General features: G+C 29.8%; 7 protein-coding genes across 7 annotated transcripts; 5 read left to right on the forward strand and 2 right to left on the reverse strand.

Moving 5' to 3' along the window:
• The first annotated feature begins 7,904 nt into the window (after positions 1-7,904).
• Positions 7,905-9,529, forward strand: LOC130962106 (60S acidic ribosomal protein P2-2-like). The gene is made up of 4 exons (XM_057888199.1): positions 7,905-8,018; positions 8,200-8,291; positions 9,003-9,241; positions 9,336-9,529. The coding sequence occupies exons 2-4, from the start codon at positions 8,204-8,206 to the stop codon at positions 9,360-9,362; spliced, it is 354 nt and encodes a 117-aa protein (XP_057744182.1). The 5' UTR covers positions 7,905-8,018; positions 8,200-8,203; the 3' UTR covers positions 9,363-9,529.
• A 1,133-nt stretch (positions 9,530-10,662) lies between these two features.
• On the reverse strand, positions 10,663-13,865 carry LOC130963635 (monodehydroascorbate reductase-like). The gene is made up of 11 exons (XM_057889741.1): positions 13,845-13,865; positions 13,349-13,417; positions 13,165-13,236; positions 12,704-12,755; positions 12,548-12,628; positions 12,287-12,405; positions 11,970-12,189; positions 11,756-11,874; positions 11,538-11,663; positions 11,318-11,458; positions 10,663-11,150 (listed from the first exon to the last, which is right to left on the reverse strand). Exons 1-11 carry the CDS (start codon positions 13,863-13,865, stop codon positions 10,827-10,829), a joined length of 1,344 nt encoding a protein of 447 aa, XP_057745724.1. The 3' UTR covers positions 10,663-10,826.
• Positions 13,866-25,675: 11,810 nt separating this feature from the next.
• LOC130963636 (uncharacterized) lies at positions 25,676-27,535 on the forward strand. Its single transcript, XM_057889742.1, has 3 exons — positions 25,676-26,630; positions 26,717-27,072; positions 27,203-27,535. The coding sequence occupies exons 1-3, from the start codon at positions 25,676-25,678 to the stop codon at positions 27,533-27,535; spliced, it is 1,644 nt and encodes a 547-aa protein (XP_057745725.1).
• Positions 27,536-52,589: 25,054 nt separating this feature from the next.
• On the reverse strand, positions 52,590-55,061 carry LOC130963637 (replication protein A 70 kDa DNA-binding subunit B-like). Its single transcript, XM_057889743.1, has 10 exons — positions 54,885-55,061; positions 54,518-54,788; positions 54,319-54,418; positions 54,013-54,222; positions 53,789-53,924; positions 53,545-53,705; positions 53,330-53,444; positions 53,040-53,228; positions 52,854-52,949; positions 52,590-52,760 (listed from the first exon to the last, which is right to left on the reverse strand). Exons 1-10 carry the CDS (start codon positions 55,059-55,061, stop codon positions 52,590-52,592), a joined length of 1,626 nt encoding a protein of 541 aa, XP_057745726.1.
• Positions 55,062-59,386: 4,325 nt separating this feature from the next.
• LOC130960922 (serine/threonine-protein kinase D6PKL1) lies at positions 59,387-64,183 on the forward strand. Its single transcript, XM_057886460.1, has 3 exons — positions 59,387-59,608; positions 60,798-62,731; positions 63,159-64,183. The coding sequence occupies exons 2-3, from the start codon at positions 60,999-61,001 to the stop codon at positions 64,009-64,011; spliced, it is 2,586 nt and encodes an 861-aa protein (XP_057742443.1). The 5' UTR covers positions 59,387-59,608; positions 60,798-60,998; the 3' UTR covers positions 64,012-64,183.
• A 924-nt stretch (positions 64,184-65,107) lies between these two features.
• LOC130960924 (tyrosine-protein phosphatase RLPH2-like) lies at positions 65,108-67,909 on the forward strand. The gene is made up of 4 exons (XM_057886462.1): positions 65,108-65,708; positions 66,751-66,818; positions 66,938-67,117; positions 67,642-67,909. The coding sequence occupies exons 1-4, from the start codon at positions 65,147-65,149 to the stop codon at positions 67,807-67,809; spliced, it is 978 nt and encodes a 325-aa protein (XP_057742445.1). The 5' UTR covers positions 65,108-65,146; the 3' UTR covers positions 67,810-67,909.
• A 1,074-nt stretch (positions 67,910-68,983) lies between these two features.
• LOC130960923 (uncharacterized) lies at positions 68,984-70,516 on the forward strand. The gene is made up of 2 exons (XM_057886461.1): positions 68,984-69,789; positions 69,996-70,516. The coding sequence occupies exons 1-2, from the start codon at positions 69,009-69,011 to the stop codon at positions 70,508-70,510; spliced, it is 1,296 nt and encodes a 431-aa protein (XP_057742444.1). The 5' UTR covers positions 68,984-69,008; the 3' UTR covers positions 70,511-70,516.
• Positions 70,517-72,089: the final 1,573 nt, after the last annotated feature.

A 72,089-nucleotide genomic window follows, 5' to 3' on the forward strand; every position in this document is an offset into this window, starting at 1 on the left:
CTTTCTTCGCACGCAAGTTAACTCATTTCTCGAGCGTTGCGCTTTTATATTCGCGATTTTTATTTCCTCTATTCTTCAAGGCTCCTAGCATATTATAATTCTTCTGCTATTAGGTGTACTCATTTTATTTTAGAGGTCGTAATACCACACCACCTCTGTTTTACGACTTAAGCGTAAAGCTTAATGTGGTAGGGTGTTACAGCCGTCGCCGCCGTCGCCGCCGCCGTTTTTCGCTGTCGCCGCCGCCGCTCTTCTTTGCTCGATGGCCGTTGCTCGTCGGATTCTGCTTCTGCTTCCATCATTCTTCTTCTTCTTCTTTCATTCTACTTCTATTATATTTGTTGATTTTTTATTATTGTTGTTTCTGGTTGATTCTGATTCTGATTGATTATATTGTTTCATTGTTATTGTTGTTGTTCTGTTTCTGTTTCTGCTCCTGTTTCTTCTATTTCTACTTGATTTCATTGTTGATTCATTTGTAATTTATTGTTGTTGTTGTTGTCTTGTTGCTGCTTCTATTTGATTAATTGTTGTTGTTGCTTTTGGTTTTGTTTTTACTTGTGCTTCTGTTGGTGCTTCTGCATAATTTTGGGGAAGAAGAGGGGAGGGAGGTGTTTCTGCATAATTTTGGAGAAGAAGGGGAAGAAGAGGAGAGGGAGGAGTATTTTCGTCCGAAGGACGATTTTAAAACAAACTAAAACCTTGGGGACCATTTTGTAACAAAAAAAAAAGTTGAAGACGAAATCGATTTTCAACCTCTACGTTGGAGACTAAAATCAAACTTAACCCTTTTTAAAAAGTTCAAAGAAGATTAGAAGAGTAGAAGATAAGAGAAATTCAAACATTTAGTTTATTTTGTATCATGATTAATTATGAAAAGATTCTCCACATACGTCCATGCATGATGACTTGATGAGTAAATACATAACAAATGTTTTTTTATTATTATTAGGCAGCCATATTTAATTTATTGCCATCAACTATAAACAATTGTTCAATTTTAATTATTGTATCCTTAGTTATCGATCACTTGGGGGTATATAATATGCACTAGTTTCAATTTTAATAATATGACTGCATCCTTGGTTTTTCTAAATTTTTATGTGATGTACTTAGCATTTAAATATACAAATACATCATTACCTTTATACTTGTATATAGTAGATTGAATTATTAAAATTTGAATAATTTTTGTTGAAAATTATTAGAGTTATTTCACAAATAGTAGCACTAAGACAAATACATGACACTAGCTAGTAGCATATTCTCACACCAGGAACTTGACGGTATTATTAATTATATGCTAATCCTCCAAATATGATAGTTGAATTTTAATGTACATCTAATATAATTATTACTAATTAATAATATAAACAACAAAATAATAATAATAATAATAATAATAATAACAACAACAACGTTAGACAAAGACAAAAGTGCACAACTATCACTTTGTCCCAGTTTCAGCAACCATCTTTGAATTTTATGTTTATTTATAATTTACTACTTTTTTTGGGCATAATTATAAGTATCTTACTTTCATGCACCATATATAAATTGTGATGATAACACTATTTTATTATGAAAGGATGTTGACCTAATAATTAAACAAAAACCATCTCAATTAATTATTAAAACCGCCATACTAAATTCTTATGAGCCATAAGATACTATATATATATATATATAATGCATTTTACTATATTTATATTATATATCTATTTTAAAAAATATTATTAAAATTAAAATAATAATTTTTATTATTTAATAATATTTAATAAAATATTATTAAAGTAAATATTATCAAAATATAAAAAAGTATAACTTTAATTATAACAATATATATATAAACAAATAATATCATGTACAACAACAACAATATTTATTTCCAAAGATTATGGTTCAATGATAGAGGACAACTCACTGCCTTTGAAACCAATATTTGGCTGCCCTATTAATACTTTGGTCCGACTTTACTAAACATAACTTACCGTTGGATAAGATTAGATCGGATGGGATATGACCAAAATTTTAATTTGATTCACACTAAAATTATTAGATCTTATCAGATTTAATATCTGCAATTTTTAAGTTTGGATTTGATCCAATTTCCAAATGTATGGATTGGATCGGATATCGAATATATCCGCAAAATACAAAAATATTTTTAAAAATTTATTTTTATTAAAAAAATATATAATTTTTTTAATTTTTTTAAATATATTTATTCTTAAAATAATATTAAATATATTTTTTAAAATAATAAATTAAAATAATATAACATATATAATAATTATTAGTTGAAATAAAATATAAAAAATTATTTATTTATTTATTTTTTATTTTTGGAAATACGCGAATTATATATGGATACCTACACAAAATCTGCAGTCCAATCTATTAGTATGTGGATCGAATCCAATCTGATAACTTTACCAATCGAATTTATATCCACAATTTTTAAACCAAATTTAAATAAACACCACAAATATACAGATCGAATTCGATCCATGAACACCCTACCATAAACACTATATACTTTCTTTCTTTTGTCATACACTAATTGACTGAGAAATAATGTATATTGAATGCGTCCCAACCTTATCCCCCACAGAGTTCCCATTATTTGTTTTCTGTCCATTTTATTGAGACAACTCACCTTTAAAATTTAATTTTAACGAGTATGTCGGTTTGCTAAATATTTGTTTTTATACCATCATCTGGCCTTTTAATCAAGAAATTAGGAATTTAAATTACATTTTGAATATAAAGATCAGAATACCATGTGATCAGTTGTTTGTCCTTAAGTGATAAAAAAATAAAAATCACTATGTATTTGACGATAAATATTTCACATTCCTTAACCTTTTTTCCATAATAATAATAATAAATATCAAGAATCTTTAACATACATATTTAATATTTTAAAAATGTATTAAAATATCATAAATTTAAATTTTTAGTGAAATATTTCTTTGTTAACCAAAACCCTATTTGATCATAGACTATGGTATATGCCACAATTTCTATGTTAATTTAGTGGTATATCACAAGTTACATTAAGTTACACTCAATATTAATATTAAGGAAAATTCCGCTCCCCTCCCCTGTGAGATGTTAAAATGACACTCTCCTCCCCTCTATTTTATAAATGTACATTTCCTTCCCTTCTAACTTTTAAAAAACCTCCTCTTTAATTCATTTTAAACTTTTTGTGTTAACTTTATCAATTTTTAAAAAAAAAATAAATTATTTTTTGAAAAAATATCCATTAACAAAAATTTTATTTTTTATCATTAAATTTTACTTACTAAAATACTTTTTAATAAATTATTTTTTATTGATTGAATTGTATTTTTATTAAAATACTTTTAAAAAAATTAATAATTAAATTATTTTTTTTCTAAGATATCTATCCTTTGATAATTTTTTAATTATTAAATTATGATTTTACCAAAATTTTTATGAACAATTACTTTTATATTTTACTATTAATTTTTTGATATCAATATATATTATTTTAACATTAAATAAAAAAATTTTACTACCGTTAATATATATAATAATTAATATATATTGATATTGAAAAATAATCTTACTAAAACTTTTTATTTAATGTTAAAATAATATATATAGATATCAAAAAATTAATAGTAAAATATAAAAAAATCGTTAACGAAAAGTTTGGTAAAATTATAATTTAATAATTAAAAAATTATTGAAGGATATTTTAGAAAAAAAATAATATAATTATTAAATTTTTAAAATATACAATTTAATTAATAAAAAATAATTTATTAAAAAATATTTTAGTAAAAAAATATAATAATAAAAAATAAAATTTTTGTTAATGGGTATTTTTTTAAAAATTAATTTTTTTTTCTTAAAAAATGGATAAAGTTAACATTAGTTAACACAAAAAATTTAAAATAAATTAAAGAGGAGATTTTTTAAAAGTCAGAAGAGAAGAGAATGTACATTTATAAAATAGAGGGGAGAGAAGTGTCATTTTAATATCTCGTAGGGGAGGGGAGTAGAATTTTCCCTTAATATTAATATACGTACTATAAGGTACACTATACAATGTAACACGTGAATTCCGTGGTTATAGTCAAATTATTTGTGCTGCGTTTTATTCTTACCATTAATTTCTCATTAATTACGTTGCACCTTCTTCGTTAGTTCTTCCTCAATTAAAAGAATAAATAAATAAATAAATAATATTGTAGTAATACTCTAGCATTCTAATAATTTTCTTAAACATCTTTTAAAAAATTATTACAAAAAGAGAAAAGAGATAAAAAGCATCTTTGTAAATATAAATAACATATAAATATTTTTTTCTCAATTTATTTTTTATATAAAAGCATTTTAAATATTTTATAAATATTAAAAATTCGTATATATCATTTCGCTAGAAAGAATTGAACAAGTGGCCACGTGAAATTTATTTATTTCAATGGTTATTTGTTTGGACTTTGGGAGTGTTGTTTACTTTTCAAGTCTTCAATTTCATGATCAAACTAACGTGTAACATTTTTTGGTACACTAAAATTGTTAATTTATTTTTTATTTTTTATAAAAATTATATAAAACTTAAGATTTGATATACTTATTATATAAAAAAATTTAAAATTTTTGTTAATAATAATTTTAATATATATAATAATTAAATCCTTTTTTATTTTCATTTTTGGAATATTATTGTTTTTATTTTCAATCATCCTCATCCATTATATTTTCTGGCCACACATTTGGTCATTAAGAAAGGAGATAGAGTAGGTTTGTTTATTCATAGCTTTCGTTGACCAAGAAAAACAATAATAATGACCGGATTATTAGAGGGAGTAATATAGTAAATTTCTTTTAAATTTTTCCAATTGAGAGCAACCTAAGTCATGTTGTGAATAAAACAAAAAAAATAAAGTATATGTGTCCTTTAATTTTTAGATGTCCGTGTCATTACAGCACATCAAACACAATATTTAATTAAGGCCCCACAATGTTAATTTTAATTTCCAGGAAAAATTATTTATCATACCTACTACTGGATAAGTCCTGTGAATTCTGAGATTTTTTAAAGTAATGATTTGGAATCATAATTCAACTTTTTAAAATTTTTTAATGGATAAAAATTTAAATATATATTTTATTTTTAAAATGTCAAAAAAATAAAACATTTAAAATTTAATTTATTTAAAAATTAATAAGAACATAATTAATTAAAAGAATAATTTAGAATCACTAATTATTTTTCTCTCTTTTTTATAATCAAATTTCTAAAAAATCTGATAAAATTTAAGGTTGTAATTGCTTTTTGAAATTGAGATTGAGGAATATTATATTTAGTGATCAAAGACGAAAATTAAATTTTCAGTCTCAAAATTTAAAATTTTAGTCTTTTAAATATTTCTAAAAAGTATAAATATATGAAACTAAAATTTTTAAAGACAAAAATTAAAATTTTAATAATATTTTTTAAAATATTTTTATTTAATTTTTTAAATTTTAAATTTACTCTTTAATTTTTATATTTATTTTAAATCAAATATAATACTAAAATATAACTTAGTCTATTATTTTTTACATCAAATATAATATAAAAATTTATTTTAATTTCTATCTTTTATTAATCTCTATCTTTTAGTCACTCAGAGTAACAAGATGCGGTTGCAATAAAACAAAAAAGAAAAAATGCTTTTCCAACAAGATAAATAATTCACCAAGTCATATCATATTCAAAACAAAAGCAATTTCGCAAAAATAATGGGGACTCTTCGGTTAGTGATGTGATCAATTGTAACTTAACTGAATTATATTTATGATCAATAATATTAGAAATTTGAATAGTACCATTGCTAATTTAAGATAATTTTTTAGTAATAATGTATATGAATATATAATACAATTTTATTTCTGAAAACATTAATTCAGAAATAATAATGCATTAAAAAATGTTCGATGATCAATGTAGATACATAAATAAAATACATAAATTATGCAAGTTGAGAAATCAGAATATACTCCAAATTCATGAATTTAACAAAGATAGTGTATTAATGTATAATTAATAAAAATGCATAGAAAAATGGGCTTAAGTAAGACAAGGACGTGGCTATAACAGACAAATAAGAGAAAAGAAAGAGCCCTAGAAATTTGAAGACTTCAATTTTTTTTTAAAATATATATTATAATAATGATGTGCATTACATGTTAGATAGTGACCTTAAGCAAAATCATAAACCACTAATGTCTACTATCAAGTATCAGCTTTCAATTCAATTAAATTAGTTTTGTGATCTGAACGTATCTAATAATTCATCACAACATCGTTGGATTACCGTTTTTTCATGCAACTTAATAGTTTAAAGTGCCACAATAATATATATATTAATAAATAAATGTATAAAAAAAATAATTCTTAAATCAATTATTTATATATAATATATTTAAATATAATTATATAAAATAATATATATATAAATACATAATAATTAATTTGATGATTGATTCATAAATATAATATTTTTTAACATATGTATAATTCAATGCTTATTACATTCCTTTCTAAAAATATCTCAGCTTCTTAATCATAAAATTTTTATCCTAATTTATATACTAAAAATATTAAATATACACAAAATGACAAAAATCAATCATTATATATTTATATATAAATATATATATGTAATTTAATTCATTTTAATGTATAATTTATTTTTCAGTACAAATTTTAATATATCTCTAATTTGGTTGTAAAAAGAATCAGTATTTTCTCATTTGCAATTATGTACTAACTACTAAGTAAGTTAGGTAGTAAATTTCAAAAGTAACTCCGGATTCATTTCATATTATTATATATTTTATTATTTCAAACTATTTCATTAACACAAATATTTTTTTAATTATTTTTTACAGTATTCTTCGATCTGACAACATGCTAATAACTAATTATTCACAAATGTGAGTTTCATTAGAAATTTAATAGATTTGTTGCATTAATTAATTAATTAATTAGTTAACCAATTGTAGTGCCATTCCTAGTTTTGTTCTAAATATAAGAAGGGAGATAGGTCAAAATCAGAGTTGTTGCAATGAATTAATTAATTAATTAGTGCAACTTGCAAGAGTAGTAAACCTAAACCAGTAATAATAAGTCAACATACCAAAGGACTTAAACTTTATTGGGTAATATATTTAGATATAAACTTAAACAAGACAAGCTTATTATTATTATTATTCCGTACAAGGACATTAGATATATATTTATTAAAATATCAACACTCGTGTTTTGAATTTTGAGTATTTGACATGGCCAACACACTAGTCGTGTGAATGTGTAAATTATCAAAAACATTAGTAAATTAGTGATAGATTTGGAGATTAATCACTTGTTAGTAACATTTTAATACCAATATAAAAGGGTGCATGTGATCACTTGTATACTTTTTTACCATGTAAAAATTCATCATAATTATTAGAAAATAAAGAAAAAAAATTAAGAAAATGAAAAACCTTAATAAAATGGTATAAAAGGCAGTATTAGTTAGCAAGTAATTGGTTTCATTCTAACTATATTTATTAACTAATATACTAATATTAGATTTTAATATTTTATTCCTAATTAAAATACCAACTCAAAATTTATGGTTTAGAAACCAACGTAATATCTATTATTTTAAGTTTTTAACTAATCTTAATTGGTTACTAATTAGTAATTATATACATCTCTTTTTTTTTTTATATCTAAGAATTATCCCTAGGATTTGAAGGAGGCCCATTCAGAATACAAGAGATGTCATATATGGGCCCAGACTTGGTCAAATTGGCCCAATAAGAAGCCCATGGATAACTTCTAAATTCATTTTTAATTTTCTTTTCTGTTCCTAATAAAACGAACCCTAGTGCAACTACCAAAACCTATTGCTACGTAGAGTGACGTAAGAGAAACTGGAACAGAATCTGTGTTACATTGAGTTTCAAGTTTGAACTCGCCATTAGAATCTTCGCCATCGCAGGTTCTTATTCTTCTTTTCCCTTCTCCGTAGTTAATTTTGGCCATTGCTGAAATGTTGTTACAATAAATAAATTAAATAGAAGTTGTATAGTAGTTATAGTGTTTGAGCTAGGTAATGTTATATCATTGTTGTTAACGATTTTTTGATTAATTTAATTTGATGTGGGATTTTTTACTGACAGGAAAATGAAGGTGATCGCTGCATATTTGCTTGCTGTTCTTGGAGGCAACAAAAACCCTTCTGCTAAAGACATCAAGGGCATCCTTGGCTCTGGTTCCATTCTCCTATCTCTATCACTATAAATTCATAATATTACTTCCATTAAAAAAAAAATTATCCCTATTGTTAAAGTTTTTTCATTTCAATGGATTGATTACAATATAAGCTGTTGTGTGGTTTCATTTCATTTGATTCATGTAGCTTACTTTGTGATATGCATTGTTGTTGTTTAATGGTTTAATTACTCTGTTTCCTATAATTTTTTTAAAATTTTCAATTAGGTCTATATTTTTTTTAGGGTCTCTATACTATATCAGATTTTATAACTAAATCTCTACGAAATATTCTGTTAAACTATACAAAATATTCAGTCAAGTATTAAGGATATTAGGGATATTCGTTTTGCAGGTACTTAGTTACAAAATCTGATATGGTTAATTAATGTTAAATGTTTAATGGAATATGCATTGTTGTTGTTTAATTAATGTTAATAGTTATTGCATGCAATATGGGGTGAAATAGTAGTCAATTGTCATTAAAAAAAATAATTTGTAACTTGAATTTAATTTACATGCAGGATTTAACTACTTTTACATAAATATATGATCATATATTATCATGTCATCAAAATTTAACTTTCATTTTCATAATTTGTAACTTGAATTTAATTTACATGCAGGATTAACTACTTTTATATAAATATATGCATATATTATCATGTCATCAAAATTTAACTTTCATTTTCATAATTTTGGTAATATGCAGTTGGAGCAGAAGCAGAGGATAATATGATTGAACTGTTGATGTCTCAGCTGAAAGGGAAGGATATAACTGAGGTTATTGCTGCCGGCAGGGAACAGTTAGCCTCTGTGCCTTCCGGTGGTGGTGGTGGTGTCGCTGTTGCCGCTGCTCCTGCCGGAGGAGGAGGTGCTGCTGCTGCTGCTCCGGCAGCTGCTCCAGCTAAGAAAGAAGAAAAGGTGGAGGAAAAAGAGGAATCCGATGATGTAAGTTTCTAGTTTCCAACAACTACATCTCTGTTGTTTCATTTTATATTATAGTCTCTGATCCTTCATCTTAATTTCTTTTTTAATAATGCAGGATATGGGTTTCAGTCTCTTCGATTAATGGCATTTTTCCAGAACATACTCTCAATTTACTCTAGAGCTGCTGCTTAGTTTATCATAATTCTATTCTAAATAAGTAATGTAGATTGTAGTGCCTATTAATTCCAATCTTGTCTTAATTTAGTTTCTTCATGCTATGGAATTACGTTTTGATCATTGAGAAAGGAATTTATTGGTTATTACCTTTCTTACTATAGAGTATAGACATGTCTTGTGTGTTTTTGGGTAGAAGAGACAAAAAAAAAAGTAAAAAGAAAACGAAAACGATGCTCCTTGACCATGTTAAAAAGCAATAAGAACCTGAGATGGTACTAACTAATAAGGATTAATTATTATGTCGATTCCTATAATTTTACTGAATTTTTAATTTAAGCTTTTACATTTTTTTTTTTGATTAAGACTATATCATATTAAAATTAATAGAATATTCTGTTAAACAAAATGAATATGTTTAACATTTGATTGAATATTTTATATAGTTTAACAAAATATTATATTAATTTTAACATTTTTGTCATGATAAAAATTTAATTACAAAATTTAATACAATATATAACAACCTAATTAAAAATTCGGTGAAATTATAATAATTAAACCAACTAATAATTCAGGGGAATATTTCACATGTTGATGCCCTTTGATACCTAGTTTTAAACATAGGAACCAAAATCCCCATGCAAACATTCTCAAGAATGGCCCCACAATCAGCAAACAGCAAACAACAACAACAACAAAGCCTTGTCCCACTAAGTGGGGTCGGCTACATGAATCAAACCACGTCATTGTGCTCTGTCATGTATCATGTCTACAGAGAGACCGTTTACATGTAGATCTCGTTTGACCACCTCACGGATGGTCTTCTTAGGTCTTCCTCTGCCTTTCGCTCTTTGTCCATCTTCCATCTCATCCACCCTCCTGACTGGATGTTCTATCGGTCTTCTTCCCACATGTCCAAACCACTTGAGACGCGATTCAACCATCTTTTCCACAATGGGTGCTACTCCAACTCTCTCCCTTATATCTTCATTCCTTATTTTATCCAATCGCGTATGACCACTCATCCATCTCAACATCTTCATCTCTGCCACACTCAGCTTATGTTCGTGCTCCCCTTTAGCCGCCCAACACTCCGTACCATACAGCATAGCCGGTCTTATAGCGGTGCGATAGAATTTACCTTTAAGTTTACAATCAGCAAACAGCATGTTCTTAAAAGTTAAAACAAAATTCGTTTTCAGTTTTGTTTTAGAGGGGATAATTCTAACATAGATGTATATATCAAGTACTGTAAACATAAATAATAACACAGAAATAAGGGATATCCATTGCAATCTCATAAGAAATCAAATAAAACATAAAAAGGTTCCTCTATGACACAATCGCATAAACCCAAAGTAAAATGAAGTCAGTACAGAAATTTATTCTATGCAATCACCCTTGAGTTGTATCATTCTAAACAAAAGCTCTATATTTTACTAGCAAAGGAAAGACCTTCACTCGCAAGTTGGTCCACATCCTGAACTGGAGGTTGCACCCTTGCTACTTTGGCAATAGCCTGGTTCTCCTCAGGGGTTCCACTCTCCAAAAAGGCGCCGACGACTTTCCCATCTTTAATCCAGTATGACCCAAACTTCGGCTTAGATGACTCCGGGCTGCTGTCTCCAAATAGCACGGTGTCACCTACGTTGTCACCGTAGAACTGCCAAGACAGTTCAAACGAGCGCGAATAGAAGTATGGAAGGTAATCATACTCCTCAACTGTTTTCCCTTCTTCGGCAGCTTTGATGGCCTACATCAAACATGTTACTCAAAATGAGACAGTGTAGGCAAGAATAGTTCATGAAAAAAATAAATGTCCATTTGGGTACTGATCTACTGAGTAGCTTTGGAAACCAACACATGTTTTCAAAACTGAATGCCATAGTGATCAAACATTTTTTAGAAGTTTTTTCTCACCTTTGCAGCTTGTTCAGCTGATTTGCGAGAATGATCGACATGTTCAACTCTTCTCAACTCATTATATAATTTTAAGGGAAAAGTAGCAACATCACCAACGGCGTATACATTAGGAACACTGGTCTTGAAGGAAGCATCCGTCTGCAGCGGCAACAAAAGACATTATCACCAACAATGAAAGATTCAATATCAATTAAGAAATGGATATGGTATGACTAACCTTGATTCCACCCTTCTCTTCTTCAACCTGTCCTTTGAATAAGGCTGTTTGTGGCCTCCCTCCAACACCAACAACAACGATATCAGCTTCCAGGACCCTGCCATCCTTTAGTTTGACTTCTTTCACCTGAATGGTGGATTGAAAGAATGTCAAGCTTGATTTGAAATTTAAAAGGAAATCCCATCAGTAGCATATTGAGATTAAGAGTTCAATCATACCTCTCCGTCAGAATTTGCAGTGAATCCAACGGCAACCGTTCCTTTAATAATATTGACCCCTTTTTTCGCATAGTATCCCTCGTAGAAAGCAGCTATGCCAGATGTAAAAAGTCTTGGCACTGCAACATCAGATTATAATGCACTTCTTTAAAAACATATAAAGAAGGATAAAACGGTATGGTGTGAAAAGAACAAGTTATAACTATCTACTTACTACACCAAGGCTCTGGGTAGACCATGGTAACATCAAGATTGTTGAGTCTCAACACTGCACTAAGCTCCAGACCAATGTATCCACCTCCAACAACCACAGCTTTGCCGTTCTTCTTTGCTTTAATTGCTTCGTATAGTTTATCAGCATCATCAACTTCCCTCAAGTAAAAGATGTTTTTGGCATCAGCTCCTTCAACACCAAAATCACTCAACCTTATCACCTGCAACAAATACAAAGTATTAGCAAGACGAAAAACAAAAAATGAAGAAATGAGTATAATGCAATACATATCCTCTAATATCCTCAAGGATTCTTACAGTTGAGCCGGTTGCAATCAACAAAATCTGGTAACTGAACGTTTCTCCTCCTGCACTTGTCAGAGATTTTGCAGCAAGGTCTGCTTTCACTATTTCTGTGCTAAGAATCAACTCTATACCTGCAATCAAACATTTAAATTTGCATTTGGAAAATCATTGTTAAGGACCATTTTTCTAGTTTACTCTTGTTTTCACTTAGCATGAGAGCCTAGCTATCCTTAAAATATTCAATAATTGTGCTGAACCAAACGTAACAATCACCTTTCTCATTGTACCACTCAGGAAGCAATCTTTCTCCTCCACTTCCAACACAAACATGGAAACCAGGAAGTCTAGCAGGGGCTGCAAAATCCAATTGTCACATCAAGATAATTATAGCATATCAGGCAAAGAGGGAGAGAGAATATCACAACTTACACTCAGGAAAAAGGTAAGCCTTGCTTAGTGCAGGACGTTCATAAGGTGCTACCTACAGAAAATACAAAAAGAAAAACAAGGGAACATGTATTAAGACAAAATGTATAGAAAGCACTTAAGGAAGGATATACTAGAAAATAATATGTATATTGCTTCCTTCACCATTTGTCATAATTCAAAAGAAAAATTGCACCTTCTAGTAAATTTGTTTTGTAAGTTAAAAGGAAAATCATTTCTATTAGAACATATAAAACCACAAGGAATAAGTAATATTTAACTCCTGACTTAGAGGTCCATGATGTATCAATTTACAAAATGTATAACAAGAAAAGAAATATATATGTATATATTCCACAAACATTTCATCCATCTAAAAAAGAGAAGGAATCGCAAATGAGAAAACCACACTATTCTAAACATCGATGTATGAGATGCAATGTGCAGTTGAAAACATAAGATACCGCTTCTTTGGATATGATTGCCAGCTCCCCAGGCTTAAGTCCCTGTTTAGCAAATTCCCTTGCTGCATAACCCTGAAATTACGAAATGATATCAACTCCACAATCCGAAAACAGAAAATAAAACGGAATTCAAGTGAAAATAAATTATATAGCGCTTTTTTCTTTTTCTCTTTTTGAGTTTTACCAAATTTCTCAGGGGAAAGTAGTGAAATAATAGTGCTGAACTACTCGCACTAAGTTTTGATAGCCATGCCTAAATTTCGAGCTGATGCAGCTAACAATTCCATAACAAAATTGTCTCACTTAGTAGATTAAAACAGACAGACATAAGAAGAATCTTTTTCAGAAAAAAGATCCACACTAATTTCAAAAGTTTCATCGCATCACATCATATCACATCTCATCCAATCTCAACAGTTCTAATGAGAAAAAATATCTAATAAAGCATAAAGTGAATTCACTACTTCGCTATATCCGTAATCACTAAGCACTGCATATAGATATTAAGTCTAGAATCTTCTTCTTCCGATTCAAATCAGTAAAAGTGTAAAACTCAGATTCAAGTTCAAATTACACAGATCAGCTAAAATTCCAACACGAGTCGACAACTACAATTAAGAAGCAATAATAGTAGATTGAAGAAATGGAACTTACAGCAGCACACCTCCACCGAGGATAACGTACTTGAAGGTCTTCGCCATTGTGGATCGCTACAGTTTCAGATTTTCTGTTCGTTTTTTTCTTTCTTTCTTTTTCGCCTTCTCAGCGATGATAAGCGGAAATGTGATTGGTCATTCGTATTATATATTGGGTTCTGAGGAGGGTAGTTTGGGAATTCACAGAGTGTGAAAGGAATCGAGCTGACGTGGCACCATTCGTTGGCCGTTGGTATTAACCACCACGGGGAACCGCAGGGGAGGCCTTCACCGTGGCACTATCCAATTCAATAAATAAATAAATAAATAAAATAAATTTAATTCTCTATTCATATAGAATCATTTCCTTTTCATATTGGTCTAGAATTTTTGGGGAAATTAGATATAATTTTATAATTATTTTAAATAATGAATATCAAAAGTTATTAATAGCAATGAATAAGCTAGTGCAGGGAACAGCTTTCCGCATGTCATAACGTCCAGGTTCATTCACTCACACTAAAACAAATATTATTAACAATAAAAAAAAAAAGAGAGAGAGAGAGAAAGAAAGCTGGTTTATGAATGGGTCCATTTATTATTGTCATTTTGTTCTGTAAGCTGCATTAATATTTTGATTTAACATGGTGACTTGGTTATATAAGTAACTTTGTATCCTCATTGTATTCTATTGAGCCATGTTAAATGGAGAGTGGTCAAGGGCAGGGACGGACATAAAGGGCGGCGAGTGGCGGCCTCAGCCCCCCAACTTTTTTTAATAGTAATAAGTTATTATATATAATTTAATTTTTTTAAAAAAATTATTTATTATTTTGTCTAGTATAAATAAGAGTTCAGTCTAATTTAAATATTAATAATTTTTAATATCTACAAAGTAAGTAACAATATTAAAGAAATCTGAAAAAGATATTATTACTAATATTTTTTAATTAAATAAAAAATTTTAAATCTCATAAAGTGAATTCTTTTTCTTCTTGTGGCCGTCTTTTTTTATTCATTTGATATTAATTTTCTCTGTTTCAACGACTACAATTAAGAGATATTTTTCAACTATGAATATTGTGAAAAATAACTTAGAAACAAATAAAAGATGAATTTCTTACTAATTATTTTTTAGTTATATTGAAAAGAAAATTACTGAAAAATTTGACACAAATTCTATTATTGGTGAATTTTATGATACGAAGATTCGTTAATAAAAAGTATACACATATTTTTTTTATTTTAAAATATATTTTCTGTCGGTATATTTTTATAATAAATTTTATATTATATAATTTTTTTACATAATTTTTAATATTATATGTATTTTTGGCCCCCCATAATATCATTTTTGGATCCGTCCCTGGTCAAGGGAATGTGTATTAGACTGAAACTTCTACAAGGTCAGAAAAGTTGACTTTCTTGACGTCATCCGTGATCACAATGCTTTCTTCTCCTCCTTTTAATAATATTCAATCATTTTTATTTGATAGAAGCAAACTTTCAATTAAAAAAATAGTCTGCAGTTGCATATTACAGAAAAATATTAGATCTGAAATTAAACAAAAAAAATAGATAAATTTTATATTGTATTATTATTTAAAAAGAGGCACAAAATTCAATTACAAAAATTCTTATAAAAAAAAAAAACAAAAATTTGTTATAATCTCTTTTGTTTTCAAATGTTTACGGTAAATACTACAGTATAAAAATTTATCTTCTCTTTATTTTAAAATTGGTCTAAATATTTTTTAAAATGGTAAATATTTTTATAAATAAAAGGTCATCATTTTATCTTCATCTCGAACTTGTGAAAATATCACTAAACACCCATAGAGAAGCCAATACACCACATATGGAGAGAAAAATATCACAAAAGAGTTGTTTAATTTAGACCTGGATCTCAGATCTAAATCTCTAGAGACAAAAACAACAAAAGAACAAACAAAAAATAATAACAAAAAGAGTAGGGATGCCAAGAAAAAAAAGAGAAGGGTGATAGAAAGAGAAGAGTAGTGATGTTTCAATCATTATACATAAAAAAATGAGTAACTAATTAATCATCATATAAAAAACATATATTTGATATTTCATGCAAAATTTTATTATATTATTATAATAAAATTGATTATTAGTATGTTCTTGGTTTTATTATTTTATTATATATGATAAGTTTGATTGTTTTAGTAAAAATATATAAATTAATATGTGTACTATTTTTGACAAATATTTGGGGTTTTTTTTTGGGTTAAATATACTATTCATGTCAACCTTTTTTAATTTCAGTTTTTGGGCCCTTTTTGGAAATTGGGCCCCTTTCAATAGTTAAGATAGTCATTCGCCGGATTTTTGGAACAAGAATCTTATTGGGCCAGAATCAGGCTATCGAGTCCACAAAGACGTAATCTGTTTCAATTTAACCAAAAACTCATCACCGAAAAAAAACCAAAAACTCAAGCGCATAAAATTATTTCCAAAAATATCAACTTAAAAATTTATGAATAAACCAAAAAAAATTATGAATCAAAGATGTGGCTAGTTGCCATAAAGAACAAAAATCAATTGATTAATTGATTACCGGCCAAAAAATTAATAATAAAAAAACTCATGATTCATTTCATGTCTCTTCATCGGATACAATATGTCAATTCAACACACAATGTACACTAATGTCTAATCTAAACGAACCATGGAAAAAGAATATGATTAGATTGAAGAACTAATCCATCTTACTCCATAACAGTTTTTTAACTGTTTCTCTTTTGATTTTTCTGAACAGGAGAAATAAAGCAGGAAAAGTTTAAGAATAAACGAAAGTACTCCAATGATACTAAAAAGTAAAAACATACTAATTAAAAACCTTATCATTTCATATATTCTTGGTAGCAGTCTCTTGCCTCTTCTCAATATATCTTTTTTGATAAAATAGATTTTTTTTAGACAATGAAAAATAATACTAAACTAAAATAAATTAGTACAATCTAATCAATAAAATAGAGACATTAATCAATTTGGATTATTGTAGTGGTTAACTGATTCGCTTGCTTAAATAAATGTTGAATTTTATCTTGTGTATGTAACAATTTATTAGCAACTTTATTTAAACTCCTTAAACGGAGATACCGTGAAAAACTAAAATAAAAAACCAACTTTTTTTAAGCAACTTCATTTAACTTCCATAAGTTTCTTGATAAATTAGATTGTATTATGCAGAATTCGACTAATTTGGCTTAAAGTTTATAAACAATTAATAATAATTTTTCGGATAAATTATATTTTTTATCCTTAATATTTGTATTTTTTTAATTAAATACTCCTAACATTTAATTTCATTCAATTTTGTCTCTAGCCTTTTCGATTGATTCAATTTTATCCTTAACATTTTCGATTATTTCAAAATTATTCCAAATATTTTCAATTTTGTTCTTAATATTTTAGATTGAATTAACATTCAGAGGAATTAAATACAATTAAATATTAAGAATATTTTTAAAGAAAATTACAAATATTAAGAGCAAAAAGTATACTTTATTCTAATTATTTTTCTATTTTAAAAAATTTAAATTTAAGATCATAGAAAAAAAAAGCGTCTTAAGTTTATATCTTGTTAAAATTTTAAATATTTTTATTTTTAATTTCAGTAGACTACCTATATATAAATCATATTATTAAGAATCTGACTAAGTTTATCCGACTTATTAATAGAAGTTTTATAAAAAAAATTAGAGTTTCCTGGTGATAATTTTTCTCATTTTTAAAATCCAAACCTAAAATATTTGATTAAGAAAACAAAATACTTATTAATTACCACATTGATATTTTTTTTAGTTAGTTAAAAAAAAAAGAGTGAACGGAAGTTTACAAGTGCAAACTACATAATAACCGCCGCAAATATTGAAAGTATATGTAAGATTAATTATTGACTTTGTCGGTGGCTCCATCCTCCATGGCATGCATTCCATGCTTAGGCATCACTCGAAAGAATGGTAGCTTTCTTAAACTAAACACCAAAATTGTTGTCCACACTTGTCTTCACCTTATTTTTGTTTTGTGTTACTATCTTCTTTTTTTTAAGAGATTCATTAATTGTTTATAAATCAAGGTTATTGATATACTCATATCTAACATTATTATTCTCTTAGTGTGACAGACGCCATTTTTTTTAAGAAAAGAAATCCACTCATTATTCTTTCATCATTAAACAATGTTTCATATGATATCTATGTATATGTACATCCAATATTTGGAGGACATTTAATTTTCTTTCATTAGAATATGTGTTTGGCTTCTTTAATTTATACTACACATACATACACACGCTTCATCATCATAACTTTATTAATTATGTTGGAATCATATCAAATTTCTGGTGCTCAAAGTAAATTATATATAATTTTAGAAAGAGTAACATCATTTGTGATAAAGGTTGACTTGCCATTATTTTCATCCTTTCTGAAAATGTGAATAGTAAAAAAATATTAGGTTTAATTATTTTGTTGGTTTTTATTTTTTTTAATTATATTTTAAATTTTATAATTAAGTTTTTTTATATAAAAAACGTTAAAATTAATACAATATTTTTTAAAAATATATGCGATTAAATATATAGTTAGATTTTTAATTATCAATATCTTCAATTCGTAAAAAAATATTCAGTTAATTCTAACATTTTTTACAATAAAAAATATCTAATTATAAAACTAAAAGTAGAGTAGGAACCCAATTGAAAAAAAAAGTATAAGGACTTAAATATGAATTTAGTAAATTTATAGGGATCAACAGAATAATTTGAGAGTTAATTTTTTTGGCTAATATCAATTAATTTTTAAAAAATTTAATTTTACATTTTAAATCCTAATCCTAAACTTTAAAAAAAAAAAGATTAAAAATAATTTTATAATAAAAATGGCTAATATATATTACCTATTAAAAGGTATTTTCCTATACTAATTCTAACTATTAGAGGATATAATAATGTAAAACAAAATAATTGTCCTATGATCAATGACATAACAATATTTCATATAAAATTATAAATAAAATTAAAAAATATCACCCAATTCTTATATAGAAGATAATTCACTTAAATGTTCTATATATATAGATATATATATAGAATGGCCTAACTAAAATCATAATAATTATGTTTGGCAGCATAATTTATGTTTGTGTGACAATGAATGAGACATGCACTCATAGATGTAGAATGGAGGACCACAAACCCTAGTTACATTTTCAATTGGGTCAGATATGTGGTCACACTGTGACCAGGAGAACTAAAAGCTTCATAGCTAAAAAGAGTGGCAAATGGTCATAAAGTTAGGCATAGTTGCTTTCCAAAGTTGAACAAGTTATAGTCCTTGTTTTTTTTTTGGAGGGGGTTGAAGAAGCATATATATATATGGTTGCTTTCTAATTTCTAAGTCTTTGTACCTTCTTCTTTCCTTGGCTTTAAAGAGAAGCCCCCCATACACATCCTTTTCCAAAAAAGTTAGGTTCACACCCATGTGAACTTGCATAGTTGCATTGTGGACATCCTTTACTAGAAATCCATGATGTTTTTTTTTTTATATATATTAGGTTGTTTGAGTTGATTTGATTTCACCATTCTTCATTCTCACTTTTTTTACATTGGTTAGTTGATCCCTTTTTGTTCAAATGAATTTGTCTCATTTGATTATTATTATCTCCCTAATAATCATTAAGATTTTATTCAATTTATGATGGTCTAAAATTGTTCATGTCAATCAATATGTAAATAAGTGTAAACTAAATTGATAAATTGTACATTGAGTTATTTTAATGTATTTTAATTTGGTTTCTAGTGTGACATACTAGATGCTCATTGAATTTCAAAGTTGTATTTAGTTTTGAGAATATATAAGATAAGACACAGTGAATAAGATATAAATGATAGAGATATAAAAATTAGTGTTTTTGTATTTTGTTTGGTGATAAATTAGAATAAATTATAAAAACATAATTTATTCTCTTTTTTTTTTCATTCAAAAAATTTGAAAAAAATATAATAATACAAAATATAATTATAAAAAATTAACAAAAATAATAAAAAATAAAATAAAATATATTTTATGTATTATTTTTGTTTATTTTTTTATAAACATAAAATACACTAATTTAATATTTTTAAACATAATATTTTTATTTATATCTTATTTATTAAATATAATTTTGTATCTTTATATCTTTATTTCAAAATTTTGTATTTATAAATAAATGCAGTCTCACCAACTTAAAAAGAAATTCATAAAAAAAGTTAATCAGACTAGTTAGTATGTTAAATGGAATAAGTATTATATATAACAAAAGATATAAGCATAAGTTTAGTATGGCCGACATGAAAATGTTTCGATTGATAAGTAATTATATATGTTAATTGATCGAATAAGAAATAATAAGATGAAAGAAAAAGGATAAATGACGTTTATATATTGCTAAAAAGATTTTGATGAGATTGTGCTAAGTACTAGTGATTGACAAATCAAGAGAAAATCAGAAGAACATTATTTGGTGAAGAGGGTAAATCACACAGGAGATATATATAGTCCAATAATTAGATATAAGAGAAAACTTAAGAAGATTCTAAATGATTCGACAAGGAAAAATCTAGGCGTAAATGACCTAACTTCCAACATGATTGGGATGGTGGAATGAGATATTTTATTCGACAACTATATTAAGTGGATATTAAAATATATATTAAAATAAAATAATATAAAATATTGTTTTTATTCTTAATGTTTAGGATAAGTTTTAAAGTTGTTCTTAACATTTTAATCGTCATATTTAAGTCTTTAATATTTTAAAATTGACTTAATATTGTTCAGTTGTTAGAGATCCGTTAACAGAATTAACAGCGGGACAAAATTTAGATGATTTTAAAACGTCAGAGACATATATAAGACGAAAATGTTGGAGACAAAAACGATACATAAAAATAGATTTTAGTTTTATTCTTCAATAATATCAATTTTTTACTGTATATACTATTCAATTATTTTTTAATTATATATAAGTAAATTACACTTAATCACGTTACTTTTATTCTAAATAAATTTATTTTTTTATAATTTTACATTTAAAGTTATAAGTTAATATAAAAATATAAAAAAAATTATTTAGAATGAAAGTAGTGTGATTAAATGTAATTTACTTATATGTGATTAAAAAATAATTAAATATTATATACAGTAAAAAATTAAAACTTATTTTTATGCATTGTTTTTGTCCCTAACGTTTTCGTTCTATTTAAGTCTTTAATGTTTTAAAATTGTCTCAATTTTGTCCTACCGTCAATTCTGTTAACGGATTTCTAACGACAGGATAACATTGAGCCAATTTTGAAACGTCAGGGACTTAAATAAAACGATTAAAATGTTAGAAACAATTTTAAAACTTACTCCAAATATTAGAGACAAAAATAATACTTTACTCAATAAAATAAAATTATACATAATATTATATAAAAATATATAATAATTAATTTAGCGATTGATTTTTTAGCGTATACATAATATTTATGTTTATTCATATATCATCGTATGCTTTAGGATAGATGATATGCGTAGTCACATCTACTTTTTATGTTTAATTTCTTAATTATTTAATATAAATTCAAATCTAAAAAAAAGAATTAATGTACTTTAAAGCTATACAATATTAATTAAAAATCTTGATATTTTTACTTTATTTACTAATTAATAACAAATAATGGGTAGCTAGCTAGCTCGGTTGAGAAGTTGATACAGAGGATCTAACTTATTTAATAAAATATTAAGTTTACTTTAGAAAGGAAAAGGCTTAGTCAAACTCTTACAAAGACAAACAAGAAAAAATTTTCATTCAATAAATTGGCGACGGAAAAACTGCCACTATATATTAAAGGTTCACCAATATTCATTTACTATTTTGAATTTTGACCACCTACATGTGCCAACTTCTTTAATCTTTATTTCTCAAATATTGTACATGTAACATGTAAAGTTAAATTAAATAAGAATTCTCTATCGTTTAGTAGAAATTATATACAAAATTAAAAGTTGTACTATTAATTAAGTTTTAGAATTTGTTAAAAAGAATTAAGATATCAGAACTTTACTCTCTATAAGTTGGTTAGTAATGTGACCTTTACTATTCTATTCATATATAAATATATAGGATTTTTTATTTTAATAAATATAATAAATATAATATTTACTAAAATAAATAATTTTATGAGTATTTACCGATTTAAATTTTTTTGCCATATTTCGTTTACAGTGTAAACAAGATGACATTGCGTATATCTCGTTTACTGGCACATCAGCGTGACACTTGTATATCTCGTTTACACTGTAAACGAGATGTACGCAATGTCATCTCGTTTACACTGTAAACGAGATATGGCAAGAGAATTTAAATTGGTAAATACTCATAAAATTATTTATTTTGGTAAATATTACATTTATTTTATTTATTAAAATAAAAAATCTTAAATATATAAGAAGGTGGCTATTTTTTATTTTTTCTTAAAATGATTTTTTTTCATTTTTTAGTGTAAAACTAATTAACTTCACACTTAATTAATTTCACACTTTATAATTATGTCAACATTGAACTTTAAGAGTGATTAAAAGATTAATAAATGATTCACACATAAAGGATTTGAAATCTCTACATATAGGGACTATTCTTCTAAAATGGTAAAGTGAGAATCCTCCCTCCTACCTTTGAATTATTTTCCCTCTAAATAAATGAAATTAATTTATTACATGCCCTCATCGTCTTGTTTTGGGTCCATTTATCTATCAATATCTACCATCCGGTACCAAAAAATTGTTATTACCTACTCTCACCACACATGTGTATGCATAAATTTGTGGAGATTTATGGTTTGTGGTACAAAATAAATAGCAAAATATAAGAAAATAATAAAAAATGAAAAATAAAATAGATTCATTACCGACACAATATGATTACAATCACAATTATTTATATTAAATTGTCTTCTTCCGGGGAGTTTCTTCCTTCCATCTTTTAGATCTAATTAGTGTATAAAAAAAAAGATATCATGGTTTCTTTTAATATTTTTGTGATACTTTAAAATAAATGTAGACTGCTGGAAATTTACTAATAACAGTTTTTATTGTGACAGTAATAATAAGAAGATGAACGCTATAGTGCCTATCATATTATATCTAAGTTACTAAAAAAAGTAAATAAATAATATTTAATAAATTTTACATGATTTATATTTTATTTTAAAAGATAAGTTAGACAATTTAGACACCATAACAAAAGCATCATAAAACTTACCTAATAAAAAATGAACGCATCAAGGCTTTTTCTTGTTGTGGTATATGATATTAATAAGATGCAAACTAAACTAAACTAAATTAAGCTAGCTACCAAATGCCCCAAACACTAGCTATTTTTACAGCTATACATAGAATCTCGATGTAATTAAAAATTATTAAAATTATTCGATATTACAATTTTAAATAATTTAACTAATTCTAAAATATTTTACTAAATAAAATGATTTTATATTTTAAATATTATTATAATTTTATATTAATCTTCTAAATTTTACGTAAAAAATTAATTTTTATTTCTATATATAAAAAAATAAAACAATTATTCAAATCAGCCTTAAAATTCTTAAAATTAAATATTTTAATTTTTTAAATTTTAAAATACACAAAATAATTTTTAATATTTATTTTTATTCAACAATACAATCTTCTGCCAATTTAATTAGAAGAGTGAAATACATAATATTTTCTAAAAAATTAAAAAATACCAAAATAATTTCTTAAAAAAATTTAAAATAGTAATTTTAGCTAAACAAATTAATTAATTGATAAAAAATTGTATTGTCTATTAAAAATAAATATTAAAAATTATTTTGTGTATTTTAAAAGTAAAAAAAATTAAAATATTTCATATTAAAAATGTCAGATTGATTTAAGCAATTGTTCCAAATAATATATATATATATAAACCTAGCTGTTAATTAGAATAATGTGGTGAAAGAGATTTATCATACTCATATGAACTGTGAACAAGTTGAAAAAGCATGGGACCAACATCAATAAAGTGTCGCTGTTCACATTTTGATGATATCTGACATCTTCGCATAAACAATAATAATAAACAGTAACTCACATACACATCCACTTTATTATATATTTTTTTTTTTCAAATTGGAAAAAATTTAAGTAAAAGAATTGAAATTAAAAAAATTAGAAAAATTAGAAAAATACCTGTCTAATATCAAACTTAAAAAGTGTCAAATTTACCATATCAACAATCCAAATTATTTCGCTTTCATTTGGTTGATGAAAACTCATATTATAGGAGCCATACGAGTACTCCTTTTTGTGGGGTCACTAACTATCACCCTGCAATAATGTGCCAATTCAACAAAAATACAAAAACCATAAATCCAGTGATAAATTCTGGTCACTGCAATTTCAACTTTCAAATGAATTTCAAGATCAATAACTATTTCGGTAAATTATAATATAAACTAATTTAATGGTAAATTTTTACAAAATATAGAAAATATATATTAATGTTGTATAACTTAAATAATAATGAAAATATTATAAAAATAAATCTTTGGTGATAGAAAAGGCTGATTTTTTTAGATATGGTGTTAGGGTGTGTGTTATGCGGGGATATGATGATTTAGGGTTATTTACACTGGTATGGCGGCGGTGAGTTTTTGGCATTTAGGGGGAAGAAATCGGTGGCACCGATTTGAGGTATAGGGGAAATCGGTGGCACCGATTTGAGTGAGACATGAAGAAAATCGGTGGGACCGATTTGTGGAAGGGGATGATGGTGGGTATGAAATCGGTGCCACCGATTTGTGTGTGGGCTAAATTTTTTTTTAATACGGGATCAGAAATCGGTCCCACCGATTTGGGTGTGCAGCGGTCGGTCCCTCCGATTTGCCATTAGTCACCACAAAAACGGATGTTGTCCTCACGGAAGCCCCATTTCTTCCTCGTTCGCACTCTTCTCCTCTCTTCTCTTCTCTTCTCTTCTCTAATTCTTGGCTTTCATTTGGGTAAAAAAAATATCTGTGAGGCTGGAAATAGATAGTGATATGGATGATAGAGTTGTATTGAAGATTTATTACTACGGGCAGATCTTATTACAAACATATGAGGGAGTTCAATTCGTGTGTGAAAATCCATTAGATGTTGTTATTCCATTCACATTGTCATTTGAGGAGTTGAAAGGTGTGATTTGTGAGAAGATAGGCACGCAAAGATGTAGGAGAATATCGTGTTTTTGTACAGGTATCCTTTACCTGTGTTTGGCGGGTTTGTTCAATTTCAAACCAAGTATGTGATGGACGAAGCGAGTATGCAGGAAATGTTTTCAATGTACATGGAAAATCGCCACCGAATATCGTGCATCGAATTATATATTGAGTTTGAGCAATCTGAAGCAGACCGTAACATTGAGTTGGAAGATTATAATAGTGAAAGCGAAGATGAATTTGAAAGTAACTATGAGATCGCCGGTGCAGGCGAGGACGAAGAAGAAGCTGTTGGCGACATGAACGCAGATGTGGCGGAAGTTGCAAATGCACTAGCAAACCCGCATCCGTTTCAAGAGCCTTCTTTCATGCGGTCGTGGATTTAGGGGCTATGCACGCATCGGAGTTTCCGGAATATATGAATACAGGTGCGTAAACCTAGCTAGCTACGTGAATCTCTGAATTGTTGTTTACGTAGATGGAATAGAGAAGAATAAGACTATAACGATCTTACCTAGTAAAGCATGTTATTAATTGAATTGTTACTTTTGATGTATGTAGCCCCTCCTGTTGTGGCGGATGGTGAGTTCACAGTGGGATGGAATTCAGCTCAAGGGAGGCAGTAATCAAGGCAATGAAAGATTATACCATCCGGAGAGGTGTGGACTATCGGGTATATGAGTCGGAACCGACGACATTCTATGCCAAATGTATAGAATATGGGAATGGTTGTGACTGGTTGATCCGGATAACCAAAATGCAGAAGAAGTACTGTTGGGAGATAAGGAGGTACAATGGAAGTCATACCTGTACCAGGTCTACTATTTCTCAAGACCATTCGAAGCTGGATTCCAAGACAGTTGCGGAAGCAATAAAGCCGTTGGTAGAGGTTGACCCATCTATAAAGGTAAAATCTGTAATTGCTGATATCCAGTCAAAGTTTAACTACACCATCAGTTATCGCAAGGCTTGGTTAGCAAAGCAGCAGGCGGTCGAATCAATTTTCGGAAGTTGGGAAGCATCGTATGAAGCTTTGCCGATATGGTTTGAGGCCATGTGCCACAAAGAGCCATCAGCAGTGGTTCACTTTGAAACAATGCCAGCTTACCAGGGGGATGATTTGGTTCCTGATATACGTGTTCTACATAGAGTCTTCTGGAGTTTTTACCCCTGTATAAGGGCCTTCAGACACTGCAAGCCAGTGGTGCAGGTGGACGGGACTCATTTGTATGGAAAATACAAGGGTTGTTTATTGGTTGCAGTGTCACAAGATGGTAATAACAACATCGTGCCTATTGCATTTGCCATAGTGGAGGGAGAGACTTCTGATGCATGGCACTTTTTTCTGAGCAACCTGCGTCAACATGTGGTGACCCGTGATGGTGTCGGACTAATCTCCGATCGACACGATTCGATTAGGTCAGCTGTTGAACGAAGTAATGGGGCGTGGTCTCCTCCAAGAGCTTTCCATATGTTTTGCATCAGGCATATTGAGTCCAACTTCTTGAGGAAGTTCAAAGCACCTTACCTGCAGAAGCTTATCGTCAACATTGGTAAGTTTGTATACAATGAACTTTTAATTTCTTGTAGGCATGATCAAATAGACTGGTGTTCATAGCTTACTGAATGTTTGTCATAGGATATTCACGGACGACCAGGGAGTACCAGATGCGTTATGAACGATTAAAGGAACGGGGTGAGGCTTACACCAATTGGCTTGATCGGATCCCTCGTGAGCAGTATGCTTTGGCATTTGATGGTGGTTACCGATGGGGTCACATGACCACCAATCTTGTGGAATGTATCAACTCCGTCCTAAAGGGTGCACGCAATCTCCCAGTCACTGCACTTGTTAAGGCGACATTTTACAGACTGAATGAGTTGTTCACTAGGAAAAGAGCTGAGGCTGAAGCCCGAATCAGTGCTGGACTTGTGTTCTCTGAGATGGTGACAACGAAGCTGAATGCAAATCAACGAGCATCAGGTAACATACAGGTTTGTTGTTTTGATAGAGAAAATGAAGTCTTCGAAGTACGCGAGATGCCTATGGGGTTGAGTATGCGGTTGACCTGCGCCACTATCGGTGTGATTGTGGTGAATTCCAGGTTGACCGAATTCCGTGTAGGCACGTGTTTGCGTGTTGCGCAAATCAGAGGTTGGATGGAAAGTGTTCGTTAATGACGTTTACAAGATGGACCAAATTCGAAGAGTATACAGGGCTAGGTTTCGACCACTGGGAAATCCGGCAACGTGGCCTGCTTATCATGGACCCAGATTCGTTGGAAACCCGTTCCTAAGACGGGTTGCCAAGGGCCGGCCGAAGATGACCCGCTTCTTGAATGAGATGGACACCCGTATGTTGCGTCGCCCGAGGCAATGCAAGCAATGCGGTGCAGAGGGCCATAGTCGCAGTAGATGTCGTCAAAGTGGTGGACCGAGTGCAGGTCCAACCGACTAGTAGTTGAACAAAAAAAAAATAATTATTAGTTAACATATAATTATTAGTTAATTTTGAATTTCTTGTAAAAATATTTCTAACAATTTTATTGAACATTATTATTATTGATATTATTATTATTATTATTATTATTATTGCTATTACTATTATTATTATTATTATTATTTTTATTGTTATTATTGATAATTTAATTCGTTTAAGTATTAAAAAGGAATTTAAGAATTATCATACCTGCACAACGAAAGCATTGAAATTGCCATAGTTATCAGAACCGGACCGGACCGGTCGGTTCGATCGGAAAATCGGTGAACCGATGGTCTGGCCGGTTCGGTTTGTAAGTTGGACCGGTTTGTAGGATCTCCCTCCACTACCCAAAAAATGCTTAACGTGTGGATCGAACACACGACCATCGCAGAGCATTCCCTCCCCTTTTGCCACTATGCCAACCATGTTTCTTACTAATTTAGTTAACAAAAAATATATATATAACAAATCTGAATGATTTTTTAATTTTTTTTATACTTTTAAACAAGTATGAACACATAGTCAACAATAACAATTTTATAAAATTTAAAATACAATAACAATAACAACGTAGTCTACAAATCCAATAAGTAGATACCAATAACGAAATAAACATAGTCAACAATAACAACCTACTTAACAATAATAACCTAGTTAACATACTCAATGAGTCAACAGTACACATTATGTCTTAAATAGTAGTAAGAACGTAGGTAACATTGTCAATAATTAAGTAGTTACAACTTCACTTCCTCGGTCCCCACTTGATATCCTTGTATATCTTTTTGCACTTCTTTGCAATCCTTTTAAAACCGGATGGTGTATACCGATTTGCACTCCGACGTGGAGGATCAGCTCGAAGGTTGTAACCTTTACCTTTTTCACTTGTGGCCGTACCTATGTAAACACAACAAATACAAATACAAAATAAACATAACTGTACAAATATAAATATAAATATAAATATGAATACAAATACAAATATAAATACAAATACAATTACAAATATAAATACAAATACAATTACAAATATATCTACAAATAAATACAAATACAATTACAAATATAAATACAAATACAATTACAAATATAAATACAAATACAATTACAAATATATCTACAAATAAATACAAACACAATTACAAATATAAATACAAATACAATTACAAATATATCTACAAATAAATAAAAAAACAAATACAAATATGAATATAAATACAAATACAATTACAAATATAAATTACAAATATAATTACCTGCACTAGGAGCTGTATCCTCGTCAGCAGGATTGTCATCCTCATCACCACCCTCATCCTCAGACTCATCAGCGTCATTCCCCTCATCCTCAGACTCATCCTCATCATCACCCTCATCATCACCCTCATCCTCAGACTCATCCTCAGAGTCATCCTCAACCTCATCCTGATGAACTGCTCTATGACTCTCATGAATCATAGTCATCGGAATACGTCTATCATATCCACTTTGTATGATCCCTCCCGCGGCTTCATTACTTCTGCTTGAGTCAACAGACTGAATACCTGAATGTGACTGGTGCGACCCCGATGCCATCAAACCAAGTAGCTGACTGAATGAAGGTTGCTCTCCATACTCAGAATGTGGACCACCCCAATCCTGATGGTGTAACGGGACTGACGCTGAGTAATAATCAGACGGATGCGTGTAAGGAACATATGGTGCAAAGTAATCAACCCCCTGATGTGGCGGCACCGGTGGCGGTGGTGGTGGAGGTACGGCCACCGGTTCCGGTTCCGGTTCTGGTGCCGGTGGTGGTGGTGGTGGTGGAGGACCTTCTGGATTCTCTTCAAACACAAGGTTTGACAATTGCAAGTGGCCACCATATGCCTCTCGGTACCACTGCATGTAAATTTCTAAAGGATAATGTAAATGCTCCAAGTCTTCAGATAGAATGTGACTATATCTATTGGTCCATTGCATCACCCATTGCGAGTGGGTATTGGCCCAGTCCTGATTCTTAGGCCCTGTTAGAACTTCCCCATGTGATGCACCTAGATCCTGCACTTCACTAGGAACACCCTGTGTCAATCCAAATTGCCTCCTGACTCTATCAGTAGCATGCCACTCGATGCATTCAAAAGATATAAGTGGCACTGTGGCACTCCACACCACAGAATTATGATGGATGGCTAAGGGAATTACGTCTGGCTCGATGTATCCAATGCCATAAGCCTGCCAAAGAAACTAGACACCTCTCCCAGTAAGATGATTACACAGCAATTACTTCACTTAAGAATTTACATAAGGTACTTCTATTTTACACAATACCTGTCCTTCTTCTAGATCATCCAACAACCTCCTGAATTGGGCAAGCGTTTTATATCGGTAGGCATAGTTTTGACGGTCCCAGTTATGCCACCTGCAGACGGATAATCCATTTCCTAACTTAAGTTACCATAAACTAAATACAATTTAAATCAATTACTACGACGCATACTTTAATCAAGATTACCTGTTTGCAAGTGGAAAAGCTCGGGGATTGCCAGGAATCGGCGCTAGAAATGGTAGCCGGATCCAAGCCCAACTTACCAACAGTGTCAGTGGACCGTCCATCTCCTTGCAGTCGACACGAGTTGCCCTGCACAATGATCTATACAAGTGTGCCAGGCATGCCGAACCCCAACTAAACTGTATGATCTGGCCGAAGTTGCGGAGCAAGGGTAAAAATTTCCAGTGCACCCCTGCACCCGACTTATCTGTAAATAGAACTTTACCAAATAACAACATTATGTGACACTTTACATACATCTGCATGCTAACAACATCATTCAGTTCTATACGATCTCTCACACCCCTAAACCACGTCAACTTTATAAAGCTCCCTCTACATTCATTTTTTCTGGGTGCAACTCCAAAGTGGTGCAAGCACTCGGCTTCCAATGCCTCAAAGCTACTCATGGTCGGACCTGTAACCGGAAGACCATTTGTTGGCAGACCGAGAATTACCGCCACATCCTCCAAGGTCACTGCACACTCACCAACCGGAAAGTGGAACGTATGAGTCTCGGGCCGCCATCTCTCAATCAGAGCAGTAATCATTGCTGACTGGCCTTTAACAACTCCAATTTGGGATACATAATAAAATCCACTCTCGCGTAACTGTGCCTCAACAATCTGGTTATATGGATCCGGCGGGTGTAAATGGTCACACTCCAACATCCTTGAAGCCTACAATACCACATTTTCCAGTATAAGAACAAATCTAACACAACTATATTATTCAATAACACAACTATACTTTAACATGTCCATTAAAACTAATTTCCAGCATAAAACCAATTCAAACAAAAAAACAGCATACTAATTTCTGATTATTATTCTTATTACTATTATTATTATTATTATTATTATTATTATTATTATTATTATTATTATCATTATTATTATTATAATTATTATTATTATTATTCAAACATCAAACACACACTTTCTCTCCTATTAGGATTATTGTTATTGTTATTATCATTATTATTATTATAAAAAAAGCAAACTAATTTATTATTATTGTTATTATTATTATTATTATTATTATTATTATTATTATTATTATTATTACTTATTTTTATTATTATTATTCAAACAGCTTATTATGATTATTATTATTGTTATCAATATTATTATTCGTATAATAAAAAAAGCATACTAAGTTATTATTATTATTATTATTACTATTATTATTATTCAAACAGCATACATGCATAGCCTTTCTCTATTATTCTGATTATTATTATTGGTATTATTATTATTCGTATAAAAAAAAACTATACCAAATAAATTATTATTATTATTATCATTATTATTATTATTATATTCAAACAGCATACATACATGTACATACATACATACATACATACTAATTTTTCTATTATTATGATTATTATTATTGTTATTATTATTGGTATAAAACGTACCATACTCATGATTTTTATTACTATTATTATTATTATTATTATTATTATTATTATTATTATTATTATTATTATTATTCAATTAACATACACTAAATTTTTCTATTATTATTATTTATTATTACTATTATTATTATTATTATTATTATTATTATTATTATTATCATTTATATAAACCGAACCTACTACTTTCTTTTTTATTATTATTACTATTATTCTAACAGTATATATACTAATTCTATTATTAATCATAATAATTAACGATCATAAATAAAGTAACTAACAAAATTTTCATTATTAGGTACAGATTTTATTTTCTTTTTTTAAAAATTTACTGTACTATTTTTTCAGATATTTTTTTTTTCCTTTTTCTTACATTCATACACTACCTAGCATTCCAGGGAGCTTCTTCTTCATCACCATTACAAACAAAACATGCCAAACATTCATCTCAACAAACAAACATTCATCATCAAATCTCCATACATACATATATACATACATACAAGGTTATTTCTATTTTTATTTCTATTTCTAATCACCTAATAATAAAATACATACATATATCTTTAATTTCTAATTTCTACTTATAATAAAATCTATAATTATCACCATCATTATCATTAAATAAAATTATGAAAAAAAAAACTTACTTGATTTGGATCTCCAAGATAGTTAACAATATGAAGCTCCGGTTGATTTACTTCCTTAGTTTTTCTTTTTTTTGGCATTTTTTTTTTCTTCTTTCCCTGATCCGTTGGTGGTCCAACAATGGGGGTGTGTGGGGTTGAGAGGAAGAAGAAAGGGATTTGTGTGAGAGTGAAAGGAGAGTGTTGCAAAGTGAAAGAGAGAGAGAGGGGTATAGGGGATAAGCTCACGGGGTGCACCGCGGAGCCACCTGCATGCCGGACATGTGGCAACTAGCCACCAATCGGTGCCACCGATTTCGGCACCTCTCTCTCCCACAAATCGGTGCCACCGTTTTGCTTCCCTCCAATCGGTGCCACCGATTTCTTTGCATGCGCCGTCACAACTCCGTCAATCACCCCAAACCCCCATAACGCCGCACATCACCATCGCCAACCCCATATCAAAATTAAAAAACTCGATAGAAAAACTTAAATCTGTGATCTCTTAAATAAATATAAAAAATTTTATTATTTGAGTTATAATTCATTGGTCATAGAAGTATATGCTTTAATTTATTTTATCATAATAGAGAATTTTAATTGTTTTATTAATGAATACAAATTTACTAAAAGTATAGCTTAAATCTTCCTATTATTTTGTACAAACATGTTTAATAATTGTTCAAAATATTTTTTATATATTATAATTTACTTGTTATTAGGTCAACTTGGCACATCATCAGGTGAGAATTAATTAAGATTGCCACTAATATAATATTATTAAAAGAATTCTAAGTGTACCTTAAACACTAATATTTTAATAATTTTAATTATTAATTTCAATTATAATATATATTATTTATGTTAATTAAAATTAACAGTTAAAACTATTAAAATATTAGTATTGCTAGTATATTTAAAATTTTCCAATATTATAATTCCATATATGTTTAGTATATAAGAGTTCTTTTTTTTAGTTCAGACTGTTTTTAATTTGGTCCGTCTATATATTTCACACCTTTTTATATTCATGTAAAATCTCAAAGCAATAAGTATAATTTTATAATAATAATTTTTGAACTTACAGGTGCTACAAGATAAGATTAATTAATTTATTTATTAATTGGCAAACTACCTCGTAAATCATCAATAAATATGAGCATTTGTGTTTCTTTCTTGTCGTCAAATTATAAGTATTAATAATTAATAGAATAAAATAATAAAAATTTATATTTTAAATTAGTCTTTAAAAAAACATTAATAAAGTCTTCTACAAAATTAAATATAGATAAATTATCTTTAAATTAAGATTTTTATTCTAATTATACGGATTAATCTAAAAATAATGTGTTTATGTTTACTATTCTTAAAATTTTATTAATATTTTTTTAGCTAATTTATTCGAAATATAAATTTTAAAAAATTTATTTATTATTTTATTCTAATTAATAATAGCGTTACTCAAATAATAAAACTAATTCTCTCGGCTCCACTAGACCATTTCTTTCTCTTGTAAATACTAATTTAATTAGGAGTATTTGAAGATTATAATGTTGCTTTTATCATCATAGGATGATCCTGTTTTATTTGCTCACGAGTTTAATTCAGAATAAAAATAATTAATTTATCATATATATATATATATATATATATACTAGCAAATGACCCGCGCGTACGCGCGGTTAAGTAATAATACTCATCAAGTAATAATACTCATCGAATATATTTTATAATGTAATTTAGTTTTTAACGTGTATAATAAATTTCATAAACATGTGTAAATTGTGATATAATCATTGTTTTATATTACGATGAGAAAATTTAGTGGTTAGCGGTCTTATAAATTAAATCAGAATGATGATTTATCTCCTACATTATATAGTTTGGGATAAGATGAAAAAAAAATGAGCAGCAAATAGTAAACAGGTCAAGTATTCTAATAAAAACACATAGTTTCGACTACATGGATATAAGTGGAAGTTGAGTGTTACTATTTGAACGGAAGCATGACAGTTGCATTATGGGTCTTCTTGGATAATCTGCAAAGTGTAAATATAAGTGTAGTTATTATAAAGAAATATTATGTTGAAGTAATCACATAAAGAAATAGTTATTTGATAAAAACAATTCTAAATTTTGAATTTAAAGAAGTTAATATAATATAAGTATGCTAAAAATATGAGATATCTTACCAAGCGAAGAATATTGAGACCAGTTTAAATATTTCTGAAAACTTCTTGATAGACCACATTATATGTTGATGTGGAATTGTTGGATTGATCATGAGATATTATGATCTTTAGTCCATCTTTGTTAGTAACTCTTGAAACAGCTACATAAAGTTGTCCATGTGTAAAAACAGGTTGCTTAAGTAGCAACCCAACATGATTTAAAGATTGACCTTGACTTTTATTTATGGTTATTGCATATGATAACATCAAAGGAAACTGTCTTCTTTGAAATTTGAATGGTAATTTTCCATCTGACGGGGTTAAGGTCATTCTTGGAATGAACACCTTTTCTCCAATATTGCTTCCTGATAAGACCTTAGCTTCGATTACTTTGTTGCCTAGCCTTGTGATAACCAATCTAGTTCCATTACACAGACCGGCTGAATGATCAATATTTCGAATCAACATTACAGGACAACCTTCTTTAAAACAGAGTTCATGGTTTGGGAGACCTGGTGATTTTATACTTGCTAAAAATTCTGGAGTGTGTATGCTAGCTAATGTGTCATTATCTCCTTCTTTAAAGCAAGGCGAATCTGAACTTAGGTATCTTTTCATTTCATTGTTATTCAAAGAGAGCATGTAATCATTAACTTCTTCAACAACGCTAATAGTTGGCGCAAGGATAGCCCTTCCTTGCAAATGTTGTATGTTTGAATAGTCCTTTAGATAGTCAGTATAAATTGCTTCAACAATTGCTTGGATTGGGTCATTAAAATCTGTCAGTAAAAGTTCTTGTGGTATGTCAACTAACCCACATCCATCTTCTAGTTGTCCAAGCCTTCCATCACCTACATTCAAGATCCACGTTGCAAACGATTTCAATTCCTCACTATTGTGAATTCCAGTTGAAGTTCTTAATCTCATATTCTGTGTTAAGCTCAAAATTTGGCACTCATGCCACAGGTAAGAAGAGTTAATTGAAGCATTAACAATGTCCTGTCGAGACCCTTTTGTGATAACTGGAAGAATTTGCCTGAAATCTCCGCCAAAGACTACAGTTTTACCACCAAAAGGTAATGATAAACTTGAATCATTAGTAGAACGAAGCAAGTCTCTCATAGTCCGATCTAGTGCTTCAAAACAGAACTTATTCATCATTGGTGCTTCATCCCAAATAATAAGTTTTGTTTCAGAAATTAACTCTGCCAATGGACTTCCTTGTTTAATGTTGCAAGTAGAATATTCATCAGGAGTAAGAGGTATTGCAAATCTGGAATGAGCTGTTCTTCCTCCAGGTAATAAAAGAGATGCTATACCACTCGAAGCAACTGTTAAGACAATTTCACCTTTTGACCTAATAGCAGCAGATAATGTTTTCCAAATAAAAGTCTTACCTGTACCTCCATATCCATATAAAAGAAAACTCCTCCTGAATTTGAGTTCACGGCAGCAATAATTTTATCATAAACGGTCTTCTGTTCCGATGTCATTTGTGCTAAGTATTGACTGTGTTGTTCTGCTAAGAAAACACGATCATAAGATAGTTCATCAAGTATTAATTTATTTTGCATAATTCCCCGCCGTTGAAGGTTTATGTTTTCCATATTAGGATATGGCATTGTTGGAAAATCACGCAGTGTCTTTCCGTTACTATTAAGTATTTGCTCGATTTCAATCAGAGTCAGTTGTAATAACTCAGATTTAGACAGAGTCAAATCTGCAATATGAATAAAACTTTCAATGAGTATGATATGATTTGTATGAAATCAGTAATGAATAATTTTTGTTAAAAAAAATCATTTCTTTTCTTATATTTTGTAACATATGTATAAAAGCATAATTATACAAAAGGTATGCTATAGATAAGAAATATAAAGTAGAAAGGTAGGATTAAATTTTAGATAAGGAAATAAAACCTGGTGAGTTAAACATGGTGATATGATCATGTAGTATGCCATCTGATAATAGCCCAAAACTTTTTTCCCAAACGGCCTCAGGTCGTACCATTGTGTTTGACCACAAAAGTGTTGCAAAAAGTTTGCGCACATAGTGTCCAGATCCCCAGTGACTTGCTTCTTCAATTGCGTCAACATATTCTTGATCATCATCTAATAAACCTCGTGCATAACACGCATCTCTAAATGAAGAGTAGATGACACCATTGTATGTTTTAACATCTTCATAACTTGTTGGACCTCTTACAATATTCAATAGCATTCTAAGATAGTATAATTCACCGGATGATGGTGGGACAAAGAATAATCTACCAATTACTTGAGCACTTTTTCTTGGTTCCCAAGTTCTGATGCTTCGTTTCCAGACAAAATGAGTTGGGAATTCATTGTAAGTTAATAGTCTGGCTGATTCATAAGTTGCATTTGCTTTGAACCATGCTATGAACATTGATTCTTTGATTGTTGCTCTGTTTACCGTGGTTTGCAATGTGTCGTTATCTTCAAATAGAACTGTCTGCTCATCAGGCAAGTGAAAACTCAGCCGTTCAACTGATGGTTTCCTATAATGTATATCATATGCAAATATCCTCCAAGCAGATTCACATGGAGAGATGTAGCGACAATCATGAAACATTTTTATTTCATCTACAATGAAATTAGGACGATCAACTGCTGAATTTGAATAGAAAGATGCTGTTACTCTATCATTTCCTTTGTTAATGTACTTGAATAGATACTTGATTGAACGTGATTGATTGCACCACTCAACGTTTATATGAGCACCATATTTTAACAATAGGAATCTATTATGAGGCACAACATAACGATTATCCAACTCAATACCTGAAACCTCAATGGTTCTATTATCATCTCGACGCCTATATATTGGATATCCATTTTGATCAATGGTAGTAAAATCAACGAATTTTTTTGGAAAATGACGAATGCACTGACCGTTTTCCATGCAAGGGGAGTTTTTCTTTGCAAGCCCACATGGCCCATGTACCATAAAATGCTTAACTGCTTCATAATAATTTGGATCATGTAATGGATCTGGGATCTCAGCTGATATGATTTTGTCAATATCTTCTGGAGAAGGATATTTATATTCTGCTGCAAGAAATAGTAATATATGCGCATGTGGCAATCCACGTTTCTGGAACTCGATGGTATATATCACTGCAAGCAAAGGTTGTTAAACACACCAATCAGTTGACTTTTTCAAACTGTAGTTTTTTTTAAATGATTAAATAATAATTTATTTACCTGCTTTGGAAACACCAAAAATTCTATTTTTATGAATGTCTTTGATAAGCTTCTCCAACTTTGCTTTGAATAACCTGCAAATTACATCAGGTCTGTCTTCAGGCTTCAAGTTGGTCTCTTTGCAATAACGTTTGATTTCTTCCCATTGTGGATTGCAAGTAAATGTAATAAATAAATCTGGATAACCAATTGATCTGCAGATGGCCATTGCATCTTGATAATTTTGGATCATATATCTTGGTCCACCTGTAAAGGTTGCCGGTAGAATAATGCGCTTTCCAATGTTAGATGCTTCAGTTTCTCCATTGAGAATTGCATCTTTTAGTCCCTTATAGATTTCAGCTCTAAATTCTTTTTGTTTTGAGTACACATATTTCAACCTAGAAGCTTCAATCATTGAGTAGGCATCAACTATGAATTGTTGAAAAAGTCTTCGAGAATAGATCAAAACACCCTCACGTAAATTTCTATGTTGTATTCTGAAAGCAAAGAAATCCCTCATACTTACATAGGAGCTTTCATTGTTAGGATTGGTGTTAACTATATTCAATGAAATTTTTTCCCTCCAACCATCTTCACCATATGGAAACAATAAAGGGTATTGTAATCCTAGGTATGACGGATGTAGTTCAGAAATCCGTTTAAGTTCACCAGACTTTGTTTCAACAATAATATCCCTTCCTTGTGTATGTGGATCAAAATCTCCGACAACCAAGCCTGCAACCTCATCAACTGATGGCAAGTTGTATGTTCTTCCATCTCTACCCCTTTTTCCAATGAGCTTAAGACGCACGTTTGTTTGGGGATTATTAGTCAGGACATCCCGCATCAAACGAAAAGATTTGGTAAGAACATTATGTGTATCTAGCATTTGTATAATGTCTGAAACTATGTGAACATTCCATTTATCTGCGTCTTTGTCAGAACTGAAAAGTAAAAGCAACTTGTGTAATTATTTTTGAAACACTGCATAAAAGTTTTAAAATTCAGATGAAGCAACATTATTATATCATACCTTACAACTGAAGTCCGGTTTTTAATCTCATTTTGAGTGTCATAAATGTATAGTTGAGCAAATTTTGCTGACGCTCCTTCTTGAGGCAATAAACTTCCCATAAGGTGATAATTCTGACCATGCAAAATGAAAGTAGGGGGTCCTCGACTATTGTTGTTAACGGATCTATCTATTTTCCCCCCAAACGAAGTAAAAGCAAACATGCTATTATATGTGCGAGTATTATTTTGGAAATGAATAGCTTTTGCATCTGAGCCAAAGAATAACTCATCAAGAATTTCTGGTGGTTGTTGTAGTCTTGGTAGCTGCACTTGACCTCGACGGCAACATAAAGTGAATTTAGGATTTCTTGAATTATAATCTCTATCAATTCGTTCATCATACCAGAACCTAGCGCCACAGTGCTCGCACTCAAAATCTGGATCCCCCATATCTAAATAACCTGTAAATCATGGGTTCTTTTTAAAAATCAGCTTTAGTATTAAACAGCCTGTAAAAGGCATGATTCATATTTCAATGTACTACCTTCTCTTTCATTTTGCAACATAGTGTCAGGCGGTAAATTATGTGGTTCTTCAGCTGTACAATGAAGACATCAAAATTTAGCAGACTCGTGTAAAAACAACAGCATATTCTAAAACATATGAATAAACATTTTCACTTTGTTTGGATGTTGCAAAGAAAATGGAAGAAAAGAAAATAAGAGAAAAGAAAATAAGAAGAAAGAAAATGGAAGGAAAAGTTGAGTTATTTATATGTTGTTTGGATGAACAGAAAATAGATGGAAAGAAAAGAGACAGAATTTTTTTTTGTTTGGACCCAAACAAAAGTGAGAAGAAAATCATAATCATAACAGTATCAAATTACATTAATACCCTTATCATAAAATAAAGTATAAATATATTTATTTAATCATGTTTTATTATATTTTATAAATATTATAGAATATTATAATTTTATATATTTAATTTAAATTATTTATCTAATATATATAAAATTTAAAAATTTTCTTATTATAATAATATATTAAAACCAAATTTATATTAATATTTGTCAATAAAAAAATAACTAAGTTTAGTATTGAAAATACAAAATTATAGTACTTTTCTTCTTGTTTTCATGCTTGTGATGGAAAGAAAATTTCATTAGTGAGACCCACACAGGAATTTTCTTTCCTTCTTATTTTCTTTGATAACCAAACAAAGAAAAAAAATCATTTTCCATCTATTTTCTTTCCATTGATTTTTTTCATTTATTTTCCATCAAACCAAACATAGTGTTATTCGTTAATTAGATGACTTTCCTATTAGAAAATTAACATTTGCATGTGCTTCTTTAGATATTAATTTGGTTATATGAAATGAACAACATACCATGGTCTTCATGTGTTTCATCGTGATCGTCACAAATAGAATTGTCCTCTTCCACCGTGCCTGCCATTCAATAGTAATTCATAAGCTGTTAAAATTGGAGAATTCGTTAAATTCAGATATACTGAATGAGAGATTGCACTTATAAATTATAATTAAAGACTGAGTACATAATGTAAATGATCATTTAACTAAATTTATTTAGGAGCTAACAGTCAGCATTTTTTTTTACAAAGTGACATTGAACATTGAATTTGGATAATGTTCTTTTAAGAAATACATCTAATAACAAAATTTGTAGCATTAGAATTTTTTGGTTCAATTAATTTTGTATTTAATTAATTCACATGCATTATAAAATCACTTAAAAATAGTCAACTTAATTACTGAAGACATCTATTATTCTACATGCCAATTGGAGTTAAAATTGTATAGAGAGATTATATTCTTTCTTTTAGCCTGCTTGCCATTCAATAGTGATTCGTAAGCTATTAACATTGGAAAACCCCTTAATTACAGGTACACTACAATAGAAGTAGCATTTATCAAGTAAAATTAAATACTGAGTACATAATGTAAATGATTATTTAATATATTTTATCCAGAAAGTAATGAATTAGAAAAATATTTTAAAAATGGCACTGAGTATTGAATTTATATGATGTAATTTTCAAGAATACACGTAATAACAAAATTTGTGGCTTTCGAATTTGTTTGTTCAATTGATTTTATATTTATCACGGGCATTATAAAACTACTAAAATACAGCATTATTATAGATACCTGAATAACTTACCACTTAAAAAAAGTCAAACTTAATGAATAAAGACATCTATTGGTCTGTATGCCAATTGATAGAAAAGTGTATAGAGAGATTTTATAACTCTCTTCTAGCCTTCCAGTCATTTAATACTTATTGGTGAACTGTTAAAATAAAAGATTTTCTTCAATATAGATACACTAAATTAGAGGTTCATTTATCAATTAAAATTAAAGATTGAGTGAATAATGTCAATGATCATTTAGCATATTTCATTCAGGAACTAACCAATTAGAAAACTTTTTAAACAATGGCAGTAAGCATTGAATTTAGATAAGGTAATAATAAAAAATACACTTGATAACAAAATTTGTGGCATTACAGCTTTTTTTTGTTCAATTGATTTTGTATTTTATCAATCAGTGGCGTTATAAAACCAATAAAAAACGCAAGCATTATAGGAACCTAAATAACTAACCAATGTAAAAAAAAGTCAATTTAATGAATACCCCCATCCCCTCTCTGACTCTCTCAAGAAGGAAAACCCTAACTGCATACCCTTTCTATCTGTCTGAGTTCCAGCGCCGCTAGTAGTAATGGTGTTGAGTTCTCTGCCCTTGTTGTGTCGTCAAGGCTAGAACTTTCGTTATCGTTGTCAGCCGGCACCTCTTAGCCTGGATCCGTTAGCCTCGCATCGCCAAATGGTTTGCTCGGAGCTGTTGTTGCCATAGTGGTTTGTGTCCTCCTGGTGTTGTCAAGCCCACGTCTGCAGTCGTCTTCAGCGGCCGTGCTGTACTGGTGTGGCTGTCATCGTTGTCTTCGCCCGTCTCTGACATTGATCCCTCTCTTTATTGAGCTCACAGCCAAGTGCCATCGTGTTTTACTCTGCCGCCGTGGAGACTTCTACCGCCGTGGACTATCGCCATATGTCTCTGCTGCCGTCCAAAATTATACGGTTTGATTATGTTATTCTCTCTCTTTCTTTACTTCTTCCGTAGCTCATTCTTTTTTTTATTTGGTTAATTATAATGATCCTGAATTGGTGTTTTAAGATTCTGGATTCTGGTAGTTGTAATTGCCAATAGTAGTGATAATTTTGTTTTGATTAACTCTGTTGATTAACAAAATAGAATACGGTTGCTGCTTGTTTTGTTGCTTTTGTTCTTTTAATTTTGGAATAGTTTTGTTGACTGTAGATGAAAATTTCAGAAATTTTTTGGAATAATTTTGTTGATCATGAAAAATCCAATTCGACATTGATGCCAATAACCAAATGAAGCCTTTTTTTAAAGAAAATTTTTTCATAATAACTTCTAAGGAATTTGAATGTGTATTTTGTATGCGTGACATTTTATTTTGCTGTATGTAATATGTTCTTGATGATTTGTCATAATTTGTGGGTTTGGTTGGAAATTTGTTAACGTTTTCTAGATGTTTGGAGTTGTCTGTGATCTTTTATTGCTAAATTATAGTCAAGTTATTTTGTGAAATTGTGAGATATTAAATTTTACTAATTTAGAAATAATTTAACTAAAAAATTTGAAATTACATATTCACCTTTGAATAATTTTAGTTTATATTTAAATAAAACTGTTGAACTCCGGTTAAAGCACAGTGACACTAACAATTGAATCAGTCACTTACCGGTTGGATTTTCACAAACTTAGAAAACCTACTGTCATGATCTATGTGAAATATCTAGTTATTTTCAAGTCAAATGTTATTGCATTTTATGATTATATCGATATTATGCATAACATTACTAATACTTTGTTGAACAATGAATCTGTTTGAACCTATCTCATTCTCAACTACCGTATTTGTAATTTAAGTGATCTTATTTTTTCTAACACAACCTTGTGTATAATAAGTAGCTAATAGTTTCAATTTTTGACATATGTCATAGAATAATGATATTGCTAAAACTCAAATCTTCAAAAATCCTCATTGTTTACAGAAATTTTTATAGTAACCTAATTATATACACCTGAGATAGTTGGGTAACTAAATTTAATCCAAAATAAGAAGATACCTGGTTGAATATGAGAGGAAGTCTTCCCAAGATGTTCTCCTGATAGAGTTGCATGTTGTGTTGTTACATCTATTCGTCGGGAAGTATCACGATTTCTTGTAGACTTTCTCTGAATTTGGGAACTATTCTTTATTTCCGTAACAATACTCTCTCGTGCAGTACATCCTTGAAACAAAATAGTTTTTAGACTTGCACAATGTTTGGCACAAATGAGATGCACGGGAAACTGATTTCATGAAATTATATTTTGTTATAAGTTTTAGTTGTCTGTCATAAAAGGCATGCATAGATATAAGTATTACCTTTTAGTTTGATGGATTCCTTACAGTCAAATTAATAGGATGAATAACTACATTACTCATTAGACTTATTACCAGGAATGATATCTAGAATCTTGTTAGATAAATAAAAAACAAAGAGACATATGGATGTTTACTAATCTCTGTCATGCTCTTGCTTAACGATGTTAAGCTTCCAGGAAAATATAGACAGATTTTGTGCTTAAAATTTTAATTCTTTTTGTGTAAATTTTTTTCTTAAATATAATTGACTTATTTTGCTTAGACATTAAAGGTCAACTTGCCTGATTGTATTTCAGCAAGAGGTCGTCTACCAACAGAATAATCTTCTTTGAATGTGTGACACTGTGAGGAATCTGGTCTTTGATTCTCTGCAATGTAATGTCCAACACTTTATGTATTTTACATGTAATAAGAAAAGGGAAAATATGCAAGTAGAAACTAACAAAAAAGTGTAACATTCGAATAAGAAGAGTATAATGTCATACTCAGATTGAAGAAATTAATAGTAAAGATAAACAAATGATATAACCTTCATGTGTTCTGTGATATAATTTTTGCTTCTTCCCCACAACAATAGCATATCTCTGTTTTCTTGCATGTTTTGCTTTATCTAAATTCATCCCTGGAAATCTTCAGCAAAATTGTTGAGGAAATAAGGCTACAGAAGGAACTGTAGCGATGGAGGCTTAGTTTGTGAAAATAAGCCTTGTATGTGTTTCATTTACCTCTTTTACAAAGGAAAACTACAAACTATTACGGAGAGGAAAAGTACAAACTATTACAGAGGGAACGATCTCTATTAAAAGTTGTGAATTGGAAGTTTTATTTATGAAGATGCAGGTGTTAAAACAAAAAGTTTTGTGGAAGTCTAAGACACATTAAAAAAGGTTTGTTGTGACCTACTTATCCTTGTTCTTGGTTAGATAATTGTGTACTCTTTCTATATATTCTACATGGAGAACCAACCTACAACTCAGATTTAGGTTTATTATTAATATTCTTGGGAGTAAAATACTTTCCTGATAATGTTAAAATAGAATCACACTCAGAGTGACTTGATGTGTGCATTATCTAATAAACTATGCATGTTCTCCATTTGCCTTTATAAGTACAATTTGTCTTGTACTATTTGTTTATTGTTCCCATATATTGGTTCCGTGAATGTCTAATTTTCTATAATATTGTGCCTCTTTTTTTTCATCATAGGAAAAAAAAATTAGGAACGTGGTTAATGGCTATGTACTCATGGGAATGTGTGAAACTGGCATTTGGTACAAATGCATGCGTTATGATTTTTTGTTTTTTTCTTCTTTTATTTTATTATTGTGATTTGTGCTATTTCAACGTTTAAAAATAATCAAGCATGAAAATTATTTAATTAGTAAATTTAGCTAACGCTAATATTTTGATAATATGTTTATTTTGGCCATACCTAAATTTAAGATTTTTTTTTCTAAATGTCTTAGAAATCCAAGGATAAAATTAGTTATGTACTGTCTTTCCCAAGAAACTTTTGTTATTATTTTAATTTTTTCCAGTTATTTCCGATGTTGATGGGATGGGGCTGAATTTTTTTATTATATTATTTACTATTGTATAAAGAGAAACTCATAACCTTTGTTTTCTTTACTTATTTATTTATTGTTAGTTTAATTTATTTTTGTTTGTTTTCTTTAAGATATCTCAATGCCACTGGCGTAATGTATTTTATGTAGTTGTTTTTGTTTTTGTTTTTGTTTTTTGTTCAAAAAATTATATATCTTACTATTTTTAGTTTAAAAAAACTTCTTATTGATTAAAACAAATGTTGTATTCACGATCTTTTTACTCATAATTCTCTAATTGATATATTTATACTTATCATTTCTGGTATGATAAGAATTGTTTTCCTGAATATTTTATTCCTATAAGGTGAAATGCTATTTTTATTGACTTATACAAATTAAATTACACGGAATTTGGTCATCGATAATAACTTTTGTTGAAATTTTTCTTGAAAAAAAGCATTCAACTTGATTGACTCATGTTCTGTAGAAAAGAATAATACAAAAGATTTTGTTTTTTACAATCCTACTCAACTGGGAATAACCCTAGACAAAGTTGGTTAATAAAATTGACTTCCGTGGGATGCCACCATGCTCCACATTGAAGATGGTGTCTTAAATATCCTTCAGAATATTTGAATCTTGACAGTACAATTTCATTGGAAGGTCTTCCTGTATGTATACTCTCATCCGTTAATGTAATGAGATCTTTGTCTATAAATAATCTAGGATGGTCGTATATCTTTACACCTTGTAACTTGAGTCTTCCCTTCCATGAGAAAGAATCATTCCTTCTTCGTTCAATGCTCCACATGGATACACGACAGTTATCTACACTTCCAGGGTAAGAAATGAAGCAAACCTTTTCCTGATAACTTAAGATCTTATGACAATGTGATCGAAATTGTACTGGTATAGGCAAAATATTGATTTCTCTCGTTATAATCGAGAAAATCACAATTGACTCTGGTACTGAGGACTGGTCAGCTGAACAATTGATCCAATACAAATGACCATCAAGTGAGACATACTCAGGACTAATTTTTCCTATAACACCATGACAACCATACATTCTTGTCCATTGTCGAGTTTTGGAAGAATATATCTTATATAGAATATGTTTATCATTTGAGGATTTTTTAAAACCATGGAAAATACAATACTGAGTCTCTCTTGGAAGATATACAAAAGCTAAGATATTATTCATTGAGATTATGGAATCAAATTTGTTGTAAGTAGTAATCTCTTTGGTTTTTCGAGTTAATATATTGAATACCAACAGAAAATGTGTATGTTCGTTCGTCTGATATGAAAAACAAATATTACCATTTTCAACTCCGATGATTTTAAAGGATAGAGACTGACTTAATATTGGTGGCAAGAATGAATACAATCTATTACCTTTATCTGGGTTGACCCTAATGATCGAATTTTTCTGACCTGGCCATTGAGAAAAGGAAGCTTGAATTAGAATTGAGCATTGATTCTTTGAATGAAACATATAATGTTGGGATAAGAATTCAAAAGTTGATAGTGTTTTCATCCACTCTGTTGACAGGAGTCTGCATCTCCCAATAGTAAGAGGATCAGTTCGGCATAAAATCTCAATGATTAACTCTTTTGGGAGGGATTTTATCGCATTTTTTGGTGGTGTATAGTGTTTATTCATTTTTTGGGAATGTTGAAAAGGGGGTTTTGTAAAGGTTAGAAATTTATAGCCATTTGTGAGTATAAGTTTCCATTACTGAAGTTAATATTATATATTTATGCTAGTTAAAAGCACGTGATCCATTTCTTTAATAATTGGAAAAAAGAGTTTGGTTCCCTGATTATATAAAGAAAAAATGTCTCTTCAAAGTCATTTTTAGTTTTGTCAGTGTGTAGTCATTCTTTGAGTATAAAATATTAAGTTTTTTTAATAAAAGTCAATGCATTGTTTACTGTGTTGCTAAAGTAATACTATTTCAGATACCTTGATATGATAGATTGTTGATACAGGACTAATTGTCGATACTATATACTGTCATTTGTGTAGGCTATAGAGAACAAAATCTCCCCGATGAATTGGAAACCTACAAATTATAGTTTCTATAACATGAACTGTGCTTTTAATAGAAAATCCTAAAAAGGTAAATATATTAACCTGGGGAGAAAGTTGTCCTTATTTTTTACATTTCATCGGTGCTCACTAAATTTAAAAACTTGTTTAGTTGTGTACTATTTGAATTTTTAACATTTGGGTCAAATAGCAGAAAATTTAGAGCATCATTTTAATATTTTGTCAATATCACTCATGAATAACATAAAATATTCTATGGTATTTTTTTAATGGCAGTCTTTTCTACTGACTTTAACTATTTTATATCAGCAATTATAAAAAATAATCAGATATAATACTTATAACTAATATAATTTATTAAGATATAAGTTTTTAACTAATAATTCTATATTGAGTAAAGTAAGTTTTTTGGCTTTGAATTATGTTTCACATTTTAAATAGCATGGCTACATTTTGTAATTTATTCCTATTCCAAAGTTTCCAAAAATTGCCTATCAATCTTGCGTGTCAATTCTGTTGTTGTATTAAATAAATTTAAAACAAAACTTGTTCAGGTATGTTTTCAAGTTATTAAAATTTCATATCAGGATTTTTTTAAAAAGAAAAAATTTCACTCTCCTCTCCCATGAGATGCTAAAATGACACTTTTCTCTCTTCTGTTTTTAAAACGTATATTCTCGTCCCTTATAACTTTTAAAAAACCTATTCTTTAATACATTTTAAATATTTTGTGTTAATTATATCCATTTTTCAACGAAAAATAATTTTTTTTTAAAAAATATTCTTTAACAAAAAATTTAATTTATTTTGATTAAATTTTGCTTGCCAAAATACCTTTTAATAAATTATTTTTTATTGCTTAAATTATATTTGGACCAAAAATATTTTTAGAAAAGTTTAATAATAAAATTAATTTTTTCTAAGATACCCTTTAACAATTTTTTAATTATTAAATTATGATTTGACCAAAATTTTTTCTAACAATTTTTATATTTTACTATTAATTTTTTGATATCAATATAAATTATTTTAATATTAAAAAATATATTAGTAAGATTATTTTTCAAAATCAATATATATTAATTGTTATACACATTAACAATTGTAAAATTTTTTTATTTAAAGTTTAAATAATATACATTGATATCGAAAAATTAATAGTATAATAAAAAAAATTGTAAACAAAAAATTTATTAAAATCATAATTTAATAATCAAAAAATTATTGAAGAGAATCTTAGAAAACAATATTTTAATTATTGAATTTTTTTAAAATTATTTTGGTCAAAATTTAATTTTGTCAATAAAAAACTAATTTATTAAAAGGTACTTTCGCAAGCAAAATCCCATTAAAAAAAATAAAATTTACGTTAAAGGATCTTTTTGTAAAAAATAATTTATTTTTTCTTGAAAAATATATAAAGTTAACATAAAAAATTTTAAACTGGATTAAAGAGGAGGTTTTTTTTAAAGGTTATAAGGGAGGAAAATATACATTTTATAAACAGAGAGGAGGGGAGCGTCATTTTCGCATCTCGCAGGGGAGGGGATTGAAATTTTCTCTTTAAAAAAAAATCAGATACAATAATAATACCTGTAACTAATATAATTAATTAGGATGTAAGTTTTTAACTAAGAATTATAGATCAAGTAAAGTAAATTTTTTGGCTTTAAATTTTTTTAAAAATTTCAAAACCCTCCCTACATTTTATTTTGTTTCTATCCTTTCTTTACAGTTTTCAATTTGCATAGGATATATCCGTAATAGCTTAATTTTAGAACCAAAATGAAAAAAATTGTCACGTATTCATTTTAAAAATTTTAAATAAATAAGGAAAGAAAACAAAAAAAGTATTGTGATTAACTATATGTACTCTTTATGTACTCTAACTGACTATAATTAATTACCTTTAACATTAAAATATCAAAAAAATAATTTAGGTAATTGAATACCTTTAATTGCATATATCTTTTGACTTTAATGCATATTATAATTATAAATTTCTGAAAAATTTTATGTGATTATGTATGTAATTTACATATTATTTCTTTGACTTATGTATGCTAATTTTTTTTAAATCTATCTTGTTTTTTTTTCTTTACACAAAAAAATTTTAGTGATAAACTTAACAAAGCTAGTTATCCGATTGAATCAAGAGTTTGTTTTTTATTGTATATTTTTTTGTTTATATTTATATTGTATAATATCTGGTACATTTTTGTACAGTTATGTACTAATTTAAATAAGAACATTCGGTTAAAATTGAAGAAAGTGAAAATAATTTTTTTTGTAAAAAATAAGTTATAAGGAAATATGTCCATATATTTATGTAAATTAAAAATAAATCTTAGTATGGACTGTGTATATTGGATCCAGTTAGGTATAACTCAATAGTAAGTTATGATTGAAACATTGTATGATCCACTATTGATATAATCTTACTACATTTTACAGTGAAACTGCAATAAACATATAAACTTATGAATTTAAAAGTAATATATAAATTCAAACCCTTCACAATTTAATAGCCATGAAGATTGCACAGGTAAAATGAATACATAATACCAAGTCATCACTAAGAAAAAGTGAGATGTTACTATTAATTTAAAAGTAGATATGGGCATATGACAACTATTTTTGTGAGCAATCTTTCCCGTTCAAACTAACGCTAAACTAATACAACTGCTAACAACTAATGACAGCAAAAAAGATTTAAATAAAATATGATAGAAAACTAAAAACAGACAGATACTACCAGCACACCAAATATAACAAAGAAGACATTAAAATTGTAAATTAGACTGGGAAGAAACTTTCGTTGAACTTATGGATTGATTTCATTTTCACGTAGCTGTCATATTGGATCCACCGAACTGTTTTCCTTGTGTGATTTGTTTCGTTGTACTTGAGAATATGGAAATAAGTCGACTTCATACCATCCATATCCAGCATTGGTAGATGCCTTTCCATGATGTGTAAAAGGTTATCATCAACAAATAGTGCAGTTATGTAAGGAACCCCAATACCATTAAACGTATATAGCTTGCTCCAAATAATATCATCATTGATAGCATCAGCTTGCCAAATGGTAGAGCTATATGACTGATCATCATGATTATTTGTAGCCAGACAGAGCTTATCATTTCGGATCAACAGATTAAGGCAATGGGCATGAGCTTCAGTTGGAAGGGAATATTTATGAAAAGTAAATGTTACTACAGAGAATGATACAATACATGGAGGGTCAACATCCTCCTCATGAAGTAAGCAACTTACCCAATAAATAACACCATCAAGGGAAACGTAATCAGGATCCAGTCTATCAACGTAGGGTGGACATGTGAGCGACACATTCCAACCCCTGACTAAATTTGTAGACATTGTTAATGTCCATCCAGGACTTTCGGGCTTTTCCTTGAATAGGTGGACAATTGCATAATTAACGGACCTGGGATAGTAAACAAATGAGAAGAAAAAAGCACAATCATCACAATAATGTTTTCCAGGATCATTCATGATGCTAGACTTCCTAGTTGTTGGTTCCAAGTAAGTATAAAGGTTCTTTTCCCCATAGAACAATAACGTATACAAAATATACCATTCTGAACACAATAATGTGAAACCATCCCTTGTGTTAACAAAAATGGAAATTGGAATGCAGAGGTTTGACCACTCCATGCATTAATTTTCATCATCCAATCTAGGGGAGTAGCCCACCTAGATGAGAATCCGAAATGTGCAAAGAGGGAGCAACCATTGCTTTTCCATCTTGTTCCCATTTCTGTTATGAACTCATAGGAGTTAAGTTTGTTTCTCCAATAGCGGCATGTTGATCGAACACTTAAAAGCGTTCTTGCATCACAACGATGAAATATCCCAAGCATGATCTCATTAGGAAGGTCTGGCAGGATGACTCCCTTAGGGGGAATGTCACTCATTTTTGTAACTGAGAAGTAAGGCAAAGACAATGATAGAAAAGAGTCTATTGATAGTTATAAGTGTTAGTTACTTGTTTATTTTTTGAATATGAAATGGTAGCTCAGTTGAGGCCATTTTATAGTGAAGTGTTTCCCTATTAAGGTATGAAATCATAAAAATTAAGTTGACTATTTTCATGCTTGTAGGGACTCACAAATTTTGAATAATCATTTTATGATAAAATGCTAATTTCTCAGCACTAAATAATGATAGCTAATATACCAGGCTTTGTATAGCAAATACTTCACATTTCTTGATACCGTCCTTTAAGATCAGTCATTTCTTTCTAGTCAATTAAATGAGTTAGTCTAGTCTTACTTTCAATAATGACGGCTTATCAACATTTTGCTTCAAAGGGTTACCATCGAATAAAATTGTTTATTTCAGTATATTTTACATGATCTATAAATGAATATCCAAATTCTGATTGATTGATGGGGATCATTGCAAAGATTTGAAAGCTAATAAAGTTAAGGGAGAGTTTATGTCGACATTAACAAATGAACGCCATTAATGCAATTAATCGAGTGCAGACTCTCTGTGGCAATTGTATATCTTTAAGCGGCATAATCTCTCCTTAGATTTTCCATTAATATTGACACAGACCGTTTATTTTAGCTATCATTTTTTTCTTTTGTTTCTACCATCTTTCCCTTAAAAAAATTTATTCCTTATGTCAGGAGAGACACAGATTTTTTATCTTCTCATTTAAAAACATATATATTCATGTATTCATGTATTCTCTATTACATATGAGTTAAAATAATCATTTAGAGTTGGAGATAACATAAAGTCTGATCTAACCATAAGGACCCTTTATTAATTAGTGAAGAGATTACATAAATTTTATTATAGATGTGGTTTCTAATGTTATATTTTTTGAGAAAGTATAGGGAGCTAATGGAATATTTGTACAATGTGTACAATAGAGATTTAAGAAGTATTAGAGATATAATCAGTAATGTTACCTTTTCACATCAATTGAAACTTTTGGAATGAGTGGTATTATTACATGGTATAAGAACTCTAAGTCTGAAAGGTCAAGAGTTCGATCTTTGGTGATCTCGAAAATTGACCTGAGATGTTTATTATCCCTAGTACTCAGATGGTTATTCTAGATAGTATAGGTGATGTTTATTTTATAACTCAATAGCCTACCTCAAAAAATGTTAATAAAGTTAATTTGGTTAACATTAGTTGAATACATGTCATATCTTATTGTTGAATCTAAACAAAATAATTGTTTACATGGATATTTTTTCTATTAGCTAATAATTTTATACTACCTTGTAAAATATTTTTCAATTAATCTCCTATGGAATTCTGAGTTTTTATTCCACAACTATTTATATAAGGTTGTAATAGCTAATGGTAACCAAAAAAGCTAATAATTTTATACTACCTTGTAAAATATTTTCCAATTAATCTTTTATTCAACCACACACAATATATATATTCACTGATAAGGTTGTATAAAAAGTAGTCTATAAATCTTTTTGGTAGGCAGTCGCATAACTTATTATTAGGCTACAACTTCCTTTTCCTTTAGCATGATAACAATTCTATTTTAAATTAATTTTCAACTTTGGCTTTCAACTAAAATAAAGTCAAAGCAACATGTTCCACACATAGAGTTTATGAATGTAAGTTCGAAGTAAATTTACGGACATGTTTAAGATTGGTAAGTTTTCATTACACACCTGCCTCTGGATTAACCTATTGAATATATATAAATTGATATTAAAAGAAGGTACTCTTTAAATAAGAAATAATATTTGCACATAATATGTTAACTTCAATAACATTTAACCATAAAGGGTTACACTTAACAACACAGATTGATACCGAAACTTAGATGGTCAACCACATTACTTCATCCGTAAATAAACAGCACTAAGACATGTAAATTGGAAACATTAGCAAAAGACATACTTCTCTATACTTCAGCCTACGACCAACTACATCTAAAACTATAAACAACAATAACTATAATAGATCTTCACTCAATCTTTCGTTTGCCAGCTCCACGTCTCGTGGTCTTGTTGCTGGAACCTTGCACATCTGGACTATCCATCCCAACCATTATTGTAGAATTTGAAACAAATTCAACACCCGTAGATTTGGCAGGAGTTTCCAACCCTATATCAGAATTACTTTCCATTACAGAGTCCTGCACAATCCAACAAATTTCTCAAATTCAGGATTTTTAATGGATTGTTAAATAAGTTTTTATATAAGGAAATTATAAGAATCTATTACTGACCTTTGATAAAGAAACAACTGCTACACCAATTCCGTCCGACTCATTATCAGTTTGTCCACTTATAGCCAACAAATTTGAAACACTTGGATCCGCACCCTAAGCCAAAACATACCAAAGCAATGAAAAATAGGATAAAAAAAACTTATGTATAAGAACCTAAATTTTTGACAATGGTTGATAACAGACCTCAATTTCTGCAGAGGAAGCTTGGGAGCTATACATTCCAATAAGTGAGACATCATCACTTATCTTAATTACATTATATACCTGGTCAAGAGTACTAATATTTTTCTTTCCAACGGATATTTTAAAAAGGAACTTCCTCTCAAGCAGTGAGTCAAAAGCTTTTGGGTAGGAATTAGTGCTTTCAGATTTCTGCTAATTCAAGGTATCAAGCTAATATGTAAGACACAAAACACTTTTAAACTGTATAGCATAATCTTATATGAAAGAAAAGAATGAAAATATTATCTTACACTCAGGTCTCTCATGTCACCTGCAGGCTTTCCCATAATCAATTTGGCTTCTTGATTCCATATTATAACATTAACACATCCAGTTCCATCAGTGATGACAACATTAAGCCGATACCTACAAAGCAATAATGTCAACACATTTAGGCAACACAAGCTTTTCTATTATTCAGACTTTGTTCACATTATCATAACTACTTATAAATCAATTCCACAACCTCAACGGAGGATTAAACCCCACTTTTCCACAGTACTCACAAAAATATCGATCTTTGTTCTCCTTAACTTTTCTCGGGCAAGTCTTACACGAAGCATAAAACCAATCTGTAGCACCAACCTCAATGGAGACAATTGTTCCAACAACCCAGCACAATGTTTCCTACAACACGTAAATAAAAAAACGTAAAGAAAATGATTTAAATCATTTAACTAATACGGACTAACAGGAATAAAAAAACACACAGTTGTCATGTTAAGAATCTCCTCAATTGTCTTTACTGGAAATGCCCCGGCTGAAAGCTCATGACTAACAGAGTATTGAGGTTGCCTATCAATGTGACTAATAGGCTGTGACGCTCTCTCACCCTGTTTCATTAAGCTAAAGCGAATAATACATCAGAATGCATATCCTTTAATAATAAATCTTCACCAAAATAAATAACAGTTCTAATACATACTATAATTACCTATTCTTAAATGATACAACATCAGGAATATCTGGATTGAAAAAAACCCGAGAAGCATAAAGACTGTTTTGAACACTGACTTCATTCAAGTAGAAATGTGGCTTAAACAACTGTGCCACCAAGATGACTGGCTCGTTTTCTGGTTTATCCATGAAACTAATTACTTTATCTACAGATTCACCATAGAGGGTGCACTTCATCCTATTCTGCCTAAACAATGACATAACGATTATTCACAATGATAAAGGAATTTCGGCAGAGCACATTATATATAAACAAACCCATTAATAACACAAAAAAACTAACTCTAAATCCTCCAGGTAAAGTGCAATGCATTTACTCTGCTGGCCGGATTTCGTAACCATATCTTGAGCATTTTCCTTACCCACCACCTGACCGATGAAATCTGTAAAATGAAAAAAAAAAAAAGGAAACCACAATTAAAACCAAATTATGAAACCAACAGAAACAAATGGACCGAACACTACATATTATAGAAATTTACCTAACAGGTGAATGCGATTCATTCCAACCATTGCCTCAATTTCAGGGAATGGAACGTAACTAAAAGGATTTAAATGAAACGTATCACTGGGAAGACGTGAAACACATGTCTTCATGTAAAAATTCAATTTATATTTGTGCCCCGTTGTCTTCACGAAATTGTTATTTCCTTTAACAATGAAATTTCTCATCGAGTATATTCCATTCTCACGTATCAAGGTCTTGAATACCACAATATTTCCTTTTGGGATTGAACAATGTATCCGATCACCCTGAAAATAGAAACAAATAACTAATAAGACCACAAATGCCAACCAACTATATAACCACAATGCCAATAAATTACAATCAGCATAGAAATAAAATACCTGTTCATCTTGCAGCACCATCTCTAAGCTATAAACATCAGCAGGATTGGATTGGCTGCATAACTCGTATAAACGGACAACACCAACCACTAAATTCCAACCTAACTTTGTTGGATTGATATCTGCAACACGATCAACAATTTGATTCATGCTACCCCTATGTTGACTCATAGACATCTGCGATTTAAAAACCTAGAAGCCTCTGATTCCAAACCGCTTATGTGAGTAAAAGATATACACTATTTGAAATTGGTGAGTTCATTGCATAACCGACATGCTCTATTTATATCCTTGATTCCAAACCACGCATGCGCGGCAAAACGAAAGAATTATTTACACCTTACTATCTAATCTTACCAAAAGGATTGAAATTTGAAAATTTTTTAGAGATCCCGCCCAAAATTGCTGGAACTTTCCCATAATCCTATTAACCAAAGATTAGAACAATTACCTGGGAAATAATTACTCGCCAATCCCATGTTTATACCACAAAACCAATCACAAAGCAGCATTTGAACTCAAAAGAGTGATTTGGGGATTGCTGAAGCCACCACTACCTTCGATCCAGTAGATAAATAGGGACCTTGAAACAGATCACAACATTGCAGGAGAGAGAGTTTGAGAGATAAGTAGTGTCCTCAACTTTTCAGCTTCAAATAGGTTAAAAGAAAGATAAAAAAGGACAGAAGTTGTAAATAAAGATGTATATGTAGGGCAGGAATGTAATTACATTGAGGACACGTGTTCGACCAAGGAAGCTTGTGGATGTAATTTCACTATTTTGCTAGCCATCTTTATAATTATAAATTGATATATATATATATATATATATATATATATATATATATATATGTATATGAAATGCAAAATAAAAAAGGTACGTACACCATATTAATTTTCTTCAGGACAATAATTGAATGAGTGAATTTGTAAGTTAGATATTCTTAAATGTTGTCCAATGAATAGGGGAAAAAAAGGGGTGTTTATAATTTATTTATCATTCAAATATTTATCTTATTAATATTATTTTATTGATATAGAAATTAGAAATATACTTATTATACACGTACACAATCATATACAAATTAAAGTAATTCACAGTTTGTCTCCAATTAATTCAAATAAAGTTATATATATATATATATATATATATATATATATATATATATGATAGGAATAAAGCTTAGCTAATATTTTTCAAAATAAATAAATAAAATGTCATTTCTTTTGCTTTTCCTACATATATGTATGTGTAATTCATCTCCTGTATAACTAGAGTGAAATAGATATTTTCAATTTTTTTAAGCGATATTTTAAATATAGATTTTTATTATATAATATTTTTTATTTATAATTTTTTTTGTTTTATTTATAAAAAATATATTAAAAATTTAAAAAATAATTTTCATAATATAAGTATCTCTCATATGAAATTCAATATTTAGTTAAATCACGCCAGCACAAATTAAATTAAAGTTACAAATTTGTATTCAATAAATAGTTTAGAGTCAATATCTAACTCGATTTTTAAAAATTATTTCAAAAAAATTATGGGATCTTTAAATAAAAAAATATTCAATTCAATTCTTGAATTTTATTTTTGTAGAATTGATTAATCTTTACGCAAAAAAATATTGACATAAAGACTAATTAATTTTATAAAAATAAAGTTCAGAAAATCGGGGGTGTTAAAAATTTCGTTATCTTTTAAAATAATTATCAGAAATCGTTTAAAGAGTTTCTCAATAATTTGAGTTATATATGTTTTTTTTTTATTTATTTTAGAGCTGTGCATGATTGAGTACAAAATATATATGTAAATTATTTATTAATGGAGGAAGTGATTGGTTGGTGGACATTGAAGTTGTCTCTTATTTGGGATTCATTGTTTCAATCAATGCTCATGGCCATTATTATACCAACGCAAGTTTCAGAAATTTATTAGGTATACATCACATGATGACCATAGTACTTTCACTTAATTTCAAAAAAATAATTATTTATACTCACATCTTCTGAGTTTCTACATTCAAAATTGAAATAATATATATTCTTAATTTCTTTTTCCTTTTTTTTTTATTTTTTTAAATGTATATATACTACTTATTAACTTCTACTATCAGTTTGATAAAAAATTTAAATAATTAAGTAATTATAAATTAGGTATAGTATGTGTTATTTTTAAAATATAATGATAATATATTAATATATTATTAATGTAAGGAAAATATGCCAAATAATATTATTTGAAATTTTTTTGAATATATTATATATTTGCAAATTCAATTATCAAGAAATCAAAATTAGCGTATAGAAAATCAAATATGCATGCTATCTAACCTCTTAAGTGAGCTAATCCTGTTTGGTAATTAATTTAAGAATCTCGTTAGAGAATCAATAGAGTATCTGTATATTGTGTATAATAAGTTGTTTATTTGGTTTAATATAAATTAAAAAATGAATATTCAGATAAAATATTACTAATTTATCAAACACAATACACTCGTACTATCTAAAATAACTATCCAAAAATCAGGAATAATAAACATCTGATATCCTACTAAATCGAGCATCCAATTTAAAATACTTGAATCTAATCACACAAATTAATCTCATTGTATACATTGTATGACACATGTATTGACTCCCTATATTTTCTTTTAATTTTAAGTCTTGCTAATAAATACGTTAAGAAACTTTGAAAAGATTATAATAAAAAATGTTTTTATTCATACACTTTAAAGAAAAATTTTTTGAGAATGTATAAAAAATTAATATAAAAATCAATTTCAAATTTTATAAAAATGATATAATTAATATATACATATATATCAAAATATCTTAATTAATTCATCTATTCGATGGAAAAAGAAAAATTCAAAATTTATATAAAATATTATTCAATAATATAAGCCTAACATGATTTACATCTAACATCAACAAAGTCATATCTTTTAAAAAATAAGATTTAATATTACAAGACATAATGGATGGTGAAATTTTAGATCATACCAACAACTATAAATAAATAAACCTTCTTGGCTCTTTTCATTTATCAGAATGCACAAAATGATATTATATCACATCTAACATACTTAAATAAATAAATAAATAATAGAGCATTGGATGCTATATGATATGATGATACGAAATATATTTTAATATTTTCAACTATATATATATATATATATATATATAGTTGTTATTTAAAATAGGAATGCAAATCTTAGATCCCCAATTTTTTCAAGCTAAGGTTAAATTATTTATTGCAAAGCGACAAAAGTCGACCAAGAACACAAAAATTATTGTAAGTACTATTTAACCAGCCAAAACATATCATGTCATGATTTTTTTTTAATTTATTTTCATACATGAAAATGAAATTTTCAAATAAAAATCAAAACCTTTTTTTTTATATATTATTATATTATATTTTGTCTTTAATCACAACACATTCACATGAGAGTGCAGATAGTGTTTATTAATATATATAGTTTTTGTTTTTGTTTATTTTTCATGTTCCACCAAAAATATCACATTCACATGGAGGGTGTACCAAAAAATTTCTACTACACTTTTCCTTCATATATTGTGCTAAATCATTAGTTAGTTAAATGGTGAAAATATATATTTTTTAATTTATGGTTTGAATTTAAAAATGATGTAAAAATACAACTTAAGATTATTATTTTATTAAATATAGTGAATGAATTATATTCAATTTAATTTGCATTCTTTGAATCATGATTTCACTCATTAACTCTTAAATGATCATACACTAAAGTTTTGATATTATTATTAGTAGATTATTCACTATTTTTAAAAAAAATCTTCAATAGTAATTAATTATTAATCTTCTTAACTCTTAAATATTTGATGAGTTTGAAAATATGTATTTACTATAACTGGGATAGATTTTAATTTCCTCCACTGAAATTTACACAATAAATTATTGAGGTTTTTTGGAATAAATTTGTAATACTAATCACTAACATAGTAACATTATTGGCACTCTTCATTATTATTTATTTTTTTCTAAAAAAAAATTGAATACTATTAATAGTTTGTCAAAGAAAGTCCAACAAGAATACATGAATTAAATACATTTGTTGAAGTTACCTAAAGTAATAATTTATTCAATAAATAATTAAATATACTACAAAGTATTAAAACAAAATTTTGCATATTTAACACTTTCTATTTTTATAATTCAAATATAACAGTGGAAGTAAGGTAAATATAAATTTCTATTTTTTTTAATTTGCAGTAAAAAATTTGAAATAAAAATTTGGTGGGTCCCAATTTGTACAAAATAATCAGTGCCAGTGCTGAAAGCCTGAAAGCCAAGCAGAGAAGCCAGAGGGAAAAAAATAATAAAAATAAAAAATAAAATAATAATAATACAATTTTTTTATTATTTTTTCAAAAGACAAAAATAAAAAATAAAAAATGAATAATGTATCTTCTCTTCTGCATCTTCTTCTTCCTCTTCTCTTCTCTCTCTCTCTCTCTCTCTTTCTCTCTCTAACTCCGAGCTTCCTCCACGTTAGGGTTTTCTTCTCATCTCTCTTATCTTCACTTCCTTCTTCTTCTTCTTCTTCTTCTTCTTCGTCTTCTTCAACTTTGGTTCCGTCATTTTCAACTTTCCAGAACCTTCGTTTTCAAACGAACTTCCGTTTTCAGCTTCAGCTTCCACCACGTTCCGCATCGCGTTTTGAAAAACGGTTCGTTTTATTCCTGCTAGATCCTTAAACGACGCCGTTTTGTTGTTTAGTTTTTTGTATTTGCTGTGTGCTTCGTTAGTTGTAGTTTTGGATCTTCTCCTTCTTTGTGATGCAGTTTTGGATTCCGTACGCTGCAACGAAGACACTGCATTTTTGTTGTTGTTGTTATTCATGCTTTGATCTTTTATCCAAAATGTGATTTTTGGATATAGTTCAACAATGGATTCGTTCACCAATATTAGAAGAAAAAGAAAAGTTTGAGTTTTAATTTTAAATCACTTTGTTATATATCATTATTTTTCTTTCTATTTTTTTTTCTACTTTGATAATGAAAGTTTGGATGTTATAGTTTCTTTTTCTTTTTTATCATGAGCGTCTGGATGCCAATCCAGTTTATGAAGATTGGTGCAACATTATTTTTTTAAAAAAAAATTTTTAAAATAAAATGTAACTATTTCTTTGATTTTTTTTTTTTGAAAAATAGGCATAGACTTATTGAATCGTTTTAAAAATTTTATTTTTCAAATTATTAAAAAAGAGTTAGATCGCTTTTTTTTTCTTCCTTAATTTGAAATATTTACAGTTTGCTTCTTGTTATTGTTTCTATTTTTTTTTCTCAAAAAAAAAATCAATTTTGATGAGAATATGGCGCTTAGTTATGCCTTTCCATCCTTTTTTTTTCTCCGTAGCATAAAAAGTGTTGTGTAATGTGTTAGTTAAACTGCAAGTTGGTTCCTGGTTTGCTTTACTTTTCATCTGATCTATTGATTTGACATATTATTGAATGGCCCCGAAAGCAAAAGATGATTCCTACTTCATAAATCATAGCACTTTTTTTTTTCTGTGTAAATATGCTGGTCATATTCTAATAGAATTAGATGGTAAACTAAGCTAGATCCTATGCATAAATGGATGTCAAAGTTGCATTGTGTATTGTACACTATCCACACATACCTGCGTTTATGTCCTTATGACTGTAGTTTTCTCTTCTTTGAGTTTTATAATATAAGTGGATGTTTAACTCTGGAGAAGACAATAAATTTAATTGGTTCAATAAATCTTCCTGTTCCTATTAGTTTCTCTTGCAGTTTTGATGATGTCAATTTGTGTTTTCTTTTGATTGCTGTCTTCTTTTGTTCTTAACTTTTACTGGTTTTCTGATTTATTCAAATGTTTCTGATTTTTTTAGGGATTGAACCTCACATAGCTGGTGAAGAAGTGAATGTATCATTTGGAGTTCAAGTTTGATTTGACCAAAACAATGGTCCTGATTCTAAAAGGTCACTGTCCTTGAATGGTAAGTGTATGGTGTCTGGAGCCACTGAAATGAATTAGAATAAACATTCTTCACACCAAAGCTAAGCTAGTGGAGCCAACTTATCTTTAATTAATGGGTTCATACAGTGGCACTTGTGAAATAGTTGAAGCAGGGGAAGACATAGATAAAGAGAAAGCTGCAGAGATATATCGATCCAATTCTGGATATAATGCAGCTGAGAAAAACCAGAAGCTTCCTGTGCTGAAACTACAGCATAAGGATCATCTAGATGATGAAATTAATAAGCTGTTTGAGTCAATTACTCTTAAATCTTCATCAAGGGATTGGAGCCTTATACAAGATGGTACCAGCCCTAAGATGAAAAGTACATTAAAAAAGCCAATGACAATGGGTGTTCCTCGGTCACCACGAGTTGGAGCTTCTGAGCCAGTGACTTTAAAGCAAGCATTAAGGGACATGTGTATATCTAAGGCATCTGAAATGGCTGCTATGAGAAGATTATCAAAGTCATCAGCTTCTCCAAGAATATCTGAGGCTGGAAAGATACATACACTGTACAATTCTGTTGTAGTTGAAGCTAGACGATCAGGGCCTTCTTATGTTGGTAGTAAAGGTAGTAGTACAATGGAGATATCTCTAGAGACAGATGAAAGTAAGTCACTTTCATTGGATACAACATCCCAGTCTCATTCAAATGCTACAAGCACATCATTGAGCCAAAATGTTCATACTTCTGAAACTGCTGGAACAACTGAACACAATGATACCAGGGATTCATCATCAATGCAAAGTGATTCTGCATCTTCATCATGTAAAGTAGTTGTTCAATCACAGCCTTTGGAACCTGCTCAAGTAGAAAAACAAATATCTGAATCTTCTCCTTCTGGTGATAGCAGTAAGGAAAGTAAATTAGACTTGTGTGAAGACGAGTCATCCCCTAAAAAACTAGGAAACAAAGCATCTGTGCCAAAGAAAGGTAGGCTACACTCAGGATCTTCTTCTTCTACCTCAGTAAATGGCAACAGAGTGTGCAAAAAGTCGCGATCCCCTCGAACAGTCAAAATGGTCATCAAGAACAAGGGTTTGGTAAAGAAGAAACTAAAGCAGGGTTCAGGTTCTGCATTATGTGATCCTAGATCCAATGATGCAAATAATAAGCCAGCTCCACTGGTATGTGAAAGATGTTTGTGTGCTATAGAAAACAAAGGTAAAGGAGACAACCAAGACATGGGGTCTATCAGGCCTGGAGAAGGAGTAAACTCAAGTGAAGCGCGGTCAGGCTTGGTTTCGACCAGCTGCAATAGTGGCAGAGAAATTACAGAGGTGAAAAAGAATACCAGATTGAAAGAGCAACTTGAATTTTCACAAAGTTCAAAGAGTAGTCAAGGTGATTACAGCAGTAGTACCAGTACCAGTGATGAGAGCAATGTCAGTGGCTCTACTTGTGGCAATAGGCCTCACATGTCAAAGGATGTTAGGTGGGAAGCCATTCGACATGGTCAAATGCGTCATGGAGTCTTGGGATTGAGACATTTTAATCTTTTGAAGAAACTTGGCTGTGGAGACATTGGGACTGTTTATCTTGCTGAACTGATTGGCACAAATTGCTTGTTTGCTATTAAGGTTATGGACAATGAATTTTTGGCAAGAAGGAAGAAGATGCCTCGGGCTCAAACTGAAAGAGAAATATTAAGGATACTGGATCATCCTTTTCTTCCAACAATGTATGCACAGTTTACATCAGATAATCTCGCATGTCTGGTCATGGAGTATTGTCCTGGTGGAGATCTTCATGTTCTACGTCAGAAACAGCTTGGTAGAAGTTTTTCAGAGCCAGCAGCAAGGTATGATACTAAGCATTTCATTTTCTGTTTGGTTAAAAGTATATGCAAATTCCACCTACTAAAACTTAGGTTAGATACATTAGCTTGCATAGTTGACTAAATATGCTAGTTGGCTTGTGATCCTTCTCATCAATCATCACTTTCCCTAGTATACTCAAATAGGATTTGCTAAATTCTCATGAACGTCACTCTCATGTTGTGTTGTACAAACATGATTTGCACTGTTGCAGATTGTGTAACTTGAAAGAGTATTCTTGTTACCTTGTAAATTCTTGTGTTATGTACTAGGGTCATACACTCATTCCTTCTGGATAGACATAAGCTACCTTGTTCACAGCATATTGGAAATTGGATTATGAATAATATGATGTTTAATTAAACAAAACTTTTATTATACACTGATGATTATGGTTTGTTATGTGTGCAGGTTTTATGTTGCTGAAGTCCTTCTTGCTTTGGAATACTTGCACATGCTTGGAATTGTTTACCGTGATTTGAAACCTGAAAACATTCTAGTTAGAGAAGACGGGCACATTATGCTGACAGATTTTGACCTCTCACTGAGGTGTGATGTTAGCCCAACACTTCTAAAACAATCTTCAGACATGGATCCTGCCAAGGTTTCCGGTCCATGTGTACAATCAAACTGCATCGAGCCATTCTGCATTGAACCGGTGTGTCAAGTTCCATGCTTCAGCCCAAGATTCTTACCTCCTGCTGCTAAGGCAAGGAAACAGAAAGCTGAACTTGCTGCCCATATCAGATCACTACCACAGCTCGTGGCCGAGCCGACAGACGCAAGATCGAATTCATTTGTAGGCACTCATGAATACTTAGCACCAGAGATCATCAAAGGGGAAGGGCATGGAGCTGCAGTAGATTGGTGGACATTTGGTGTTTTTCTTTATGAGCTTTTATATGGAAGAACACCCTTTAAAGGCTCCAACAATGAAGAAACCTTAGCCAATGTGGTTCTGCAGAGTTTAAGGTTCCCTGATACCCCTTTTGTTAGTTTCCAAGCAAGGGACCTTATAAGAGGCTTGTTGGTTAAGGAACCTGAGAATCGTTTGGGTACTGAGAAAGGTTCTGCTGAGATTAAACAGCATCCCTTCTTTGAAGGTCTTAATTGGGCCTTAATACGCTGTGCTACACCACCAGAAGTACCAGATTTATGTGAGTTTGAGTTCTCAGAGATTACATCACAATCACATGGTAATAAGGGTGGGAAGTATTTAGAGTGTAAAACAACAGGGGAGCAAGTGGAGTTTGAATTGTTTTGAGTTTTGAGACCAACACCCTCGTTTTGGCATGAATGGCATTCTTGTTATTGTTAGGATTCTCTTGTCTATGGCTCTAATGCACCATGTGCCAAATTGTAACAATCATCAAAGCCTATGTTGTAAATTAGTTTTGAATTTAATGCCTTTTTTGAGGTGTAGAAGGTTTAGGATACACTACAATACACTGCATCATAACCCCCCCTCCCCTTCCTTCCTTCCCTCCCTCCCTCCCTCCCTCTCCACCCAAAACCCAACAAAAAGTTTCCACTAATTCTGTTCTTAAGTTGGATTAAGTTACATTATAGAAAAGTGTATCAACAAGTAGTAAGATATTACTGTATAGTATTAACAAAAATAATGTAATCCCAAAAGTCTAGTATTATTTAGATTAGAAAAGAAAAAAAGGTTCTATTATTTTAATATAGGGGATTTAACTTAACAATCAAAAGTATTCATGGCTAAGATCAAAGGCTTTTAATTTACATACATTCACTCATGTATGGCCAACTATTTGATTCAACTACTTGCTATGTAAGACTAATTTAAATTAAAAATATTAGTGGATATAGATAACAATTAAAACTCTTTTTAGTGTCAATAAAAAAAAATTCTAACAACCAATTTATCATATATATTAATATTTGTTTTTTGGTTCTTACAGTATCTCTAAAAGTATAATCCATTACTATTCAAGAACTCTATTTAAGAATTTGTTACTAATCAATAATTTATTGCATGAGTGTATACACAAGATAGCATTCGAATCCTGACACTATATATATGTTGATTTGTTTCTGCTAATGTATATATGTTAATAATCCTACAGTCTTGCAGGATAAGAAATAATCCTACAGTCTTGCAGGATAAGAAATAATCTGTCGTAGATTGAAGCTCTATTTAAAGGTTTGTCGCTAGCTAAATAGTTACTATTTACTATATGTATAAGGCGGAATTCGAAGCCGATTGATTTTTTTTGTCGGTAGTGTATATATGTTGATCTGTAAGCTTTCATTTGTTAAGAAAAAAAAAAACATTGAAGCCCAACCCACATAAAATAAAAAAATCTCTTTTTTTTCTTCCTAAATGTCACACATCAACTGGGAGCGGCAATGCAAAGTAGTAGCCACCGATAACTATGTCTTCATCTTCAGACACAACAACCACCTCAACCACCTTAACCTCCACGACCAACAAGAACAAGAAGCTCGTAATCTGCATAGGTGACATCCATGGCTACATAACCAAGCTCCAAAACGTATGGTCCAACCTCGAATCCGCCACGGACCCACACGACTTCAAAACCGCCACAATCATCTTCCTCGGCGATTACTGCGACAGAGGCCCCAACACCCGTGACGTCATCGATTTCCTCATCTCCCTTCCATCTCGATACCCAAACCAAACCCATATCTTCCTCGCCGGAAACCACGATTTCGCGTTTGCGGCGTTCGTGGGAGTGCTTCCACCGGCGGCGGGTGGAGAAGGGTTTCGCGGCGGTTGGAGGGAGTATGAGGAGAGTGAAGAGAGGGAAGGGTGGTTTAAGGGAGAAGGGTATGAAGAGATGCATTTGCAAGGAAGAAGGTGGGCTGGGAACATCACTGTTAAGGTTAATACCGTTAAAGGAACCGAGTATCAGGGTTCAATTTATGATGCAGCACCCACCTTTGAGTCCTACGGTGTTCCTCATGGTTCTGCAGGTAACTACTAGTTCTAAACAATCAAAGTTTAAAGTAACTCATGTTCATTGAAACTAAGTTTAATTTTGATGTTGTAAAGCGTTTTACCCTATAGCATTTTACACAATTATGCAATCCCATCCATTGTTTGACGTTACGTAATTAGATGCACGCTGTAAAATGTTTTATATAAGGTGAAAACTCAGGTGAGGTCGACTTCACATGAATTTGATACTTGAGGGTCGTTGGATGAAAATTTAGTCAAATCAGTCAAATCATCTAACGGTTCTTAGATATCAACTTCACATGAAGTCGACTTCACCTGAGTTTTCACCTTTATATAATCGTCGAATCACATTAGTAGAATTTTGCTGATGTGACGTTATCAGGTCTAAAATTGCTTTAGACTTACTTTGCATGGAAATTAAATTCAAACTATCCGACAAACTAGTTACAATTGTGTTTTCGAGTTAGTTTATATATGTCATAGTCATAGTTTATATGGTACTATGGTAGGATTGATAGTATAAGGTATTTTATATTTGATCGCATGAATGATCATCCAAAAGAACTTATATGATTGGATCACTGTAAAACGTTTTAGGCTGTCCGTGCTTCAAAGTTAAACTGTTATTTATACAACATGCTTTTTCAATTATGTATATTTCATGTAGGTTATGAGAAATAATGAATGTATTAGAGAAAGACCTCTAGAAATCATGGTATAAGAAGAATAGATTATGGAGGGTAGTGATAGTCTTTTGGGATAGAAGAAAATCAAGAAAATTTCGTAGGTGAAAGAGACCATTAAGATAGGTGTAGATTTCTATGGATTTACTTTACTATGATCATGATTTATACATGGGGTTGTTTAATTTATGCAACTAATCCCAATTATTGAGACAAACCTTGCTTGTTGAAAGTTTTCTTAGCATAAGGATTATTTTCAGTGCTATGAATGAATACTACTCTGTACCAGTTTGGATTGTATACATAGCCCTTTCTTGAAAATTTGAGAGTTATTATCTTTATCTCTACTTGAGGGGCAATGACTTTGGTTCAGATTTGATCAAGGCTGTTCCTGATTCGCACAAGAAATTTCTTGCCGATTTGATTTGGGTCCATGAGGAGGTGCGGCTTAACTTTGTTTGTCAGCATTTTGAACATCAAATCCTTATTTCCTTTTCAAATAATTGTCGATGGAAGGAATAACTTGCCGCTGAAATTACTCTGTTTCGTACTTTGACTAGGACGATGTCTTCGTGAACACTGAAGATGGAGTTGAATGCTGCAAGTTGATTGCTGTTCATGCCGGTTTAGAGAAAGGAGTGGATGTGAAACAGCAGTTGCAAATGTTGAAATCTCGCGATACTCGAGTGCCTAAGGTACCACAGCTTAGTGGAAGAATGAATGTATGGGAGATTCCAGAGGTAATAGCATGCTGTTTCTTTAATCAAAGAATAATACACTTGCTGAGGATTTAGGCTGTGTTTGTTTCAACTTTTGAAAAAAGTTATTTGCATACCTCAAATCTGAGAAATGTTACCGATTTGGTATTATGGGATGACCAAAGTCCTGTATCGGATAGTATGAGATGTTTAATGTTCGTATTTAAGAAGAGTTGTTCTTCCTTACAGTTATCGACTTTCCTTAGATACTTAACAACTGAAAGGAATATACCTAATTGATGCTATTTTTTATATGCGTATGTATATAGTTGAAATTCAATCGTGTTAGGTGTACACAAAAAAACAGCCATCAAATCAACTATTCATATAGAATACATGTTCAAAGTACAAAATACGCATTGAAGATAAGTTAAACAATACATGTATTTATACGCAAATATATAGTGGCTGATTTTTGGTATATATAGCATTTTTCTTTGAAATTTACTTTTTCTTTTTGAATTGCTTTTGTAACTTCTGATTTGCACCTTTGATTCTTTTGGTAGGAACTAAGAACGAGTCCAACCATCATTGTTAGTGGTCACCATGGAAAACTCCATGTAGAAGGCTTAAGACTGATCATAGATCAAGGTGGTGGATATGCACATAAACCAGTAGCTGCAATTGTTCTTCCTTCAATGAAGATTATTCGCGATACAGATGTTTTGGCTTAAGTAGTTTCCTACTTATGATATTTTTTTTTCATCATAATACAATCTTAGTCAAAATATTAAGCTTTAATCAAAATTATTCCTCCTTGATTTTACATATTTACATTTAGTTGTCTTCTTAGACTGTCAAAAAAGCATGATTGCACTGTTTAGTTCATCAAAGCCCTGGATCTGAATCCCTTAGCCTTGAAATTGCAAAGTAAAAGCTTTACATACGATTTCTTTGGATGACCAAGTTTGGAGGACAATGCTATTTTAATTTATTTTAACTAATATTTTTAACACTATTTTTTCTTCCTATGTTTGGCTAGAAAGTAACAAGATAGTTTTCAACATGAGTAATGTTAAGAAATTAATACTACAATAAATTGCTAAACAAACCCATTTTGAAGTTCATTAAAAATGAGCTTTTGTTGAATTTAAATTTCGAATATTTTTTTAATTAAATTTCGGAAGTTTTTGTTTTAAGAGTTTCAGATATTTTTTTTCTTGTTTTGAATGTTATTTTTTTTCTGTGTCGAATGTTGATTGTGCAATATTGGCTCCAAGATTTTCTCTTGAAGAAAATAAAGGTTTATGTTTATAATTTTGTATGTTTTGCCTGGATTTTAGATTTTCAACCTCAACATTTTGACCAGATTTGTATCAATGATTTGATTTCAATTCGAGAAGTAGATACGATTTTATTTTTTTGAATTGCTCTTGGATTTATAGATCATGCTTACCAGAAGTGTAAAAAATAATTATTATAAAAAGTTAGAAATAAGAAAAAACAAGTGCAAAAAAAAATTAAAAATTGTAAAAACATGTGTTAAAATTTGTAGAATGCATGAACATTCTCATAGCTTATTAAAACTAATCTTATTTATATTAAAAAATATTAAACTAATTGATATAACTTTGAATTTCAAGTAAATTTATACTTTAAATAGTTTTAAACCTCAAACAAACTTGGATTTCAAGTAGTTTTGAATTTACACTTTAAATAGTTTTATATTTAAACAAACTTGGATCCAAGTAATTATGAACTTTAGGCAAACTTGGACCCCAAGTAATTGACAAACACAATCTTTTTCTAGGGTTGTACATGTAACTCATAATCTATTCAAATACTATTAATAGTCTTACTCTTAGTCTCTTACCCATAAATTCATTCACCTTTCTACACATATTTAGGGTTTGGTTGTGTTCGGTTAAAAAAAATGGTGGAACGTTATCTTTGCTTGATGCTGAGTGGAAAGATTCATGGCATTGACCTGAGCAAATTGGTACCCATAGACGAAGAGGTCGAGGTCGTGGAAGATCACTACTACTCAGAGGAGTATTGGGAATGGAGCAGACCGCCGCCTCCTCCACTACCACCACCTTCGTCCTTCGATTTCACAATAGATCTTCCATCTTGGGACATGCAATTATTCTCTTTGGATTCTAAGATTTTTTTAGTTGGTGGCTCCGACGACAACAACCAACCTTGCTACCAAATCTACGAATTTCAATGCCATGTCGCTGCCGCCGCCGCCGCCGACGACGGCGGGAATAAAAAGACAGAGTTAAATCCGTGCGAGTCAATTTCAAAAGTGCCGGCATACATTGACTTTTATAATTCCCATATTGCTTGCGTTTCCGGTGAAGCTTACTTTCTTATATTCAACGACGAAGAATGGTGTTTTTGGATTCTCCGGGGTTGTGGCGGCGAGTGGGAACGCTTGCCGCTTAATACTCTCCTCGAGACTCAAGATTCCTTGCGCGTTTACCATGGTTGCCAGATTCAAAGGTCACAATGGCTCTATTCCGACAAAAGGCTATTTCTTCCTTCCTGGGTTCAAGATTATAATAATTCCGAACAAGTTTTGTGTTGTTTCGACCTACAAACTCGGCAATGGACAATGGAAGAATTTGACTGCTTCACTTCTTTCCATTTATGTTTAAACGATGAAGATGGACGGCCATTACTGCCCTGTCTATTAGTGTCCACTGTTACAGGTAATTTCATACCATTAAAAATACTAATAATGACTAATTAATGAGGTGAAAATTCAAGTGAAGTCGATTGCACGTGAAGTTGATACAAATACTCTAACCGTTCTCAGGTATCAACTTCACGTGAAGTCGACTGCGTTTCCACTAATTAATGATTATAAATCACAAAATCTACTGACTTCTTACCACTCCTCGCTATGCATTTACAGGTCTTGAAGACTACACGAACTATAGTGTGATGCTTTCATACTCACTCTCAAAGTCGAAAAGAGATGCATGTTTCACTGCTGAAAATTATCCATCACGAATACTCGCGATAACAAAGATATTTGCTATGTTGGTAAATCGAAATGGAGTCTGTGTCTATCAAAGAATCAGTACTTGTCTTTTATTTAAGAAAATCAAACCCTACTTTACGAGTGTAAAAGAAATTTTCTTCGTTGATCTTGGCGAAGGCAAAACCTGTGCCATGCTCTTTGGCTTTGCACTTCAAGATGGAACCAAGAAAGTCAAAAACATCGTCCTTTGCGTTTCGATCTTTACTCTTAGCTTAAAGGATGAGTTCGACATCACTACTGCTAATCATGTTGAATCCTGGAATCAGGAGCAAAGATTCTTATCTGTTCGTGTTCTGAGCAGTCATGTCTACACCATTAAAGAGAACTTGGAAGCCATGGATTATGATGTTGACATTCAACAAGTCTTTGTTTGTCCCCCACCATGAAGAAATATGCACATGCACAAATGTAATTTTGTTTTGAATTTTTAAATGATAAAATTTATTTTATAATAATATTATTATTATATTTAATATTAATATTAATATTAACTATTAGCCAATGAGTTATAACTCAAATAATATAGTCTTTCCATACTCATTTAAGAAGTCACGGGTTTGAATTTCTCTATTTTTAGTAAACAAAAAATACTAAAATTAGTAATTAATATAAAATATACATTAAAAATAAATTAATAATATTTTTATATTTTTAATAAATTAAACTACTTAGTTCTATAAAATTTGTCATCCGTCTCCTTGATTTTAAGGATCTAGGTAATATATGTAAGTTTACAATGAGATAGTCTTTTAGAAATTTTAGTTGATAAATTTACTTAATAAGTTATTTTTATTTTATTTATACTACATGCATGTTGTATTATATGATATATAATAATTTTTTAATACTTTAAACTTAATAAATTATATTAGTCCTAATTAACTTTAATAATTTCATGCTCTTACCATGGAGAACCTTAACATGAACAAGGATTTGCAATTTGAAATTTTTGCTTCTAAAAGTATCTATTCTCATATATGTCTTTTATATTCAGCAAAAATTAAAAAAAAAAAGCTTAACGTTATTTGTTTGGATTCTTAATTAAGATAATGCGTGTAGTTGTTTTTAAATTTATTATGGGGTGACCAAAGTTCTATATCGAATAGTATGAGACGTTTAATGTTTGTACTTAAAAAGTGTTGTTTTTCTTTATTTTTATCGACTTTCCTTAGATACTTAACAAGAAGCTATTAAAGTAACCTAAAAGGAACATACTCAATTGATGCTATTTTTTATGGTGTATGCTATGATGTCTATATATATTTATCTAACTTATTAAAAAGAGATAAAAATTAATATTTAAATTTAAAAATATAAAAGTAAATAAATTTTTTAATATTTAAATCTTACCGTAAAAAGTAAGTTCGACAATTTCGGCACCAAAGTCATAGGCACCACAGAATTTACCATTTTTTATATGCATATGTATATAATTAAAATTCAATCATGCTATGTGAACACAAAAAATCAGCCATCAAATCAACTATTTATATAGAATATATGTTAAAATATAAAAGGATATATATATGATATATAGTAATTTTAATATTCTAATTTTAATAAATTATATACCCAAATATAAAAATGCCTTGGTATTGGAACCCTAGTATTTAATAATATTAGTTTTAATTAATATTAATGCTTTCATGCTCTTAGATGGAGAACCTTAGCTTGATCTGAACAAGGGTTTGCAATTTGAAATTTGTGCTTTTTAAAAGTATCTATTCTCATATATCTCTTTTATATTCAGCAAAAATTACAAAGCTTCTCAACGCTACTTGATTGGAGCCTTAATTAACATAATGTGTGTAGTAGTTGTTTCTAATTTCTTTTATGGTTCAATTTTTTATTCCCAGTAATAATGTTCGTGTTTCTTTGCCCTCCTTATTAAATGATAATTAAAGATATTTTTCACTTTACTTTTTAGTCTTCTTTAGTGTAATTTACTTTTTAATTATTTATAGG

This window comes from Arachis stenosperma, chromosome 2, assembly GCF_014773155.1.
Source record: "Arachis stenosperma cultivar V10309 chromosome 2, arast.V10309.gnm1.PFL2, whole genome shotgun sequence".
Taxonomy (NCBI): domain Eukaryota; kingdom Viridiplantae; phylum Streptophyta; class Magnoliopsida; order Fabales; family Fabaceae; genus Arachis; species Arachis stenosperma.

Excerpts from the sequence above, each read along its gene's own strand:
- LOC130962106 (XM_057888199.1), top strand. The coding sequence starts at position 8,204 with ATGAAGGTGATCGCTGCATATTTGCTTGCTGTTCTTGGAGGCAACAAA. Across the intron at positions 8,292-9,002 it reads CAAGGGCATCCTTGGCTCTG|TTGGAGCAGAAGCAGAGGAT; the intron begins GTTCCATTCTCC and ends GGTAATATGCAG. Across the intron at positions 9,242-9,335 it reads AAAAAGAGGAATCCGATGAT|GATATGGGTTTCAGTCTCTT; the intron begins GTAAGTTTCTAG and ends TTAATAATGCAG.
- LOC130963635 (XM_057889741.1), bottom strand. The coding sequence starts at position 13,865 with ATGGCGAAGACCTTCAAGTAC. Across the intron at positions 13,237-13,348 it reads ACTTTCCCCTGAGAAATTTG|GGTTATGCAGCAAGGGAATT; the intron begins GTAAAACTCAAA and ends TCGTAATTTCAG. Across the intron at positions 11,151-11,317 it reads CAGCTGAACAAGCTGCAAAG|GCCATCAAAGCTGCCGAAGA; the intron begins GTGAGAAAAAAC and ends TGTTTGATGTAG.
- LOC130963636 (XM_057889742.1), top strand. The coding sequence starts at position 25,676 with ATGGAATTCAGCTCAAGGGAGGCAGTAATCAAGGCAATGAAAGATTAT. Across the intron at positions 26,631-26,716 it reads GAAGCTTATCGTCAACATTG|GATATTCACGGACGACCAGG; the intron begins GTAAGTTTGTAT and ends TGTTTGTCATAG. Across the intron at positions 27,073-27,202 it reads GAGCATCAGGTAACATACAG|GCACGTGTTTGCGTGTTGCG; the intron begins GTTTGTTGTTTT and ends AATTCCGTGTAG.
- LOC130963637 (XM_057889743.1), bottom strand. The coding sequence starts at position 55,061 with ATGTCTATGAGTCAACATAGGGGTAGCATGAATCAAATTGTTGATCGT. Across the intron at positions 53,229-53,329 it reads GTGACATGAGAGACCTGAGT|AAATCTGAAAGCACTAATTC; the intron begins GTAAGATAATAT and ends TTGAATTAGCAG. Across the intron at positions 52,950-53,039 it reads CTTCCTCTGCAGAAATTGAG|GGTGCGGATCCAAGTGTTTC; the intron begins GTCTGTTATCAA and ends GTTTTGGCTTAG.
- LOC130960922 (XM_057886460.1), top strand. The coding sequence starts at position 60,999 with ATGGGTTCATACAGTGGCACTTGTGAAATAGTTGAAGCAGGGGAAGAC. Across the intron at positions 62,732-63,158 it reads TTTTCAGAGCCAGCAGCAAG|GTTTTATGTTGCTGAAGTCC; the intron begins GTATGATACTAA and ends TTATGTGTGCAG.
- LOC130960924 (XM_057886462.1), top strand. The coding sequence starts at position 65,147 with ATGTCTTCATCTTCAGACACAACAACCACCTCAACCACCTTAACCTCC. Across the intron at positions 65,709-66,750 it reads TGTTCCTCATGGTTCTGCAG|ATTTGATCAAGGCTGTTCCT; the intron begins GTAACTACTAGT and ends ACTTTGGTTCAG. Across the intron at positions 67,118-67,641 it reads ATGTATGGGAGATTCCAGAG|GAACTAAGAACGAGTCCAAC; the intron begins GTAATAGCATGC and ends TTCTTTTGGTAG.
- LOC130960923 (XM_057886461.1), top strand. The coding sequence starts at position 69,009 with ATGGTGGAACGTTATCTTTGCTTGATGCTGAGTGGAAAGATTCATGGC. Across the intron at positions 69,790-69,995 it reads ATTAGTGTCCACTGTTACAG|GTCTTGAAGACTACACGAAC; the intron begins GTAATTTCATAC and ends ATGCATTTACAG.